The sequence below is a fragment of the Parus major genome, chromosome Z, assembly GCF_001522545.3.
Source record: "Parus major isolate Abel chromosome Z, Parus_major1.1, whole genome shotgun sequence".
In the NCBI taxonomy this organism is placed as follows: Eukaryota; Metazoa; Chordata; class Aves; order Passeriformes; family Paridae; genus Parus; species Parus major.
This window is the reverse complement of record NC_031799.1, coordinates 69200377-69271017: the sequence shown is the minus strand read 5'-3', so window position 1 is coordinate 69271017 and position 70641 is coordinate 69200377. Positions and strand designations below refer to the sequence as shown.

Below are 70641 nucleotides of genomic sequence, written 5' to 3'. Positions count from 1 at the left end.
TCCCTCCCTCCCTTCCTTCCTTCTGCCACTTCCTTCCTTCCGCCACTTCCTTCCTTCCGCCACTTCCTTCCTTCCTTCCGCCACTTCCTTCCTTCCTTCCTTCCGCCACTTCCTTCCTTCCGCCACTTCCTTCCTTCCTTCCGCCACTTCCTTCCACCACTTCCTTCCTTCCTTCTTTCCATGCTTCCTTCCGCATTTCCTTATGCACTTCCTTCCTTACGCCCTTCCTTCCGCACTTCCTGCATTTCATTACACTCACTGCATTTCACGTGCTGCAAACTTACTTGCATAAACATGATCCCAGCACAGAGCAAATACTGTGGATAGGATCAGCACTACAAATAGTTTCAGGAAATTTCCATTTTTCCACGTGACTTAAGATTTCTCTCCACAGTCTAAATAGTGTCTGGCACTGACAGATGTTTGTTTCCCATCCAAAATTCCTGGTTTTAATCCAGCAGAGGTACAATCTTTTCACTGGAACTCCAGCCATGGATTTATTTAGTATTTCCCTGAAGCAGGACCCTGTGCCACATGGAATAACTCTGAAGTTGGATCAAACTTTAAAGACAGTCCTGCTTTTTGTGGTGGTGTTGGACAAGAGCATTTAGAGATTGCTGCCAGCTGAGCTTGTCCTTCATTTTTGTGAGTACAGAACTGCATTTTCCAGGGACTCCAGTTGCACCAAGCCTAGCTGAGCACTTGCAGGTTTAGGCATCAGAACCTTCTTTATTATGCCCTCTCAAAACACTCCCTCATGGTTTGCTCTTTCCTCAGCAGAACTAGAAATAGAAGGTACTTCTTTCCTGTCTCTGGTGACATGACTCCTGTTCTTGCTGAAATGCAGGGATGGTATTTGGTCACTTCATAAAAGATGATGAACAAATACCGAAGTGTGATTACTGGTGTCCTAAACACAAGTTTGGGACACAGTGCAGACTGTGAAAAAAAATGAAAAAAAAAAAAAAAGTTTCTGGATATTAATAATTCTCAAAAAAAAAAAAATTAAGTTTAAATAGAACATTTTTTCCTTATTTTAAACTAGTCTGTAAAGAAAAAAATAATATAATTATCCATATTTTTCAGTTCACAGAAGGGACAAAACAAACAATTGGCACATAGCAATGTCAACTCCTTAGTGAGTACTGTGCACATAAATGTGCTATACATGTAACACAAGTAGCAGGCAAGAAAAGAGATGAAGAGGTCAGGAGCCTTTGATCACCCAAGGATCCACAGGATGCTGGGTACTCTATTTTTAACATAAAAATTATTTTTAAGACCGGTTACTTCAAAGCAGAAAAGAGAAAATTCTGCGAAGAGCTCTGCTTGGTCTCATGGTCTCTGAGCACCTGAATGATGGGTGTTCTCGAGTACCAGTTTCACTTGGAATATGCCATCACACCATTCTTGCCAACTTTAGAACTGGATGTCCATATAATACTCTTTTTTGGCTTCATTTGCATCGCCAGCCCCCTGCCACAGCCACACTCTCAGGTCTGCAGTTGTGCAAGGCGGAGGCTCCAGAAGACAAAGGGAAACCTTGTGGAACTGGCATATAGCCTCAGACGCTGCATGGGCTACCTCAGATTTTTGCAAAACCAAGCCAAAAGAGATGTTGTTCAGCCCTCAGATTTCACCTGATTGAGTTGTCTGTGGATGCACAGCAGCACAAGATACATCCCAAACAGAGCCTTTGAGTATGAGCTGTTTTTATTGCCTACTGCCTACAGGTTTAACTGCAGATCTTGGGTGATACAGGGGGTCGAGATTTGTTTTTGCAAAGCAGGAGAGTGGTGGCTCACAGAGAAGAAAATACCTTGTGTCAAATTGAGTATATTTTTAGTGTTTTACAGATGTTTACATTTTCTGGTAATGTCGAAAGATTCTTCATATTGACTTCATAGAGGTTTTTTTGTCCTGAAGATGCTTTTTAGAAAAGTCTTAGAGTACCAGAAGACAAAACAGTGTCTGGGAGGGGGTAAACTTTGAGTCTTGCTCAAGGCTACTTTAAAGCAAAGAACACAAAATTCTAAACTCTGCAGAGATGTTTGCATGCCCTAATTTTATCTCTCCTTCATAGTTTAGCCACAGCTACTCTGAGGTGAATAATAGATGGCAGTATCTCCACAACAAGCTGTTCACATCAAGAGATTAACACAGGAGCTAGACAATCAGGAAGTGAAGTCCTGACACCAGCTTCAGCCAGCCAATCTACCAAGTGTGTCCTATTCATGTAAAATTTAGGATTAATGCCTGTAAGATTATGTATGCAGTTATTGAATTGTAACTAAATTATTTCAGATTATGTAAATTAGTGTCAAACTTTTGTATTAAAGAAGTTTCAGCATTGTAACTACTTTTGTTATTATTGCTTATACCATATTTGAAGCTGCTTTTTTCTGGTATTTTCCTTTTTCGAGGATTGGGGTTTGTGTATTGAAATAAATTTATCAGTAGACTCTGAAGACCCAGTATTTCTCCTGTGAAGTTGTGCACATTTTAAGAAAATATTGTAGGAAATTGAAATACGGTAAGTCTCTTTTCTCTTCTTTCTTGTTAATGCAAACTCTTTGCCTTAAGTGATAGAAGGACTAGAAATTTGCTCAAAAGAACAAGAAATCACCTTGTTTTAGAGGGTTAAAGATGCAGAAACTTACCCCTGCAACTTCAGCCCCCATTGCAGTGATGGCTAAAAGTACTTGCTTGTAGTTGTACATTTTTCCTATAAAACTGCTACTTCCATTGTGGAAGATAAATGCATTTACCAATCTATTAGTTTCTCAGCTTTAATAATACCGAGAAAATTAATGTTTTACAAAAAATGAAACATATCTAGGTATTAGGCAAGATTATAACTTAAACATCTTGGTATCTATGTATATGCTCCTATCAAATATTTTTTGAAAAGAGAGAGGCAAAGAAGGTATTGTTTACATGAAATATTTATTGAAAGATTTTTGCCCTGTGTGCCAGAAATATAACAAAGATGATATATCTGTAATAATAAACTACTATGATTACCAAATAGCAGAAACTTTCACTTCATGCAGCTTTCTGGTTTTTTTAATGTAAATCATTACTTACTTTATCCTGTGAAAGCACAGATTATTTGGTCAAATAATCTGAGCCAAATCTTTGAGTGTCTCGCTGCATTTGTCATTTCAAAATGCTGCCAAGAGAAAAGGGAAGCATTAGGTTTTCAAACTTGATTTTGGTGCTTTTGACAAAATTTTGGTGTGGCTAACAGTTCATTTCCATCATTAAATCACCCTGTTGTGTGTCACTGTGAACCAGAAAATTTTTCCCTTCCAGAAAACAGGCATTCTGGGATCAGTGTGATTTTTTTCACTAATTTGCAGGTCCAAGGGCACTGCATTCCTGGAAGTGTAAAAGCAGGAAAGGTCATCCCTTTCTGTTGCATGGATGGGACATTTTTGTTTCCTGCTTGAGACAAGGTTGGTCCTGGGTGCTTTGGGTTAGTGCAGTTGTTTTCAGCTCTACTTTTCAGTGGCAAGGGAAGAGAAGCCCTCACATGCAGAGCTGCATTTCCCTGGGTGTGCTTGCCCTGTGTCCTGAGCACATCCATGCCCAAGTGTCAGGGTGTGGGCAGCCTGCAATAGCTGTTGAACTCACTGGGGTCCTGCTGCAGCACCACGGATTGGGGAGCTCCCACCTGATAAACAGTGTGGCTGCTCTGCTTGAAATGCTGTGGAGTTCCCCATACTGGGACCCATTCTGGCAGTTCTGTGCCCTGTATCTAAGCCTACTGGGACCCATTCTGGCAGTTCTGTGCCCTGTATCTAAGCCACATGCCTGGGTCTGACATGAACTTCCACTTGCAACACAGCATGCTGCCACAGCTGCCTCAATGTGTGTCACCATTCAAAGCCTTGTCCCTGTGTCGCCAAGACCCAGAAGAGCTGATGGATTATTTCCTTCACCCCACTTTCATAGCACTGACTTGTTCTTGTCTGCACCTTCTGGGTTACAGACTGTGCCTGTACTGCAGCTGGAGGTCAGTGCTGCTGAAGAGGTCCAGCACTGCAGTTCATCATTGGACCTGACAGCGCTTTAATGGAAGGTTTTGCTCCACTTGCACTGAGAATTTCTGAAGCCTTGTGAATGTCCACAACAGCCTGTGTGCTGCAAAACAGCACTGTGAATCTGCATCTCTCTTGTCTACCTGGAGTGGACATTGCTGTTCAGCAAATGCTGGGAGCCTGCTGAAACAGGGCTCAGTGATGGTGTTACTACCTGCCCTGTAGACCTGACCGGCTCACACAGACACACAAACATTGCCCATGGTGACACGCTGGCTGGGGTGGCTGACAAAGTGTGCAAGAGTGCTGCTGTCATGTGCAGGCAGAGAAACGGGAAAGATGTGCTGGTGAACAGGAGGAGGGTTGTTCTGGCCCATTTGAGTAAGTGTGTTGCTTTCAGAAGGTGCTGGAAATCCAGTGCCATTCCCAGAGGATTCCACTCCATCACCACTTTGATGCTGCAGGTGCTGTAGACAGGTGAACTCCCCACAGGATCTCACTAATCCTTGATCCTGGCTGCTGTAAATCCTCAGGCTGGTATTTAGCAGTGATCAAACAGCATCTCTCTGCTCTTTTCTCTCCACCATCAAGCCACTGCAGAGAACTGACTTAAACTCAAGACATTCCACATGATCAGCAGGAAACCTGGCTTTGGTCTTTCTGGCATGCAGTTCTGCTCAGTGATGGGATACAGCTTAACTGCATCACTTGTTTGAAAAATCAAAATAGGCTTTGAATATCTTATGTCGCATTTTGAAAGCATAAACTTTGAAAATCTAAAATTTCTCCCAGTTTCAGCAATAGTGTGAAATGGGAGGTAAATGAGTATAAACAGAAGGTTAGCTCATTTGCGCAGAGCATGAATCATAGCACTTTTAAAAACTTTTACTGATGGTTTCTTTCCTTTCTCAGGTACACATCATTATTGCCAATTACTGCTCCCATCACTTTCTCCCACTGTTGCTCCTCCATCCTCACCAACACCACCACAGAAAGATGGAGATCTTTGATTTCATTGAATCCATGAATAGTTTGGCTTGAAAGGGGTTTAACACCACCTCATTCCATCCCCCTTGCATGGGCAGGGACAGCTTCCACTGTCCCAGGTGCTTCAAGCCCTGTCCAACCTGGTCTTGGACACTTGAAGGGATGAGGAAGCCACAGCTTCTCTGGGCCAGGACCTGTACCAGGGCCTCACCACCCTTACAGGGAAGAATTTCTTCCCAATATCCAATTTAACCCTCTTCCAGCCTGAAGACATCACCCCATATCCAGTCACTCCAGTTTTTGTTCAAAGTCTCTCTCCAGCTCTCTTGGAGTTCCTCTAGACTCTGGAAGAGGCTCAAAGGTCTCCCTGGAGATATGCCTTCTCCAGTCTGAGCCCCCTCCCAGCTCTTCCCACCTGTCTCCATAGAAGAGGAACTACATCCTTGGGATCAGACTAATTAAACTAAATCTCAGGACAGAAATCAAGTACTTGATAGTGATGAACCATAAAGTTTCCAGATAAATAAATTATGTTTAACATGTCTCAACAATTGCAGAAACTACAGAAAAATAATAAAAGCAAGTAAATTGAGGTAATCGAATAACTAAAACCAGACATAACAGAATGCTGACATCTTCAAATCAAGGCCTAACAGCCAAGACAAGGCCAGATTATGAGGACCAAATTAAGGCAAACTCATCAAACTGGGTAAAGTGTAATTGTGGCAGGGAAAATTGTGATCACCAGCTCATGGCCACCAACCCAAGAAACCCACCAATTCAACAGCTGAGTGGAGAGCTGGAATACAAATTTGATAAGAAGCAACTGGGGGGGCTCAGCCTGGAGAAAATGAGGCTCAGGGGGGTTTTCTGGGAGTTCTCCACAACTCCCTGATAGGAGGGTCCTCCAGGTGGGGGTCAGGCTCTGCTCCCAGGGAACATGGGACAGGATGAGAAGACACATTCTTAAGCTGCACCAGCAAAGGTTTAGGTTGGACATTAGGAGGAATTTCTTCACAGAAATGGTGATTAGACCCTGGAAAGGGCTGTCCAGGGAGGTGCTGGAGTTGCTGTCCCTGGAAGTCTTTAAGTCATGCCATGTCATGGTCTGGTTGACAAGGGGGTGTCTGGTCACAGGCTGGACTTGATGATCTCAGAGCTCTTTCCCAATTAGTCTGAGGAAAGACCTCATTTAACTTTGTGAGGGAAGAGAAAGGACAGACACTGATCTGTGGTGTCCAGTGACAGGAAATTGTGCCCCTGAAATTGTGCAGGGCAGGTTTAGGATGAATATTAGGAGAAGTTTCTTCCCCCAGAGGGTGTTCATGCACTGGAATAGGTTCCCCAGGGAAGTGGTCACAGCCCCAGCCTGGCAGAGCTCAAGGTGCACATTTGAACAATGCTCTCAGGCACAGGGTGTGATTGTTGGAGTGTCCTATGGAGGGGCAGGAATTGGACTCGACGAACCTTGTGGGGTCCTTTCCAACTCAGAACGTTCTGCGATTCTGTAATTGATTCTGTCGTGAACACAGTAACAAACTGAACACGCGAGCAAATCGGCACACGAGGAGCAAGAGAGCCCTTCGACAGCAGCGCCCAGGTCATCACCCCAGCTCCTTTAGCCGCCTCAGCCGCTTCTGCCGCCCTTTTGCCGCCTTAAGCCGTCCTTTGCCCCCTTCAGACTCCCTTTGTTCCCCTCAGACGTCTTTCCTCCGCCCCAGCTGCCCTTTGCCCGCCCCTTCTCGCCTCGCCTTTCCCCGTGCCTTTAATTCTTTTCCCGCCCGAGGCTGCCCTCACAGCTGCCACCATGGAAGGCGCGCTGAAGCGAGCTCTGGGCACCGCAGTGCTGCGGCCGACCGGGCGCTCTGGCGGCGGCTGCGTCAGCCAGGGCCGGAGCTACGACACGGACCCCGGGCTGGTGTTCGTGAAGAGCAGCTGCGCGGGGGAGGTGTGGTGGGGTGGGGATCGGGGGTGCCGGGGCTGGACGGGCGCCGCGGTGGGGAGCAGCATCCCTGGGCCGTGCCAGTCCTGCTGTGGCAGCAGGAGCAGGGCAGTGGCCGTTCTTTGTGCTTGGTAGTGCTGTGGCCACACCTCGAATCCTGCGGGCAGTATTGGGCATCTCATGACAAGGAAAGCATTGAGGGGCTGGAGGATGTCAAGAGAAGGGAGCGGAGCTGGGGAAGGGGCCGGAGCACCAGGAACGGCTGAGGGAGCTGCAAAAGGGACTGAGCCTGGAGAAAAGGAGGCTCAGGGGGACCTTGTGGCTCTGCACAAGTCAACTCCCTGACAGGAGGATGCATGGTTAGGCTCTGCTCCCAGGGAACAAGTGAGAAGAAGCAACCTCATGTGGTGCCAGGAGAGGTTTAGATTGGGTATTGGAGAAAATTTCTTCACACACAGGGCAGTCAGACACTGGCGCAGAGTGCCCAGGGCAGAGCTCTCTTAGTGGTTAGACTCAGGGGTCTTAGAGGGCTTTTTCAACCATAACAATTGTATGGTTCTATGTTTTCTGTGGCTGCAAACAGAGCACTTTCTGAAGAAGCGTGACTATTACTTGGTCTGGAAAGTCATGGTGTCTGTGAATGTCAGCACCTTTCTTCTAGCTTAGCAACTGTTGGTGTATATTGTCCATGGCTTCCTAAATATTTACTGTATTAACTGGAATATTGCATGCATTTTGTGTTTATGCAATTTGCACTCCTTCAACTTTGTTTTACAAAGTGAAATTTCTGGAACTGTAAAATTATCATCAAGCCTGATGATGTAGTTCTGTCTGTATCTTGTGCGTCAATAAATATTTGCTCCAAACTTTTCATTCATTTTATATTTTATATTTTATATTTTATTTTATTTTATTTTACTTGTGACTGATGCTTATAGAGACTAATGTTTTTCTTTAATATCTGGCAGGCCAGAAGAATGTTCCTGGGAGAAACATCAAGTTTGGAAGCCTGAAAAAACAGGCAGTAAGAGCGCCTAAACCCATCAAGGTTGTAGAACTGCCTGGAGACAATACTATGGGACAGTACTGTGCTGATGATGCAACATTTGTAAATGAAGAGTTTAACAGGTAAAAAGTTATTTTTGCTTCATTTGACCAGAAATTTTGGCTATTATGACAATTAAATCACTTGTTTTCTTAGGAGAAACTTGTTTAAATTTTTATAAATCAAGTCAAGGGATATATGAGAAGTTATACAGCAGAGAACTGTATAAAATAACTCATAATGCCTCACCTAGCAAACTGATAATACATCAAGAAGTGAGTCTGGGTTTTGGTTACTTTTGGCTTGGTTTGTTTAGGTAATTAGTGGTTTTTACAATGAGGTTCCTTTTTATAGTAAGGAAAATGACCAGCTTGATCACTTGTTTTGTGTACTTGCCTTTGATATAAGAATCAGTGTTCTAATGCTTCCCATGAGTATGCAGAGGCACTCTCCCAAATAACTTAATCTTGATTTCAGTATTTTTACAACTCTGAACCTTAATTTTGATAGTTTCAAATTTTTGATCCTTCTTAGTGACTAGCACTTAATATGATGAATCCCATCTGATTCCACTGGGGAGGTGATCATGACCAGTTTCTTATCTCACTTTCAGAACTTCTGTAGCCAGTTTAAAGTCTTGTCCCTTATCCTGCTCATTGCTAGGGTTTCTGATTCATGAAAAGCTCTCATTGAGAGAGCTGTCTCTCACCCAAGAGGAAGGACAAAGATCTTGCTGGTTTGGATTTCAAATGATTCCTATCGGGTGCAGATTCTGGGAGATAGCTACTGTTGGAGTCTGAGATACAGTGTGTATGCCCTTGTTTTTAATACTTAGTTTTATAATTCAAAGAAACACTGAATTTCATATAATATGAAATTCATGGGCATGTTTTCATGGTGATACATGAGAACAAATGCTAAAGTTAAATAAGAAAAGTGTAAATGTGTAGATTAGAAAGTTTCTTGAATCACTGGGTGATGGGTTGAGGTTTAGAGTTTAAGGTAGTTTAGAGAGCAGGGGACAAGATGGAGGATTTAGGGTGTTGTCTCTTGTCCTTCTTCTTTCTTCTTCATGTTCTTCTCCTGGGGGTTTTTGGGTAGTAGTAGGTGATTGGGTAGAAAATGCCGCAGTGCAGCACAAAGGTGTTGGGTCATTGGGTCACTAATAAAAATAACTTAGTTGGCACCTGTTAATTGGGTAAATGGACATAGAAAAGACCTTGAAGAAGATCTTTGTTAGTCATTTTACCCCTTTACTATCATAGTGCACATAGCTCCTTGTACCTTGTAATGCTGATAAGAAAAAATAAACAACTGAGAACGAACAAGAGAAAATACTCGCCTCCCGTCTCATCAATCTTCAGTTCAAAGGAAAAAGAACCCAAATCAAAAAGTCCATAAAGAGACAGCTACAATCTGTGTTAACAGGAACAAAATGAAGAACTAAATTTGCTTTAAATGGCAGTGCCTTTAGAATAGAGAAAGTTGAGAAAGGTCAAAAAAAGGAAAAATAATACAATTTTGTTAACACAGGGGGCAACTGGTTGTAAGGGTTGTTTGCAATTACTACAAGACTTTTCTGAACTTTGTAGAGGATCAGCTTTTATTAAAAATAGATAATAAACTAGACCTACCTGACACCCACCTTTGAGGTCTTCTAGAGAAGAGCAGCCAGAGACAGTGATCAGCGGATCAGCCTTGTTTGGTTCTATTTTCCAAAAAGATTTGCCAGAGAGAAAAAAGTAAGGCATAACATGTTCCACATTATGTGCATGCTTTCTTACATGTATCTTACTGAAAATGCCTATGGAAGTGATATCACACAGGAATTAGAATTGATAATTTATCATTGTTAGCAAATTTATGATTTCACTTTCAGTAGTGGTATCAGAAATAACCAAGTAAGTACATTTTGTCTATAATAATATACAGTCTTGATAGGAAGACAAAGTCTTTATAATACTGGAATAGTTTAGGAAGTTATTTTGTTAGAGATGGAGAACTTCTATTTTCTTGATAAACGTTTTCAAGTAACTCCTGGAATATCAAGGCCTGAATTCGTTATTGTGTAAGAATTGCTGATGTTATGTTTCTTAGACATTCAGCACTGCATGGAACTCAGCTGGCTGATCTTCACCTCCATAACCAGCAACTTCAAAAGAAGATGAAGGAAGAAGGGAGCACAGTTGGTACAGTACACAGCTGTTGGCAAATCTGATTAATAATTTACAAAATAATTAAAATAGCTTTTGCCACTTCTGGACAGGTTTTTCTTCTTCCACTAAAGACAGTAGGAGAATAGGTTGGGATGAAGCACACAGGTGGAGGGTGTTGTCTTTTAAGCAAGGCAAACACCCTGGTTCAGGAGCCAGCACAGTGACCACACCCAGGCCACTCGGACCATTTACCCACAGCATCAATGTGATGGATGGCGAAAACGGCATTTATTGCTGGAGAATTTGACATTTTATAACCTAGTGTTCGCAAATTTATATAAAATACAAAAACCTAGTTCACTGTGTTACTCCCATCTGCTTTCATCACAGCTAGGTGCTATTGGCTAATTGCAGGGATCATTACCATACATTGTAGAGGAGGGGGGTGACTATCTTTCTGTTACAACCCAATATCTTCCGAGTGCCAAAACCTTACTTCAACATATTCCCCCCTCTCTATGCATAACTAATTTGCTAGTATATAAGGTGTATTAGTCTTAAAAAGTTCTAACGTTATTTTCTATATATCTATCTCTAAACATTTTGTCAAACTTATCTGTATCATAAAAAGTTTTAAAAGTAGATATTACTATTCGTACTGGTTTTCCACGTGCTTTTCATCTTCAGTGCTTAGGCATTGAATATGACAAAAGAAAAACTATTTCTTGAATTCCTAATAGTCTTCAGTTGTCAAATTTTTTTTGTACCATCTCCACCTGCCCCTGTCCAAGCTCCATCACGAACCATTTATTTTGTTCTTCAGGTATTATTTTGTTCCCAGGTATGGGCTTAAAAGGTGGTATTCACAAAGGTGATCTCACTTTTCATTGGTGTAAAATGCTGTCAGTTCTTAAAACTGGCCAGCTGTTGTCCTGATCTCAAGCAGAGAAGAAACTCCCAGCAGCCTCTCCCAGAGCCCTCACTTCCATGGATGTTCTTCCACTTTTTTTCTGACACCATAAAGGCCTGCACGGCTTGGGCCCCGTTTAACCCTTTCACTACACAGATGAGACCTGCAGACTTAATCCCCTCTCCAGAGAGAAGAAAGTGGGAAATTGACATGTAAGAGACAACATAAAACATCAAGGTCCGTAAAAGAGTCAAGCCTCAGATGGAAGGAGAATGAGGAGATGCTCTAATAAGCTGAAATGTTCTTTTTGTCGGGCCATGGAGATGGACAATAATCTTCTGAAAATAACTCCTTTCATTCATGAAAGAGTATTGGGGAGAATGGACTATTCAAACTGTAAATCTGAGCAAAGGTATCCATTGATGAAGCTGAGCAGATAGTGGAGTAACTGTGATCCCATGAGATGCTTGAACAGAGAGAGAGAGAGCTGATGAAGACCTTTTGCCCCAAGAGAGAGAAAAAGTAAACCTCTGTTCCCAGAGATGATCACAGAGACAGATGAAGACAACCTTTGCATCCTTCCAAAATACCCCTTGCATTCATGGCCCATGAACAGACCTCTGAGTGGTGTGAAAATGGGAAGAAGGCAGGATGGCAGAATTTTTTTCCCAGGCGGCTGCCAGTCCTGAAAATGAAAAGCCACGAGAAAACTGTTTTCTTGTGAAGAACTCTCCATGGAATGACAAGAAAAATCTCCTTCTCTCCCTACAGAGACTGATGAAAAGACAAGTGTTGCCTAGTTGGTACTGCTTTAACATCCCAAATTTTGTCTCTATGTTGTCAGTTGGGAAAGGAAAAAAGGTTCAGTGGGGTGAGGAAAGGTTTGCTGGAGGTTTTATTCTAGTTTCTTATTCTTGTAGTTCTATAAACCAGTTATTCATTTTAAGTTTTAATCCTGTTTTACACTTCTCTTAATCCATATCTCACAGCAAGAAATGAGTTAATACTCTGGTGATTTTAGCTAGCACTAAAGCCAGCACAGCAAGTATTAAAATGAACGTTGTATGTATAATGTTAAAATGGCTTTGCTGTAATAGTCAATATATGTATGTTTGAATGGTCTGCTTAGTTAGGATAACATTCGATGAACAGATGATGGGACCTGGCTGCTATCAACACTTACTGTCTGCGGAAAGAAGGAGCCAATGCCCAAATTAAAAGGTGATAAAAAGAGGATTAAAACCACAAGCCAAGAAACATGCATGCTCTAAAAAGGTGGGCCCAAGGAGTGGCCATGCTAAAAAGTTCCTGGAAATGTAAACAAGTTAATAGAAAAGTTTGAATATGCATAAAGTCTATGAATATGCATCAAATTGATGCAACAGAAATGGGGTATATAAAGGGTGTTTCCAAAGCACCAGGTGTGCTCTTGGCAGAGTGCCGAGCACCCGGCCATTTTAACCCTTTGCTTTATTGTCTTTGTCTCTTATTGTTTTTTTTTTATTGAACATTTCAGAATTTACCAGAACCGTGAACGTTGTTTTTCATTGTCAAACATCTCTCCTTAGCCAAAGGAGCTGAGGAAGATGTACCGAGGGCACGCACAAGGACTCGCAGTGCAGAAAGGGGCGGGCAGCCGTGGGGATGGGGCTCTGAGTGGTGAGATGCCTGGGACACTGAAAAGGAGGCAGGGAAGGAGTTTCAGGCTGTGAGTGCAGCTCGTCCCTACCCACGGAGCGCATCCTGCTCTCCTGGCCTGCGGAGCTGGCTGGTGGCGCTCCCAGCACCGCGCTCCTGGTGGTGAAGGTGCCGCCCGCTCCTCCCGGCGCATGGAGCACCAGCGGCTGCTGTGGCCTTAGCGGGCAGCCCAGAGCCACCACAGCTCCCTTACCCTGCGGCCATCCCGGCGGCGGGAGAGCAGCCAGGAAGGTGCACGGCTCGGCTCCTCCGTGGGGAAAGGCTTCAGCCGCGGAAACTCCTCCTCCTGCCCTCCCCAATCCCCCCAGCCACCGCAAGGGACACGGCGATGCCAGCGGCGGCCCGACCTTACTCTGCCCGGCACCGCGGGCCGTGAGCTTTGATGGCAATGCGGCTGTGTCAGTGCCCCTCGTGCAGACAGCCGCTGCTGCACCCTGGTCGTGGGTAGCGTGAAGAGAACAGGTGAGAATATCCAGTGCCAGTGAAAATAAAAAGTTGGATTTTTCACATTTAACACCCCAAACTGCCAGGTTACATCACTTCCTGTTACTTCTTGTAAAACAGCAGCATTCTCTGCTTATGGTGACTAAGAAGATAAATGCTCAGGTGTTTGTGAAGGACTCTTGGTGTAAGAATGAACAAACAGTGTGTCTGTAGGTGTTGTATTCTAGGAGTTTCTAATGTTTTGGAGATTCCTACCTACTAAGTACTGTCCACATCATGTGAAGCCACTGAATATTAAAAAAAAATGAAAAAACAACAAACCATCAACCAAACAACTCCAGAACTAATCAGAATGGATACACAAATGAGACTAAACTCCTGTTGGTCAGATCTGCCACTACTGATGATTCAAACAGAAATATTAATGGAATCGCGTGCACTTTGTGCAAATGACAGTAACGTATGAGGGATGAACACTCGCAAGCAAAATACTGAAAGATTTCTAAATTACTGCTCAATACTGCTTTTACAGATTTATGTCAGTTGTATTTTACCATTATTTTATGATTAACTTTTTATATCTACTGTAAGATACTTTTACCTTCAGAATATAGTTGAATGGCAGTAGGGATTTTCGTGCTTGAGTATTGTTTTGTAGAACAGCACTTCAAAAATGTGCTTGTGCCAATGAATATTTTAATGATTTCTCTTATTTATGTTTCTAAGCTCCAGCAGATAAGTCATATCCTGTACTAAATGATTATTTCAGCCAATGAAACCAAGTTTTATTAACTTGATCTGACTAAATCCCTAAGTTTTTGAAGTAAAGCTAGAAAAAAGTAATGTAGCATTTGACTGATTTAGCAAAAGCTACTTCCATTTTATATTTATGGAAATAATTGTGCATCTACAACCGAGGAAAAGAAAAAGACTTTTTGTGCCTCTACACAACAAACACACCAAAATTAAGTTATGACAAAACACTGCTGGAAATTCCTGTCATAATCTTAATCAATACTACTGATATAATGTAAATTACAGTCAACAGTTTTGACAAGAAACACAAAACACAACCTCCCAGTCAAAGTCACAGGAATGAAAATGAGGTTTATTAATTCCCAGAAAAACATCTGGTTTGCATAGCAGAGATTGCTTCTTTACATAAAAGGATTATTGCAAATGAGCATGATCCTTTCAGCTGTACACATTTCTCATGTTCAACAGGAGCTTTAATAAATTATCCCCAGAAACTGACTGCATCCAAGCTTGACTTAATGTTGTGCATATTTTCTCGACGTTGTTTAGTGTAAATATTTGCCTCCCCTTTTTGCAGACGTTGCTTCAGAGCAGACTTTTGCTGCTTGGTCAGTTGACGCTTTATCTTCTGTTTCACCAGCTCCTACAAACAAACACACAATTTGTCACCAAAACTTCTTTAAATCATTTAGTAGTAGGACATGACATGACAACAGAATTTTTTCAGGACCAACATGAACATTCATGATTCATGATGTTCACCTTGACTGCAGAAATGAACAGTTGTTTCCTTGTAAGAAAATCATAAAACAGTTCAGCTGAGTGAAAAAGGAGATTCTCTGCTCTGGCCAAGGTCTGCATGGAGTGCTGTGTGTGTGCTACACCCTCAGGACTCACAGCACCTAAAGGGGTATGGGATTATGTGCTTTTGTCTCCTGATAGTCTTCATTATAATAAAGAGCATTTTAAATATTTTTTCATTTTAAAATTAAACTTCAAGTGTGTTCCCTACTGAGATGCTAAAGGACCCACACCTGTCAGTGCAGAACACAGGCCTTACACAAAAATGTAAAAGCTGTTAATATTGCAAAACATTTAATGTCTGGCAGTAATTATTTGGTTTATGCTGGGTTTTTTTTAGCACCCTGGTTATTCTGAAATTTAGATTACAAAAATATGACTGATTCTAATGGAAAACAACAACTATGTAACACAAGTGTGGCTAACAGAGATGGGGAATTAGTGATTTACAATTCCTCTGCAAGTTTTCCTGTTCCATCAAACTGGAGTAGTTCTATGAAATTCCATCTGTTATTTGCACCTGTGGCTCATTCTGAGCTCTGGTCTCCATTGTGATGACAATATCTGTCCACAACAAAAACAAAGCCATTATTTTGTAAACTGTGGCATGGTCCCACCTCAAGCTGCCACAATGATGTAAAGTGCACACCTGCATATTTTTTCTTAAGGAAAAAAAGAGAAACCAAATTATTTTCATCTATTTAATCACAGTGGAATCATGTCTTGCTGGAAATCTCCTACAATAAATTCTGCAAGGAAGATACCATTATGACATATAATCTAATGTAAATTCACCAAATTCTATTCCTGAACTTCAGCACTTGGTGGAAAGACTCACCAGTCTTTCCCTCATCACAACCAACATGTGTTCCAAAATTCCTGATGCCAAGTAGACATATCACCTACTGCCTTGCTCTGGGGTTGAAGAAAAACACATTAAATTCTGCTGAAAATGTCCTGATTTATGTAATTCAGAAGGTCAAATTCAAATTGCCAAAGAGATCGCTGTCGAAGGTGAGTTCACAGAAATCTTTTGGAAAAGACTGTGAAGAAATCTCTAAGGAGAGAGGTAAGAAAGGAAAACTTAAACCTAGACTCAAGTATACATGTTCAAAATAAAAAATATTAATTGTGGCTAGCAACAGAAATGAATGAACTGATGCTGTTAGCGCATTAACACATTATATATTAGTTATTAGGTAAATGAGAGTTTTTAGTGTTGACATGGAGCTTCAGTGAGGGACTAAAAAGAAAAATAAGGAGAGTGCTGGAAATCCGTTCTGTAAACAATTACAGCAGTATCAGTCCTGTTTTTCTGTGGGAATGGAGATGCAAACTGAAGAGGTAACTGTTTTTAAAGATGTCAGAGAACAATTTCTGAAACAGGTGCTAACCGCTACCTGCAATTTAATGTGGTCTGAGTGTAAATTAGATACAGTGTAACAAACAGTGTTTACCGGAGGAATGGTTGAACAGCTCCCAACACTTCTGACTGATGTGATGCTCTTGGTCCTTGTTCTGCGCCCAGCAATGGGAACTACACACTCTTCACTACTGAAACACATAAATCGATGTATTATTCCACTAGCAAGAAAAACACACCTTTGCCTTTATAAGTACTCTGAGTCTTCACTTTCTGGGCTACAACTTGAAAACTCACAACAGAACGTGCAAGTTTTAAACATTAACACTGGTTGTTCAAGACAAACTTTGTGAAAGCAAGAATTTGTTGCACAACAGCCATGAGACTTGTGCTCATATAGAGCACAAGAAGAGAAACCTCAGGGCACTAAAACACTTCAAATTCTGCACAACATTTTGACATTTAACTGAAAAGCAGAAGCAAATGAGGAGGAGTATTATCTCTGTATCCACATACATGGTGGGCTGGCAAACTCAAGAAACAGTTTCACATACAATGGGTTAGTCTGAAGGCAAGCAGGAATATTTCTAAGTATGTCAGGAAAGGAATTAAAAGCCAGAACAACGTAAAAATTATGTAAATTATATTTGCATAAAACACTCCAAGGAGCTTGTTCTTGATAACTTCAGTGGAGAGAGCAGCAGAACATTTGGCTTTGACATAAAGTATCTGAATTATAAACTTACTCATTAAAGTTTTTTAGAAATAGTATTTTAACTACTTCATTATCAGTATTAGCTGAAATGAAGAAAAAGGGAAAAAAATTCACCACAGAAAAATAGGTTGGCCTTTCAAGTCCAAGACCAGCTTTCTCATTAGATACTACAACAGAGCTGGACAACCAATAGGAAGGGTATTTACTGCTATATTTTCAAAATAAATTGAATTTTTAGTTTTCAGTTTAAACAAGTCGAGCAGTTCCTCTTGACCTACTTGACACATTTACATTTCTGGGGGCAAGGGAAGGGCTACGCTCCTAGATAGTAAATGTGAATCTTTACCTGTAATGATGGAATTCCTCATTTAAAGCTGATGAGTTGAACAGCTCAGGGCACTCATCCTCATTCTCCTTGCCCTCACAGCACTCTCCCTGACCTGCCTGACCTTCCAGTTCAGCAGCATTTGCAGTTGATCTTTTGCCCTTAAAAGAATTATTTGCAGAACTCTCTGCATCTTCACTGGACTTCCAAGGCACAGCTGGCCCTTCATCTTTTTCCAAGGCTGAACTCAACTCTGCCATATTCAGTCTTTGTGTATTCTCACTGCTTTCAGCTGCATCAGCCTCTTCCTCACTGCTGCTCACAGTGTTGTCAAAGGCTCTGCTTTCAGAGAAATCACCCACTTCACATGTGAAGTTTTCACTGTTTTCTTCATTTTCACTGAAGAAGCTGAGGTCCTTCTCAGCATCCTCTGCAAGTTCTAACATCTCTGTATTGTCATCCTCGTAAGAATCTGTGTGGTAAAGCAGTTCACCATCTTCCTGCATCTCCTTTGCATAGCCACTGGCAGCTATCTCTTTATCAAGAGAACACTCTCTCCTGTGAAAAAGGAATGCTTTCTTTTAATATGCTAAATTTAATAAGCCAAGTTACAAATATCCTACATTTTGAGCTTAAAATGCTAACCAAGCTAGACTAAAATTACCCACACTGTTAACAAAAAAGATATACTCTGTTGAAACATACAAAATACATGATGGTGCTGAGATTTAGGTGAAATACTAAATTAGAATGTAATCCAAGAGAAGAAAACTCCTCCAGAAGATGATTCATTCTCCATAACCTCCATTTATGGGTTTTTTCTTTACAGGAAATTGTTTTACTTTAGCAGGAATAACATTTGGATTTAAGTTCAAATTATGCTCAAGCAAATAGAATAATAAAGGATCTGACATACAAAGGCCAGATAAAGTGTGGAACTCCTTAGGAAAAGTGCTCAGGATGAAATAAAACCATTTTCATTGCACAGTTTCAGTCTTAAAATGAGTGAAAAATTAGTTTACTTTTTAGAGGTAGCAAAAGACTTTAGGAAGAAAAGTTTAAATGCAGCAATACCTGAGGAGCCACTTACCCTATTTACAAGCATTTTAAAAATAGATTTAAAATGGAAACCCAAATTAATCCTCAAATAAATTAATCAGGTTGATTTGAATCAGTGTTAAAATTTCCTGGACATTCACCAGTTGGATCAAGCTCTTCCTTGGTTGCAAGACAAAGAAGGCAGATGAGGATTTTAAAGCACACCTGAAAACCTCTTACAGTAACTTTGCAGAAAATGCAACAGAAATGAGAAAAATGCAACTTTAAATTGCATATCTGGGCCTATTTTATTTTCATTCTCCCACAGGAATCTCTCACAGGAATCTACTTTTCTCACAAAACCAACACTAGTGCCGTAAGCAGAACTCAAATTCATCTGGTCATTTCTACCTGATGTCTTTGAAGGTTGGGAAGAGCTCACTCTCATAGTTGAAGCGTTTCTTGAAGAACTCCTTAATACAGTTAACATCTCTGTTAAAATACCTGTAAAAAATACAGAATTGTACAAACAAAAAAACCAGTGAAGTCTATTGCCATGAGAAGCATTTACCCTACATGGTTTTATTTGAAAATTATTTCTATTAGTGATCTCAAGCCAAAAGGCTAGGAAGAGAAACTGGATACAGCTCATTTCTGAGTTTCTTAACCAAATAGTATTATTATCTCTTAAAAGCAATTAATCACATATTTATTCTGCAGAGACATTGCTAGTCATTCTTCATTTGGAACATTACTTGTGGTGCATCACAACAATGCTAGAGAAAGATCCAGGAAAAGACTTATGGAAACAAGTCATCAGCATTTGTCAGATTCACATGGAAAACACCTTGGGATCTAAACCTACCATTCAGCATTTGCATGTGATGTTGACATCATCTGAGGGAAATCAATCAAAGTGGCATGGTCGTTGTTATCCAAGATGAGATTAAATTCATTGAAATCCCCATGGATCAGACCATGATTGGCAAGTTTTACAATCAGGTCCATTAATTCACTGTAGACCGCAGCAGGATCTTCCATCTGACGCACCTGGCACCTGAAAAGTTCAGTAAAATATTCTGAACCTTGAAAGACTTAATTTAAAAATACAGATAAAGTATACAAAAAACATCTGACAGAATGCCAGAGTAATTCAAATTAAAAGGGTCCTCAGGTCTCTGGTCCAGCGTCCTTCTAAAAGCTGAGTCAATTCTGAGACCAGACCAGACTGCTCAGGTCTCTGTCTATTAGGGACAGAAAACTTTTGGGAATGGAGAGGGTCAGTGAAATCGTCCCTGTGCCACTGCCTCTTTGTCCTCAAGAGGAGAAAATACCTCATTATACCCAGGCTAAACCTCATCTAAACTCACACTGATTGTCTCCCATTGAGCACTGCTGTCATAATGGATTATGCAAATAATAGACAAGCAAACTTTTCTGTTTCTCCTGTTTTAGGTAATCATTTCGTGTCATAGGAACTAAATCTTTTTACACTGAAATTCAAACGGCCCATGACACTTTCTTTTACAAAATCAGATTTTCTAGATTATGTTAGGAAAAGAAGAAAAAGTAAATGGCAATCCACTGCAGATCACCACAAGGAACTTGAAGTGTTCTGTTTACACAATGGATGTGGAATTATTTAACAAATGAGGGTGGGAACACAGTACCCAATGAAGTCTTTTCCACATTATTCTTCAACTGTTTTACTTTGTAATTAATTCCCTTTTGATTAAACTTAACATCTTGAATTCTATACAAGAGAGTGGACTGGTTTGTTCTGTAACTTGACACTTTGAGTCTCTGGATTAGACCTGGGTTATTGTATGAAAGAGAAAGGCCTTTTGCATTCAAAACCAAACCAACCCTTCACCTACAAATCTCAATAATATTTGATGTTTCTAGAAGTTGAAAACTCAAGAAAAATAATCTTTCTCAAAGGTGCAAAAACAGATTTTACATGGTAGTCTGTGTAAACAGTGCAGAAGTGAGTTACAGACTCACCTGAATTAACAGAGCAAGGATCACAAACTGGAACTCAGAACATGAGGGATATTAATACTCTGTACACAAAGTAGCATAGAGAACATGCAATTTCCATGTAGAAAACAAGAGGAAACCCTAACCCTGTTACTTTTCCTGAAGTTGTCAGAGTCTCTAACAGAGAATTCAAGCTTCAATACTTACAGAGGATATCCATCAACAAGTTCCATAACAACTGCATGCCTGTTGTAGTCTATGGGCTTTGGAACAGGAAATTCTCTGTCATGCAAAGCCTGGAATGAGACAACAAATTGAAAAATTGAAATTAAATAGTTAAGGAAACATTACATATATTGACAAACCAACACCTAAGATAAGCAGTACATATCACTGTGATAGCACTGTGATATATTGCCCAAATCACATGCTAAAGAAGGAAAACAGCCTCACAGCCATGGGAACTTTCACTGCAAACACAATAAAATTCTGAAGTTTAGATACCAAGTGCACTGTCTACAGTTTAATTATCATGCATCTGGAAGAAAACCACAACAGACTGAAGAAATGACAGAACCTTTTCTGGTACATTAACCTGTGGAATCAGTAGCAGATAACTGGAAATTGGGTGTTTGGCATTAGAAAAGAATTCCACGCTAAGATGTCACCAATACACTCCTGCCTGATTAGTCAATCTAAGCTCAGTTGCTGTACACACAAGTTAATTCTTAAATAGTAATAATTAGTGCTATACCACACTTAAGATTAAACAAAAGTAGGTCATAATATTTTGAAGCTCCCCTATTTGCCTTCTCTAGCACAAATTCGCTGGATCCACACAACATTTTTCTGCATGCATTCTTTATTTACACATTCTGTTGTTACCAGTGAATTTCTCTAAGAGTCCTAAGTTAAAGCAACATAAATACCGTTTTTGTTACTTAAGAATTACTGCTTTTCAGCACTCAATTAAACCTCCCCCAACCCTCTGCTCAGGGAAACTGACCCCCCCCTACAATTACATTCCTACAAGTTCTGACCACATAAAGCTTTACCAGTTGGAACACCTGGACCAATACAGAGGTTCTAAATGATGGTGCTTGCTCTTTCCCTCTCTGTGGAGGCCACTGACACAATCCATCATGGTTCTATTTTACAAGAAGAATAAAATTGTATTTCATGTATATATTACTCTTGAATAGCACAAAAGGAAAAAGGAAAACTAGGTGTTTATTATTAATTAGTTTTCAGATATCATCTCTCATGGCTATATGGTATCTGTGTTTTTTAAAGCAGGGAAAAAAACCCCACAGAACCCCAGAGTAGCAGTATATGCCTGGGAATGAGATCTTTTCTCACAGTGCAGAACTAAGTGTGTATTTTGGATTAAACCACCAATTTTGCTCTGAAAGACTTCCCTCAACAGCACAGCAACAAGTGCAAGCTTGATAAAATAAAAAATAGGCTAATTTTAAGAAATGACAGCTGTTTCCCATGACAGCTGCTTCCTAGTTTATGCAATAAATTTGAAGGAAAAACTGCAGAGCTGATGATATATAGATTATATATTCATAAATAATATCATTAATTTGAAATTCTCTCATGACGCCTGAATCTATCCTATGCATACTTTAAGACCATTTGGGGAGAGAAAAAAATTAAGCATAAATCCTATCAGCACTGGTAACACAACCAGATCAAAAGGCAGCCCAAGAGGCATCTTCCAGCCTGTCCCACCATTGCTGGCACTGTGTGAGGGCCACCCACCTTCATATAGGCAAACTCCTTCATTGCTGCTATCCGGGACAAGTACAGCCAGGACATTTTGTGCCTGTGCTTGTGGTAGTCACGTTTGTTTTTCAGGTTTCGGAAGGAGGTCCTCCCCAGCCTGTGTAATTTCAGCGCAAACTGCTGCTCCTCTTCATTGGCAACAATATAAATATCTAGAAAATACATAACAGCACTGATATAAGATATGAATGGTATCTAACAAGCCAGCTGAAAAAGTGCAGTGGAAGCTTGTTACCTCGCTCCTCACCCTTTCTGACCAGCAAGTTTTAGCAAAGTCAGGTGATTATATAGTTTGTATCAGAGGTTTTGAACATAAAGAAATTACTGTTAAAGAGTTCATGGTACTCCTATAAAATAAATGCTGATGGGATCTGAAGTATCTTTCAGTGTTCTGTGGTCTTAACCACATCCTGGAAGAGCTTCTCCTTCCTGATGAACTCAAGGGACCAGACTCTTAATTTAAAAAGTTAACAAATGCCCTAAACTTAATTTCTAGCATTTGCCCCAAATAATCCCCTTCTCCCATTACAGAAGTCACATTCTGTGTCAAACTACATGAACATAAGAGGAACCAAGATAGTGTTCCAATAGTTTTGAGCCTATTTTACTTTACTACCTTATTTCTAAGTGGGATGAAAAAAATAAAATTATCTTTTTGTTAAATGGTTTGAAACTCTTCACAAAGCACAACACAAGCAGCACCTGCCTGCAAAGCAGCTTTTTAAATAATGAACTAAGAAACAGACAGATGGGCAAAATGCAATTACACCATTGTGAAAAAATACTCAATTGTAGCCAGGAGCCTCACAGAGCACTTGAACGTGCTATGTTCAAATACATCTTGATGTCTGACAGATTAACTGATCTGCCTATCCAGAAGAAAACTCCCCTAGGTTCTAGCAAAATATTTGCAATATTACAGATGTATTTGCTTTAAAAAATTATTTAAAAGGTTATTTTAGTTTACCTGATTCTTTGCCAACACCCATCTGGTTTCCCACAGAACTGATGACTTGTCGGGAAGACAGAGTTTTCAGAGCCAGGTAATCATATCCTGCATTAGTTAACCGATAACCCTGGACAGCTGGGTAAAAATAAAATACATTTCACTCCTTTTTATGCATACATCCCATTTAAAATAAATCTCAATTTAGTGTTGCTTCTTGCTCCATGAAGTACATAACACCCCTAATATTTCATCCCTTGGCTCTTATCAGCCCAATGTGACTGAATGGTGAAGATGTTTAAATTGGTTTGGAGCAACCCTCAATCCTCTAAAGAACTGGGACAAAAGGGAGAGGTATTTCCCATAGATATCCCCACTGTGTTTGCAGGGCCAGATACCAAGAAAAAGGCTGAAGAGAATGGGAAAAGGCCTGCACAACTTTTCATATGGCAGTTAATAAACACTGCTTTAGAAGCTGTTCCTGAGGCAGCGAAATGTCCAAGGATTGCGCAGTCTGTTCCAGAACTGTGAGGATATCACTCATTTGGGTTGATTTCTACACGTACTTGAACATTGCTTCAAGTGATGATTCTTTTTACCTTATTCTGAGTGAAAAAGAAAGTTAACTGTTCATCTTTTTTCTGCCTTTCAGTTCTTAAGGTAGAAGCAGACACAGCATTTGGTGCTGTACAAACCCACATTTCCAGGCTGAGTCCAAGAGAAGGCAAAGCAAACACTGGGCACTCCTACATCCTGACCTGTTGGGCAGCTACCACTGTGAGGCATTGGGGACAGGATAAGAAACGGTGTCCAACACAAAATTCAAACTCACTTTTAGTTCGTTCGTAAGCCACAAGTTTGTGCTTTGCCAGCTCTCTCAGAATTTTATTACAGCCACCATGTTTAAGGCTGGCAATGGAAGCAATTAAGCTGGAAGGAACTATTTCATGGTTCTTCATGCCCATTTCCACCTAAAAGAGTAATGAAAAACAGATTTGTCAGCCTTGTGTTCAACAATGAAATATCAGATCCTGCTCCATTGTAAAATCCCTTTGCAAACAGGCAATTTTTAAAGACTACAGATTTTAAGACTTGACTTCTACATTTTAAAAGACCTTTCCATTTGCATCACTGGTCCTTGGCAGCTTATGTACAACCCACCCTGAGAAGTTCTTCAGTGCCAGTCACGACGTAAGCGGCTAGTTAGACTTCCGTCCCAGTCAAGGGGAGCAGAGACAGCAGAGACGCTGGGGATGCTGCCTCACCGTGATGGGTCTGCGACCACCCGGGCACCCCCAGGTGCATCTCTTGGCATCTCCAGAGAACCCCCGAGAACTCACTGCCCCTCCCGATTCCCCCCAGCCCGGCAGCCGAAGGAAATGCCGGCCCGAACCGGGCCCTCCCCAGAAGCGGCCAGCGCGGAGCCCCAGGGGAGGCAGCGGCACCACAGACGGGTCCCTCCCGCCGCCGGCTGCGATAGCGCCCGGCCCGGCCCCGCTGCCCGTGCGCGCTCACCGCTGTCAGCACCCTGAAGTGCTCCCGGGACAGGTACCGCAGCATCACCACGTTCAGCTTCCCCATGGCCGCGCTGGCAGAGGAGCAAGAACAGGAAAAGGAGGAAAAAGATCAGGAAAAGGACGAGGAGAGCAACGAGGAGGATGAAGAGAAGGAGCTCGGCCCGCACATGCGCAGCGTTTCCTTAGTAGGTCCTGGCAGCTGTGTGCGCTGCCGCGCTCCGCCGGGTCCCGCTGCGCTCCGCCCGTCACCGAGCCGGGAACCGGAACCGAAACGCAGAGAAACTCTGCTCCGACCTCGGAGGGACCCTCTTTCCTCTCTCTCTGCCGCGGGGGAGTTATTTACGACGTCCATGCAGCTGCCAGGACCCGTCCCCTGAGGAGGCCTTCCCGCCTGTCACGTGATGCTGTGGGACAGTGAGGAACGGCAAGGAGCGCCGGGGCAGTCCGGCTGGGAAAGAGCTCTCTTCTCCGAAGGATAACCCGGTGTTGCCAACCCATTTAAACGCAAATCCAGACGTTTTGGCAAGCTAAGTAGATAAAAACTCTTTCGTCTTCATTTATACTTCATGGCGGATATTGGAGAAAGTGAAGAACGTTCACGTTCTACCACTTAGACCCCTGTAAAAGCAAGTTCTGAATGCCAAAATGTCAACACTTGTTCCATCATGTTAACACGCTACATCCTCGCCTGGCATATTTCTCTCCCATTTTTTTTTTTCCTTCTTTTTCCCCACTGTCTATTGTATGTAAGAAAATAAGAAGACAAGATAATTTTCATTTCCCTCAGCCAGCCATCTGTCTGTTCATCTATCTTGAACAAAGAAAAAAAAGACCAAACAAAACCAATCCAAAGAACAGAAGACAGCCACATCAGGTGCACACCTTGTGAACAAAGACCCATATTTTTTATCTGTGATCTCTGACTCTTGCATTGTAGAATATATATTACTATACTGTATAGTATAGACAATATAGTGTATTGTAGACGATGTACTACTATACGTTACCTTGTAGATCATATATTTGCTTATTACATTTCCATCCTTTATTGTGGTTTGTAAATCTTAGGGACTCTATAATGGTTACAGATTACAGGCAAAGTTAATTTTACCTCTGACTTTATCTGCCTGCCATTGCCATGGTCAGTACTCTCACATGAGCCCATTTCATGGACACACAGCAGGAAATAGGCTGAACTTCAATGTATCCTTCAATGTACTTTGATTTTGGCACAATTCCTCACCAAGCTGACACAAAACAAGCATTCACCTTTTTCAGGCACTCCTAGTAGCAAATGAAGACCATTGTTTCCTATCCTTTACTGTTTGTTCTTTTTAAGAACCTTTGGCTTTCCTGCCTTCCTCTGATTCTAGACCTGTGAACTGAAAAGATCCTGTCACTGTTCCTGGAACAGATTTTGCTACCTGGTCAGCAGGGGAAGAAAGAAGAGAAACTTCCAGCTTCAGGAGACAGGGAAATGAAGATGTGAGGCTTGGTGTCCTTTTCCATTATGAATTTATTACTTTTGTCTAGATTGTCCTTTATAATCTGACTGCCTGAAGAACCAGTTAGTTCTGTGTTCCTGATATTTCACTATTCCATTTTTTCCAAGAGAAGTAGAAAGAGTCCCAAAGAATACACAGTTGTGTAGATATTAATTATTCTACAGAGATCTGTCTTTTTCTAAGAGTGTGAAATCTCCAGGGAGATCCAATCATTACAGTCAGCCTTACTGACAGCATTCTAGAAATAGAAAATGCTAAGTGAAATACCTACCTTGTTTTCTTTCAGAATTTCATGAACACTTGTTTTGCTTTGTGTGACTGTACGAAAAACCAACAAAACTAAACAAAAAAAACCCAAAACGAAAGGGAAAAAAACCACACAACAAAAAAGGAAAATAATTAAAACCAAACTCCACCACTTCATACCAAAGACAGCACTTTGATTTAAAATTTCTGACTTGGCCTGGAAGAGGGCAACATTATGTGAATGCTGAGTGGTAAAAGCAGACAGCTGATCTCCAGAGAAAGTAATTGAATGGTTACTTTTTCCTTAAAATAGAAACTGTCTGGATGCTTAAGGAGGATGTACCAAATCTGATCCACAGTTCAGGGATGTAAAGTTGTAAAGTCTGGTGGCATGTTCCACAAATTCATGGATTAGTTAGGCTACACTATACTGCAATTAAGCAGTGTTCTGATGTTTCTAAGTGAAAGTAAATATATGTAAAAACAGAAATAAAACTCAACTGAATTGTGTGTTATAAAACCTGCCAAGCTTCATACTCTGGAAAGAAAACATGAATTTTAACTATGTTGAGTGTTTCATTCCATGAAAGCTCTTGTTGACATACAGTGAGATATGAAACAGGTCAATTGAACAAATTTTCATGTTTTGGGGTTATTTTTTTCCTTTTGAAAAAGGGAAGTTGAAAAATGACACCATCCTGAAGGCTGACACAGGTAACCCAGACGAATCCTCACATCAGTCCTGTTGGCAGCTCCTTCGGTATTTTAACAGCCAGATTCGGGCCAACTGGGAGCAGTATTAAGAAATCCAGCCAGGCAGACAGCTACAGTGTCATCCATCAGTCTGGGAAAAAGTATTCCAGAGCTTGGCATCTGTGTTCCAATGCTTGCCAAGTACATCCCAGGAGTGGCCACATAGGCACTGGCTTTCACAGTAGTGAAATGGAAGGAAAGCAGGAGATCTGTGTGAGCCACAGTGTGAGCAGTGGGGAGAACACTGTCATGGTCCTGAGAATCCGAAGGGTAAAAGCTGGAAAACTCATGCATTGGGATAAGGACAGTTTTATAGGGGAAGGAAAGGCCACACACACAAGCAAAGCAAAATAAGGAATACCCTGCTTCCCATGGTTGGGCTGGTGTTCAGCACCTCCAGCATCACACATCAGTGTCTTGGGAGGACAAATGCCATCACTCCAAATGTCCCCAGCTTCCTTCTTCTGCATTTTAAACACTCAGTCTGTTGCCACATGGTCTGGAATATCCCCTGGAGCACCTTGGGTCACCTGTCCTGGCTGTGTCCCTTTCCATGCACCCCCAATCCCCTCACCAGTGTGGCAGTAACATAAGCAGGAAAGGCCTTGGCTCAGTGCAAGCCCTGCTTAGCAACAGCAAAAACATCTCAGTACTATCAGCCCTGAGTTCAGCACAGATCAAAAACACACCCCCACAACAGCCCCTAGGAACAAAAATAACTCTACCCCAGCCAAAACCAGCACAGAGGTGCAGAGTAGGAACTGTGGAGGTGGCCCCTTGTCCTGTCCTGATCCCCCTGGATCCTGTCAGTGCCCAGCAGCAGGGAAAGTGAAGGGGGCAGCTGGCAGTGCCCATGCTGCACCTCTTCCTCGCAAGAACTGGTCTGCAGGGAAAATAGAGCAGAACAGGAACAGCCAAACCCAAGTACAGCTCAGTGAACCTTTATTAGTGAAATTCACAGATCTCACCCCAACCAGAGGGCTCTGCTGCTGCCTGCAGCACAAGCCAGGCACAGGAATGCTCTGTGGGGGGACTCACTGCTGCCAGATGATTTTCAGGTTTGGGGGAAGCTCTGCAGCTGTGAGTTCATCAATTTTGGTCCCATCTTTCACGGGGGTGCAATAGAAACCCAGCACGTCCCCAGCACGGCGCATCTGGTGCAGCTGGGAGTTGGGGACAGCATGTCCCAGCTCTGCTGCCAGCCGGGCCAGCAGGCGATGCTTCAGCCTGTTCTCCTGCAGGGGAGTCTGCTGCCAGTCCTCAGGAAGAGAGGGCCCAAAGACTTCCCTGACATGGGACTCGAGGCGGCTCTGCAGGTCCTTGGGGGGGAGGTAACTCCGGCTGCGTGGTGGGGGACAGATCAAGCTGGGCTCACTCCTCTCTTCCTTCTCAGGAACTGCTCGGTCTGCTTCCACTTCTCTTTCCTCCTTCCTGATGGCACCAGAACAGAAATATTTTCAGCCTCTGGGCTACTCAAGACAGAGTCAGAGCATTTTTGTATTTGTGGTGTTTTAAACCAGGGTCAATCCAGACAATTCACACATCTCATGGACCATCAGATCTGTTATCCAGAAGTGCACAGGCTTTCCCCAGGTGCTGCTCCCCACACAGGCTGCCTCTGCAGAGCAATCACCCACCCACCTTAATTCATTGGTCTGAGTGAAAACAGCATCTTAACAAGATTAGTTACTTGGTTTCTGCTACAGCTCCATTTTCTAGTTTGCTATGAATAAAAAGCATAACAGAAAATAACCACTAGTACAGAACAAAATCAATGCCTATGTGAAAAAAACCCAAAACCACTAGTTTTTAAGTTAAAAATTTTACCTTCTCATATGCCACAATCTAGGCAAAAATCCATGCGTGGTTTCACATAAAATGTTAGAATGGAACAATTTTTCATTCCCGTGAAATCCCTCTCTTCCCACTCCTAACAAAAGCAGTAACAGCTCTAAAGGCTCCAAAACTGAACCACTGCACCCGCCCGCCAGCAGTGCACCTCGGTGGGCGCTGGTTGCCCAGAGAACCTGTGGAGTCTCCTTCCCTAGGGACATCCCAAAGCCGTCTGCACAAATCCTGAGGGACTTGTTCAGTCGGGCTAAGTGACCTCCAGAGGGCCACGGCCCAGTGAAGGCACAGCATGCGGAGAAGGCCAGAAGCCACCCACCATCCTGTGCTCTGCGGGTACCTGCGGCCGCTCCAAAACGCCCTGAGCCCCGCGGGGCAGAGCCCAGACCTCCGCCAGGCCGCCACCCGCACCGCCGCCATGCTGGGGACGAGCCGGGCGCCTTGCCGCGGCCACCGTGGGTGACGCATTTCTGCCGCGCTCCCGCAAAGCCTCATGGGAAATGTAGTCCGTCCCCTCAAGCCAGCCCCCTCGCTGAGGGGAAACTGAATGTGTGAAAATTACCTGAGGAAAAGGCGTTCTTGGATGTTTGCTCTTTGTGTGCTTTCAGGCCTAATCGACAGGAAGGGAGATTTAATCAAGCAGGCAACAACCTGTAAGTGATGTCCAGGTGTTGGAAAGCTCAGAATGTGCTGACTTGTAAGGGACTCATCAGGACCATCAAGTCCCACTCCTGGCCCTGCACAGCACCATTCCCAAAAGTCACCATGTGCTCGAGAGTATCGTCCAAATGCTTCTTGAGCTCTGTCAGGCTGATGACATTTCATTGACTTCCTAAGTATTACACTAATCTATCATGGAAACGTATTTTCCAGTTGGTACATGGAAAGGCAAAATATGATACAGTATCAGGTAAAATGAAAGAGCAAGTTTTGATGTCCTGTGAAAATAACAGTTGTCAGACCAAAGATATCCACATTGAAGTGAACAGCTGCGAACCAAATTTTCTCCCAAAAAATCCCACTGGGATACCCACCAGTCTTCCAGTGGCATGCAAACTTCTCTGTTGTGATGCACAAAAGATAGGCTGGAAAAAAATCCCCATAGACTGATGTCTGTAGAGCAGGTATTTGTTTGTTGCTGTGCTGGAGATGAGGGGATTTCTCCTCCTAACTCACCCACCTTTGTCAAGTGCTGTGGTTTTTTTACAATAGAGTAAGTATCACGTAGTATCACTATGTCACTACAACATCATCACATACACTCCAAAACTAATGTAGTGTGATCTCATGGTTATTGGATAGTTCTACTGCACTGTGCTTGCACCTCCTCAGTTCAGGAGTCTTCGGGGGTCATTTGTGAAGGCTTCCAAAGTCCTCTTTGCATCTGAACTTTCAGCTTTGGAACATGTGCATCCTTGGTCTGTCTGGTCTTAACCAGCCTAAATTCTTTGTTTTGTGGTTAATTTGCTTTGCACTTGCCAATTTCTCATTAGTACTATACTTATTGCTGGGGTCTTCATTTCTTCATGAGGGAACAGGAACGACACAGCACCAATATGATGATCAGATCATTTGTTTATTTTCTAAGTTGGGTTACATTTATACTGTATACAAATCTATACACGTAATTATCTCCCCTACAATTGGCTGCATGTATTGCTCATACACTTTAATAAGCACATAAGTGGATAACTACATTGGCGTATACCGGACCACAATTTATTTAATTTTTTTTTTTTTTCTCATCCTGTTAGTTCTTATTTTATGTTCTTTTACTGACCACAACTTGTTCTTTCTGTGTCTGATAACCTTGTCCTTTTTCTTAACTGTTTGTCTTTATCTTCCAATTCATTCTAAGGGAGCCCAGACACTACAGCTTATCTATCTCTAAAGCTGTCCACCTGTTGAGGTGGTTTTTTTGTTTGTTTTTGTTTTTGTTTTGGTTTTTTTTGTCTATTCAGCATTAAGCAACTAGTTGACTATGTACTAGCCATTACATCATATAAAAAGTTCTTTATATCAGGTAAAATAGGTATAAAAAGTTATGACTCAGGTTATACAGGTTAAATAATAAAAAGCTATTATTCAGGTTATATAGATATCAGCTTATATAGATATATAAAAAGTCATGATTTAGGTTATATTGATATCAGTTTATATAGATAAACTATAGGTTTATAGATAGAGTATATTTATATCTTACAACTCAAGCTATATAAGCACCTTATATATGTAACTTTGATCTGAGTTATATAGGTACCAGTTGCTTAGCAAACATTTTCAGTGAAAAATACTGATGCTGTATAAACATCAGTTGATGGTGTATCAACATTGCAGTTTATATGAATCCACACTAAAATCATTCACCAAGTCTAGGCCTATAGACTTGATTATTTGCTTTATTTTCTTTCTCCCCATCCTGCAGGGTAGTACTCCTGGAGGGAAGTATAGCACAAGGACTGTTGGACAAACATCATACCCTCAGGAACAGCACCCTCTGTCCTCTTGGACGTTGGCATATTTTTACCACAGAGACTCAGTGTTTGCCTGAAGAATGACGTAGTTTCTCCGTTTGTTTGGCTCCTGCAGTGACCCTTTGGCCTTTACATGGACAGGTGAGACACCTGATTTCTCCTCTCTCCACAACACTCTCTTTCTTAGGGCACTTTCTCCTTGAGCCTCTCTTGGAGCTGCATGGCAAGGTCAGTGCCCATAGGAAATCATGGGAACCTGCCAGCCTGACAGTCAGGAGAGAAACCTCTGAAGGAGCTGACAATGCAGTCTAATCAAAGGCCTTGCTCTTGTGCTCCTCTTTTTTCTTTCATGTTGCCCTTCCTGATCCATTTTTCTTTTGCTAAAGGAAGCTGTGGCACGTAACATGGACATAAAGCCTCCCCTGCTTTACCGTGTTTGCTTCACATTCCATTTCTCCCATCTTAGCAGGAAGGCAAACTCCACAGTACATTGCAAAGACAGAGAGTACTTTGGACCTGATTATCATAAGAGATCTGATAATCAGGATGCCTTGGCAAGAACAAACGGAGCTTTGAAGATTGCAAGAAGATTGAATCAATTTCTGCAAGTAGAAGAGATACCGCAAAAATGTATGAGATTGTATGTATGACAATTAACCCAACCATTGTAAAAAAAATACTAGCCTTTCTAGAATGGCACATAAGCATAGGATTACAGGTCATAGGAGAGATTTTGGGGACACAGAGCTAAAAAGGTGAATGGATATGATGCTCATCTTTTCCACTTAATTTAGGAAGGGGAGCCTTTTCAGGAAAAGGTATGGAATAAGTAGTCTCTGTAGATGATGTCACTGTAAGGTGCTAGTATGCAGGCCCATTCCACTGATCATACTGTGCAGGAATTACAGTGATATTAAAATAACACTGGAAAAGAGTACATACTTCCATCACACAGAATCATACTCTTGCGGTACTTGCACCTCTAAAAAATAGGCTAGTAGTGGTTTTGCATGTCCTTAAATAATCAAAGGAATAAACTAGCAGCATGAGGGGAATGTAGGGCATTTATTACATTTAACCAAATAGCTAGCCTAACATGTGTTTTTAACAGCAAGAAGGCAAACACTTGGCTTCTATAAAGGGAGATATTTAACTGTTTATTATTATGTTTATTATCTGCTTATCTGATGCACAAAACATGCTTGTGGTGAGAGACTTCTCCAGGGTCAGGTTGTTCAGGTATAAGCAGTTTATTATTTAGGTAGAGGGAGGAAGGGAACAGTTTATGCTGCCAGCTGCAGCATAAACATGCTCAAAGAGGGAGAGAGAGAGTGGAAAGATGAGGCTGAGAGCATGTGGGCTGAAGGTAATGAGGGGGGTAGAGAAAGAGGGGCCAGAGGGGGTAAGAGCAGGGAATATGAGAAATAAGAGCAGAGCTTAAGAGAACGTAAGAAGTTATGAGAGGGTAAGAGCAGGTAAAAGTAAGAGAGGGCAAAATTAAGAGAGCATGAGTTAAGAGAGTGAAGTTCTTGTTACTCTATCTTTTTCTATAGTGAATATTCTAATTCCCAGTAACCAACCACTACATGACACACATTCTATAGAATTTACATATAGCCTATAAGAACTACTACATTACCATACAATGTTACATTTTAAACTCTAAAATCTACCTTTCAAATTCTTCTCTTGCTGCTTGACCTTTGAACTCTCTGTCAACAGAAGGGTATTGTTCAATCAACAGGGATTCTCCTTCAGCTGGCTAGGCTATTGTTCTTTGATTATATAGTAACTAGCACTCAGTATCCTATAGCTCAAAGCTAGTTTTTCATTTCTGTTTCGATCCTAGGTTTCATATTTTCAGAATCTTTTGCTAGACAATCATATTCATAGAGGTTTCCCTGTTTCATCTTCCCCAACACCCCCAAAAGGCACAATTAGGTGCTGCATGTTAATATTTGCATTAAGTTTGCAAAATACAAACCACAATAGATGTCTGAACTGGACCAGCTTGCTGAAAGGACTATTTGTAGATGTGGTTTCTGTCCAAGAACACTGGACACCAAAACAGAAATTCTAGGAGAAGGTAGTCACAGCTGCCTGGAGGCTTACAAACAGAACAATAAAATGTAACTCTTCATCAGCATTTAAAACTCACTGTTGTTCCTACCCTCCTAGCCACCAACATGGCATTCCTTGTGCGCCATGAAGAGCAAAGTCATGGGAAGGGACATTGATGTTGCTGATCCTTAGCCTGTAGATATGTGGATAAACTGGCTGATGGCTCCCAAAGCTAGCTGAACAGATAATCAGTGAACATGAAGTTACTCCAGAATGGATGTTGGGGTCAGAGATGCAAGGTATATACCTTTATCTGTAATGCCTAACTCTGACACCCAAAAAAGCACTGAATCTCACACAGCACCATGGAGACAACAGTTAGAGTAAGTAGAAAAAATTGAAAATGTAAATGTGTGAATTAGAAAGTTTTTTGAATCACTGCGTGAATGGGTTGAGGTTTAGAGTTTAAGGTAGTTTAGAGAGCAGGGGACAAGATGGAGGATTTAGGGTGTTGTCTCTTGTCCTTCTTCTTTCTTCTTCATGTTCTTTCCTAGGGGTTTTTGGGTAGTAGTAGGTGATTGGGTAGAAAATGCCGCAGTGCAGCACACAGGTGTTGGGTCATTGGGTCACTAATAAAAATAACTTAGTTGGCACCTGTTAATTGGGTAAATGGACATATAAAAGACCTTGAAGAAGATCTTTGTTAGCCATTTTACCCCTTTACTATCATAGTGCACATAGCTCCTTGTACCTTGTAATGCTGATAAGAAAAAATAAACTGAAGCCGAACGAGAGAAAAAACTTGCCTCCCGTCTCATCAATCTTCAGTTCAAAGGGAAAAGAACCCAAATCAAAAAGTCCATAAAGGGACAAATGGAGACATGCAGTGAGGAAACACAGACCACAGAGTACCTAATTCTCTATGCATTTTCGGAAGGTGTGTGTTTTACTGAAGATTATTCAGAGCCACATGTTGGGCCCTGCCATCTGCTAAATTTGGATACAATGTTTGTAAAGCTGGTGTGAAAATACACAAAATAAAACTGACTTAGGGAGAGAAACTTTCATATGCTTTCATAATAGCTACAACTACGGTTGTAACTACAACTGTCTCTCACAGAAAATTACTTTTTATTTTGTGAATGTAAAACTTTTGTGAAATACGTACCCTCTCTATACAAAAGTAACCCAAAGTTAAATTCTGCCACTCAGAGCTTGATTTTACCTCAGGTCTCTGTTAAAATGCCTCAATTTTGACTGGAGAAGGGCCTGAGAAACCTGGTCTAACAAGACCTACTTTGGGTGGGGTTGGATCAAAATTATTACATCTATGCCAATGCATGAACATGGGAGTATCTTTCTCTGTCAAATATGGTAAGGAAAGATGGATCTGCCAATCAGGAAAAAAAACCAGCGGGACACAGAAAGAAGAGACTATTAACAGAGTTTTTATAAAAAGGTTGTTTATTTTGTAGGAAGTTTGCTTGTAAATAACTTTATTAAAAATTTTTAAAAAATCAGCCTGCATCCAGAAAAATTGCTGCTGAAATACCCAATCTGGTGATTCACAGCTCCTCACCACAGGAAAGAGGCTTTTCTCTCTTGAAATGCAGTGCCTTCTCACTAAGATACTGATGCCTACTCAAATGGAGTTAGAAATCCTCTTGACTTTCTAATCTAGTAGAGACCTGTCAGTTTATGCCTTTTGTTCTGCTGGCATCATGCTTATTTTGGACATACTTTAGAAACAAATGTAGTTTTTGTTTAAGTCAATAAGTCCACCTGGACAATAAAGCCTTGTGTCCTGCTGATGGCCCGTCAAGAAAGACTCCTCTTGTGCAAGCAGCAGCTGCTGCATTGAAGAATAGTCCCCCAGTATGGGGAATGAACAGACACCCAAGAAATTCCATGCTGTTTGTTTCAAAAATAGTCATTATATTTGTTTAAAGTGAAAGAAACCAAGCTCTTAAGGCCACATCTCAGGGAGCTAATACCATGCCTTTAATTTCTGTAGTCTGAGATGGGGCAAGTCAGTTCCAGTCCCCTCAAAGAAAAACCAGAAAAAGGCTTTGGAGTGTTTGAAACTGCATTTTTAGCCTGAGCTGCAGAACAAAATCCAACAGGAATTAAGAATTCATAGTCGTCTCCTATTCTCTGTTCTGAGGGTGATGTGAACTTCTCTGACTTCTTGTAAAGCATGCAGCACAGAAAAGAGAAACAAGGCTCAATCTGGTTGTGGAAGATCAGAAGCTATCAGCAGGAGCCCTTTCCTGGCATGCCCCATTGGCAGGGTGGGCACCGTGCAAGTACCTGAGTAACTCAGAGCAGCTCCCTGTAGGCTCAGAGCACCTCTGCTGTGAAGGTGAGTTGTGCATTTCAGAAAATTGTCCCAGAAAGATATAAAGAATTTATTAACCTGCTTCTTGCACAAAGGAGTTTGTTCTCAGCTGGTTTATCTGGAGCTCTCACGCTGGCAAGTTCAAGCCCTGGACCCTCTGCACATTATTTGGTCTCACAGTTAAATTCTGTCACTTCTTGTGCCATGAAAATTGTCTTCTAGTTTAGAAGGCATACCTCAAATTCACGTTCTTATTTTTCAGCTATGAGGCTTAGTGAAATTGTTGACCTCTCCTGGACTTTTGAAATGTCAAATTACTACTGGACAAACAAAAAAAAACTTTGAGAACAATGAATAAATCATTTCCCCACATCAAAACATTACATGGGTACATTTTCTTGCTTGCTTTCCCTTCTTCCTTTTTCCATTGCTTGTCTCATTTCTTGCTGTGAGAGCTTCTTTTCAAGAATGAGAATAAATGGAAAGAGCAGAACACTATCCTGGATTTGTACTGATGTCTAGAGAAGGCTGACCTAGAACAGAGGCTAGACAGGGCTAAGAATAAAGTAGGTAGTTATGAAAAGGCCTTAAAAGATACACTGTAGGCAGCACAAAAGCCTGGCCAGGGCTACACGCAAGATGAACCCAAAATGGTCACAAAAATAGACAACTGGTCATGAAGTGTGGTGACTGGTGAACGCTGTCCCCTGCAGAGAAAGCCCTCAGACTCCAGCTTGCTATGCTCCCTCTGGGGGAGAAACCCTATCCAACAGCCTAGTTGTGGCAAGCAAAAAGGAGTTGCCCCCAGCATGCCTTGCAGCCCATGCAAATTTTATGTACCCCATACAGATTATATGTACCCCATTGGTCCTTCCCCTCAGCCGACTACTCCTGATCCTCCTATATAAACCCCTGCTTTCCCTCTGACTTCCTGGCTCTTCATCCCTGGACCCCTCTGAGGAAGAAGCTGAATAAAGCCTCCTGATGAACTCCATACAAAGGCTCTGTCTCTCCTCTGTTGCCCAAAGAGCTGCAATCACTCATCAGCCCTTTCTGGGGGTCAGAGCTGAGACTACTCCCAGCAGGGCAGGGAGTGCCTGTGCACCCCAGAGTGTCCTTCCAAGGACGCTTCTCTGGGAAGGTCCACCTGGACCACCACCCAGGCCATGACAAGGGGCGCCTGAACAGGGGCAGCTGCCAGCAGTTCCCTGGAGAAGTGTCTCCTGCAGCTGATGCTGCAGGAATTAAGTCGCCCTCGGGTTTTGTCACTTCCCTGAGGAGCACCCCTTCTGTTTTAGCAAGGGCTATCCAAGGGGCAACCGTGAACCTCTGAGCACCATCTGGGGAGCAAGGAAGACTCCCTGAGGACTGGTTGATGGGTGACCACCCACCCAGCAGGTTTTCATTTCCCAACAGGCTTCCCATGCTGAAAAAAGTGTAAGTGGTATTGAATTGGGCCTTTTCTTTTATGTTTTACCTTTTACAGCTGGTTATGGGCAAAGAGTGAGCCTTGTGTTAGCTGATGGGGATTTTTTTTGGTTTCTAAGTTTATCCCTCTGTTCCACCTTAACATTAAGTCAGCAGATCACTTGGGGAATGATTCAGGAAATGTGTTGGGAGAAGTTTCAGGTCCCCAGCTGAAATCCTTTTCCCCTCCTTCCTCTCTCCATGTTCCCAAATCCTCTTCCCATCCTGAGGAAGAGGGGAAGGCAATCATTGCCAAATGGCACAGGGCTGCTGTTGACTCCCTGACACTTCCTGATCCTCCCTCTACCCTTGCCAGGACAGCAAGGGCCCTGCTGCCCTGGACCTCTCCCTCAGCCTCCTTCCCATGCCCTTGTGACTCGATCCTCCCAAGAGTGGCCTGGCTAGCTCAGTGATGAAGGTTCTCTTCACTCAGGTTTCGAGACAGCATATGTTTGTGGGGTTCACTTATTTTCTTCAAGAATTTGAGTCTATCAAGCGAGCAAAGAAATCAGGGGGGGACTCTCTCTCTCTGGTTTGCATTCCACAGCTTATTTCTGTGAAGGGGAATCCAAAGGGCAAAAGACCAAAGATTTGGGGGCCGGGGGTCTCTTTTTAACAGGGTTTCTTGGAGGGAGGGAACATCAGGGAGAGAAACAATTATTTTTCTCAGTTAGTACATCTTACAAACTTTCTAAAAGTCAAGGTTACACATGCTAAGATAAGAAATAGCAGACACCAACTTCTTCAAATGCCCACAAAGGTGTAGGAGTGTTCTCCACAGAGGGGCAGAGGGGGAGAGAAGGGGGAGGCTGCTTTCCTGACAACACAGGGGGGAAAGAAAGGGAAGGGAAGGTAAGCATGCCCTCTCAGCTTCCATAGCTCAGAGGCATTCTGGGACAGGAAAAACAAAGTTACAAACTTCTGTGTTGGAAAGAAGGGTCTCTCTTCTCCCAGCCCCATGCTTTCCTGGGCTAAAGAAACTTCAAGCAGCTGGAAATGCCAGCAGGGTCTCCCCTCCACTCAATCCAGCTTCTCGAAGTGGAGCGAGGAGAAAAACTTCAGCAACCATGGTAACTTGACGCCAGGTAAACAATTAGGAGAAAAAGAATCGGGGAGGGGGGGGGATCACAACTAAAAGAGGGGAAAATATATATTTCAAGCTATCAACTACTAACATAAACTAACTTAACAACATTCTAACAACTTTATCACAACACCCTTGTACCCAGTTCCTTCCCCCTCTGGTTTTGCCCCACAAAATGGCATCAGCAACATGGCCAGTCCTGCCATGTTGTCCCCTCCTTGTCCAACTTTTCCCACCCCCACTCCACAAAATGGCCACTTCCCCTCCTCTGCTCTGTCTTTTCCTGCACTTTCCATTGCACCCAGCTCCTCCCTGCTTCAATGGGTGTAACCACGTTGGGATCCTCCCCTTCCATCAGGAGTACACTTTCTGTTGCTTGTCCCTCCTTCAGTCTCCTCTCTTTCCAGCCTTGGCTCCTCCCAAGTAGTCCAACTCCCTTCCAGTTCCCATGTCACCAGGACCAGAAGTGGAAATGGCGGCAACCATAAGGAGGCCATCTTTGCCTCCCTGCCACCCATCACTCGGCGGCTCTGGTTTGCCCGAAAAGGCCCGAAAGGCCCCTTCCATCCTCCTCAGAGGATGAGAGCACTGACTCTGGGTCTGAAAACTGGTGGACCTTTGTTCAGACTTGTTCACCAGAGGGAAGCCACCCCAGGAGGGGGATTGGGAATTGACTAATAGGATCTCTGCCTTCCCTGTCGTTTTCAAACGGGGGAAGAGGGCTGGAACACATAACACCTAGGAGCTGCTTCCCTACAAGGAACTGAAGGAATTATGCAAGGTGACTAAGGAGCATGGGCAGGGTTCACATTTTATCAAAAACTTGGTGGAAGCTACCTTCTCCACGCACATGCTGGTGCCACATGATATTAAAAATATCATGAACTGCCTCCTTTCCCCAGCAAAGTATATACTGTGGGAAAGGAATTGGAAGAGACACCTAAAAACTTTGGCAGATAGTTATGCCAAAGATGCAAACCAGCCCAACATTTCCTTCGACCAGTTGGCTGGAAAAGGTAGCTTTTAAGATGAAACGACCAGGCAAAGAACTTACCAGAACCAGTGCTGAATGATGTTGCTACTGCCACAAAAACAGAACAAGTCCTCACCCCTGATTACTCTATCCCCACACAAAGCTTTGCTACCATCAAGCAGGGCTTCGATGAGAGTTTTATTAAATTTGTCGCCAGACTTAATAGCACTGGAAAAACAAATTGGGAGCCCAGAGGGATGAAAGGAGGTACTTAATAAAATGGCTATAGCCAACACAAATGCCCAGTGCAAGACTATTTTGAGAGCTCTCCCCCTCAACCTTGAACAAATGGTTGAAGCCTATGCCCATCACATGTCATCTGAAAATAATGTGGCACAGGCAGTGACAAAGAAGATTATCAATGGAATGACTGGGGCATTTGCAGCAGTAGCAAGGGACAATGTGTTTTAATTGTGGAGAGTCTAGACACTTTTTCAAGGACTATCCCTGGCAAATCACCCCTGCAGGCTCCCTAAGATACTCTCTGTGGCCCCAACAATGTCCATTTCACCTGCAGTGCCCAGGAAACTTCCAGCTGAGTGTGGAACCCCACCCTACGACATTAAATCAGAAGCCATTCCGCCCCGCTCTGCCTACCATCGCAGAGTAGAGGGACGACCTGATACCCGCTCTGAAAGCTCCACAACTATCAGCACATCTGGAGCAGACTCCACAAATGGAGCAGTTCAGGTGGGAACCCAGCACCAGCTGGTAAGTCAATTATCAACTGACTTTTCAGATGAGTGCTTTCACCAAATACCTGTGGGAAAATACGGACCAGGGGACGGTCCTTGGGATGTTTTAATCATCAGAGATCCACCGAACCCTCTAGAACATATTTATGTACTTCCACAGGTGCAGACAGTTTTTCCAGGGGATAAAATTTTCACCTCCCTAGCATGCACTGATCCACTGTACAATTTACACCAGCAGACTCCTGTGGCACAGGCTTTTTTACTGTGTCTAGACCACCCAGAACAGGTTCCCCTCAATCCACCAGTAATGTGGGTGCAGACTGTGGGCTCCAACAAAACTATTGTAGAATGCGGCCTGTTCTATAAGGGGGCAAAATCTGCCACCCAGGTGTGCTGGACACCAATGATGTTATCATTATTGCCCACTCCAACTGGCCAGAAAACTGGCAGAAATAGGTACCTCTGATGATTGTTTGGGCACAGAAAATATTAATTATATTATTAAAAATATTAATTGTCATACCTTCTTTGTATCTGAGCTTGGAAGCCTGCCAGAAGAGTAGCATCTTTGTATAAACAGATTAGTCATTACATAAATAAAAGCAAAGGCAATCAGCATCAGTTACATTTTCATTGCCTCAGAACTGCTGCTGCCCATATTGGGGACTCGTTCAAACTAATAAATTGCACAGTCTTTTGTACTTAATGTTTAGGAAAGCAATTATGCAGCAGCAATGCTCATGAAGGTGTGCTCTGCAGCCAAAGTTTGACACAATGAATTGAGAAAAGGCCATGAAGATGAGGAAATATCCATAAAATACTGCAACCATTCAGTTGTCAATGATCCACTGCTTGAATCCTTTGCATATATTACCCAGCCCTGTTGAAAAGGGAGAAATCTTTCAAAGTTTATTTTCTTTGTGGAAGTTTTAGAACTATTGGACAGCTATAGTTGTAGTTCCCTGGCTGAATTTTCCCTTTTCATTGTTAACAGCTGTAATATCATTTACATGAATTTTTAATTGTATTATTTGGAGAAAAAGATAGAAAAGAAAACAAACAGAGCAAGTATTCTGACCCTGCGGCAAATGTTCATTTATTCAGGCAGTGGTTTTAAACTACTGTGGGTTACCAGAAAATCTTGCAACAAAAAAGTAAAAGATGATCAGAAGGAGTCACAGAAAATACTCCCCTATCCATAACATTGTGCAGAGTAAAAATCTTGCAAATGAAACACAGATGTTTATCCTTAAACTGGTGCAAAAATCAGGGCATCCCATTCCAGTTACACTTTGAAACTCCAGATCTTTTTCTACTTCAAGTGTCTGCTTAACTTTCAAAGAGTTCTGGATGTTCCTGCAAATATTTCTAGAAATTAATCCTGGACAAAGACTTACATACCCACAGGCTCCATCAAGCTAAATGTCAGCCTTCTCTCAAGGTAAAGGCTATCAAACACCACCAGTTTATTGCCAGCTGAAAGGAAATACTTCACCCTGCCAATGTGGTGCTTCTTTCACTGTTCAATGAGGGATTCATCTTTTCAGCAGCTTACTCAGCAAATTATGGCAATACTGGATATGGTGGATAACTGGATAATCTCTTAGCACCATCCTGCAGGTGCTTGATTGGATTTACTTGAATTTTCCAAAGCATAATTATGACAATCCTAATGGAACGAGTGAATTGAACAAGTCAGAAATAAATGGGATCCTGTCACTTTGTGATAAAAGAAGTTTTGGGGATGAGGCCACAAGGCTTGGTTTTTAGGACAAATATTCAAGTAAGCTTGCAACTTCTCTACATTATGATGCACAGTAGGATGGCTGTGAGCAACAGCTGGAATATTGAAATCCAAATTAGTACAGCTGGTTGTAAGAAACCAGCTTTAGCTGACTACTCACGGACATCTTTCTTGAAAGCCTCCTCTGGCCACCATGCAAAACAGAAATCAAAGGAGTTTGAGGGGAGGACTGGAGGACTTCAAAAGAAAGATGCACAGACACTATTAAATCTCTTTGAAAAAAGCCTCTGATGAAGAATAGCTTCTCCCCTGGACAAAAATAAGCAATCCTCAATGAAAATAAGAAATAACAAACCAGTTTTTCACATGCTGCAAAAACAAAGTTATGTACATAAATTATTGAATATGAATTTTAATGTTAAAAATGTGAACAAGACCAAACCTAAACTCATCAATAATTTCCATTCATTCCTTAAAGCAGCCCTTTGTAAAATGACCTTTTCCACTGTTAACTTCTCAAGAGTTTTGAGACATAACATGCACGGTGATGTGGCACCTACCCCAGGACTAACCATTCGGTTATGTAGATTGTAACTGGATTTCACACTGATGATGCTCATCGAGAAAACTGCAGCTCTTTCACTTTCCAAAACTATGTAACCTATGGCATGAGCTTCAGAAATAGCAAGTTTGAAGCAAAAGTTGAAGAATATGATTTGCGTTCTTAGCAGATGCTTCAGTGGAAACCAGATGATCCTCTACTTACTCAGTCAGAAGAGCCCTGTATTATACCAGCACAGTCAAAAGACAGCTTTCTTTCTCCAACCTCACATATTATTTTTTTATGAAGTCTTTTTAATTAATTTTTTTATAGATTATTTTCTTTGCCCAGTTTTGCCACCTGCATAGTATGGACATGGCAGGTTAAACTAAGCAGAGTACTTGTGTATCACCATAAACCAGGTTTGTGGCATAGACCAACTTAAAAAAAAAAAACAACAACTCAAAATTACAACTGGGCCAGATTTCCCTTCTTTCAGTTTTACAGTGGAGAATTCCTGATGTGGAACCATAGATGAAGAGGAAGGACCAATGTTAGTTGCCTTTGACAAAAGAAACAGCTGAAAACACTTTTTTCCTCAAGCTGCTCCTTTTGTGGTATCCTGAAGGTCATGAGCCTCTCTCCTGTGCTGTTATGACCTTTTCCAAAGCTGTGCTGAAGCAGCCCCAGTGAAAGAAAGGTATTTTTTTAGCCCTTCACTCCATACTATACCTGAGGCCCACTGGGACCTGCACCACTATGACTTGGAGACAGGATGGTGAAGGGTAACTTGTGACTGCTGAAGGCAATTGTTTTCTGACTTGCACAGGCCATCATTGCCTAAATCTGACCTAGCTGTGTGCTGCCATGGACATCCCCCCAGACATACCACTGCAGGTAGGAGGAAGGGCTGCCCCTCTGCACCATCAGGGCTGGCTATGCATGCTTGACAAAATGGCATGAAAAATCTACTTTGCAAGAGGCTGCAGCAGGTTAGCTGTAAAGGGAGCAGGTTGAGACCCCTCATTCTCTTTCCCCTCTCTCTTTCACTCTCATTGTTTACCCAGCTCCAGACCATCCACAAAAGAGAACCAATATGGGATCTAGGAATTGGTGATATTCTCTGTTGTTTATCTCTCTTCTCTGCCTTTATTTCTGCCCTCCCTCACCCTCCTGAGCAAAGCAGCTGTCCTGTTCTACTCCATTCTAGCTACCAAAGTTTGCTGTGGGAGTGTGCTGTGGCTTGTCAGCCAGCACCTTAGAGAAGTTTGTTGTGGGAGCTGGAAACTTATCAGGTGTACTGTAAAAACTTAGGGCTCATTAGCCAGCACTTTTTCATGTTTTCATGATACACAAGAAGTGTACCGTAAGATTTAAGAGCTTGTTGAGCAAAACTTTTAGATTCCAAAGAGTAGGCTAGTTGCAGGAGCTAAGACAGCTGTACAATAAAGCACAAGAACTCTCTGACACCTCTCTGGTGCCTTTATTAAGCCTGACAAGAATTTGCAACAAACTTCATGCCCCATTCCGATGGGTTGGCACAATGACCCCAATATCAAACTCCACAAAACACCTTAGAAAGGGACATCCCAAAAAACAACCCACTACAGGCAGTGCTGCAATCTCTCTATCAGGAGAAATGCAAGTATTTTTATACATCAAAAGTAGCGAGTACACCCTCCTAGCCCTTTGAGAAACACAGTAGAGTTTATTCTGAAAAGAAAACAGTGTCAGAGAAACAACTCTGTTTCCATTTTTTTGAACTTAGAAAAGAAAACTGACAATATTTGACAATTAAGTTGTCCGTTCTTCATGCTGTTAGTGGAATTTTAGTTAAAATCATTGATTCTCTTTGCCTATTACTTTAAAATATTTTTCCTTTAAAAAATTTAAATAGTTCCCTCTCGCCTTTTATTCCAAAATACTATAAAAGAATAACATTTTTAAAACTATTTTTCCTCCTTCCTGAGAAGGTGGTGTTCTTATCTCTTATTGCAAGGCAATACGGCTTCTAAATCTTGCTCACTTTTAAACTGAAAACCAAAATTGGTCCCTCTGCTGTTAAACCTCCAGTTCCCCATTATAGCTCCCATTCAGCACTATTACATTAATTTCTTTGTGCAAGAAGTCATTTTTGTTCTATTCTCCTAGCACACTTGACATATAATCCCAGTAAATTTTCTCAAACTGGGCAACTCCAGAACTTGTTTTATTAGGAAATGAAGAGTATTTCTTTATAACATGCTTTTCAAGATGTAATAGTGGCTGGAGCAAAAGCTATTACTTTCCCCTTCAATAATATTATCTATAGCAATGAATTGTTGTTGAAAAAAAATATTTGATTGGGACATAAAAATAAAATTTTGACTCAGGATCAAGTTAGCCTATACCTTGTTTGTCTGCCAGAAAATTTACTCTCTGCAGGTTGCCCTGGTTGACGTCAGGTAGCACAGAGAAACCAGAGCAGAGCAGATATGCCAGTGGCTGGACAGAGAGGAGCCCTGGAGACAGGCTGAGGGCATGGCCCTGCATCAAGACCAGCTGCCTCTGCTGCCCACTGTGCCTTTGGCATCTGCTGCCCTGCAGGGAGAAAGCACTAGCCACCGTGAGACTGTGTGAGGGAAATAATTTATTTCCTTTTCCTTCAATGAAGATTTGTGAGAGCCCTGCTAGAGTTGCCAGTGGTTTGACCTCTTGCAGGGCTGGGGAGAGTCCTGGCAGCTAGGAACCCTTCTCTTAACAGGGTGTAAGGGTCCCCACAGCAATCAGGACAGGAGTGGAAGGGCTGAAGCTGCTGCCCTGGGCACAGGGACCTGGGCATAGGGACCTGCTGTGGCTCCTCCTGGGGCAGGTCCCACTCCATGGGGACAGGCACAGGTGGGGGTTTGTTGGGGCTGCCAGGGAAAGCATCCTCCAATGTGCCAGCTTCCTCCTCCACATCATAGACTTTGGGGCCATGGGCAGGAGCCCCTCTCCAGGAGCTGAAGGTCTGGAAGCAGCTGGAGCTGGTGCAGCTGGAGCTGAAGCTGAAGCTGGAGCTGGAACTGGAACTGGCAATGGCCACAGGACCTTTCTCTTCCCTGATGGCACCAGAGCACAGTAGCCTCTGGGCCTCCTCGCCACACTGGCCCACAATGATGCTGATGATGCCATGCACCAGATGAAGCCATCTGGTGCTCGAGGACAGGCTGCAGCCCCTGGACCAACACCTTGGCATTCAGATCCTTGATGTACAGGTCCTGCAGGATGGAGCCCTCTGTGGCCTCAACCAGCCACCACCAGCGTCGGAATATCCCCTCCAGCTGCTGGCACAGCCAGGGCCGCACAGGCTCCAGCAGCTGCAGTTGTCCAGCAAAGTCTGGCCCACACCTCAGGCAGGAGGCCACCCAGGAACTCCAGCCCTGAGGGGCCCTGCTCAGCTGGGGACAGTGTCCCCCGTGGAGCAGATGGACACGACACTATGGACAGGATGGTGGCTGTCCTCGTCCAGGTAGCCAGGAGCTCTCCCTGCCTGGCTGGTGGCCATTGGCAGCTGCCCAGGGGCAGTGCTGGCTGCCTCCAGATACTTGTCTGCAAGGTCAGAAAGCATGACTGCTGCATCATGCAATAACATGGCCTGAGAGTGACCAGCACTTCTTCAGCCTGGAGAGCACAATAAAAACTTTAAGCAGATTAAAGACAAGGGACAGGTCTTTGGTGCTTCAGGAAGGATTTATTCAGAGGGTTCAGGGTTTATAAGAAGGTCCAGGTTTATATATGGGTAAGAGGCGGAGGCTTGGAGGGTCAGGGTCCAATGGGAACAAGGAAAAATGGTGCGGAGACGGGGTTATGACAGGAACAACCAATGGGAAAACGGGTGGAGGAATGCACCAAAATAGGGCCAATGGGAGTCCAAGGGAGGGAGTAGGTTCTGGAGGGAATTCATAAATGGTAAACAGGGGCTGAACCATTTGACATAAACTTGACAAGCCAATGGGGGAACAAACAACCCTACATTAACATGTAAGTGTGAAGATCTGTGGGAGAGAGGCCTTCTCTCACCCCAACCTTGGGAGGTGTTAATTGTTGCCTCCTTTCCAAGACTGCGAAATGGGGACTTTAGTCATAGACCCTTGGGCCTCCACACCTCACAGTCTTTATTAGTGTCCTGCAGAGTGGGCAGAAGGGATTTCTGTGTGCCCACTGCAGAATGCAGCCTTGGCAGAAGCAGTGACAACAGGAAAGAGCAGAAGTAACATCCTCCTGAGAGTCCTGGCACATTGAGGCAGTTGCCATCTGTCTCTGTGACCATATCAGGAGCGATGGCTCCAGGACTGGCAGCTAGATCTGCCAAGAACAGGCCATGGCCAGCACCAGACAGGCCTGGCTTGATCCTCTCGGCTTCACAGTCTCGCTCAGCAGGAATTCAGGGCCGGAGTGGCCCTGCTAATGTCTGGATGGAAGCAGTGAGGGGCACAATGTCACAATCCATCCCCCTGTGATGACACAGTCCACCGCTCTCTGACAGTAGCCTCCACCCCCAGTGACAACACAAAAGGCAGTCCAAGTCCTTGGGGCCCCAAGATAAGCAGTGAGGGACATGAGGTCTCAATCCAGTGCTCAGTGATGTCACCATCTGCACGTCAGGCTCCTCAACACTGTGATAACACAGCAGGCCTTCCATCCCTGCAAGCACACATTGTCAGGAGAAAAAAGGAAATCTGTTTTCTAGTTTAATTTTCTACATCTCCATGTCCCTCTCCCTCAGCCACCTGCATCACATGTCCTGGGCCCTGTCTCTAATCCCTGCTCCTGACACCTTGCCATGGTTTTTTGGGGACAGTCCTGGTCAATATTCACAGGACCTCTCATCTGCCTCCTGCGAGAGGCAATCACATCCAGGCCTCTCAGGCCAGGCTCTGCACAAGACTTTTTCCCTTTTGGTTTAAATGTCAGAGTTTGTGCTCTCTGCAGCCCTCCTGGATCAAGGGTGATAGAGACAAGGACCCTTTGCACCTGTGCTTAGGACTGTGGAACTGTTCTGCCTTGCTTGCCCTGTAAAATAGGTCCTATCTAGGGGTGCTCCAGGAATTCTCTCAGCCTTCTGTTTTGGCAGCAGTTCTTTCATTGGCACAATGACAAGACCAGGCCTCCATCCTGGGAGCACTCCTGAGGTGACAAGGACACACTCCAAAGGACAGCGTGTGAGAGCCTGAACAAAGGAAATCTGCAAATACTGAAATGGTGCCCCAGGGGTGCACCTCTACTTTTCTCCTCCTGCCTTTGCTGAGTTAGTTGTCCTCCCCAGGGGAATCCTCAAGAATGGGAAGAGCACTGTGCCAGCAAGGTGCAGTCTGACACTTCATTGCTGACCAAACAAAAGCCTCTTTGTGTCATTCAAGCTACAGAACAGTGTGAATAAATAAAAATCCTGTTTGAATCAGTGCAACCAGGCCCCAAGCAGAGAGTTAGGGCCTGCCTCTGCATCGTTGTGGGACAGTTCATGGAAATTGATCAAATGAGTAGCAGTGGAAGCTTGGCATTAGGACAAAGTTGAGTTTTTTCAAAGATTGGGATACTGCAATTGAATTCCCAGTTCCAACACTGCTCTTATCCCAAAATGGGAAGTGCTGTTGAGGGACTAGAGGCCATGCAGAGAGGTCCATAGTGGAGCATTCGTAAATCATTCTGTGTTGAGACCAGCTACCCCTGCTGCCCACTCTGTCTTTGGCATTGGCTACCCTGCAGGTGTTCAGCTGCAGCAGATTTCTTGTGGAAAAAGTGCTGCCCACATGGGCCTTTGGCTGTGCTGCTCAGGACATGGGTGCCACCCATGGTGGGGCACAAGGGTAAGGGCAAAGGTACCAGAAGGCTGAGGAAGCAATGCCCAGAGACTGTGTGAGGGAAATAACTATTTTTTTTTATTTTCTTTTTTTAAAGTAAAGGGTTTCAAGGGCTCTTTAGCTTTGCCAGTGGGGGGACCTCTTGTAGGTGGGGGGAGAATCCTGGGCATCAGGGCCCCTTCTCTTTGGGGGACACTGGGGACCAGAGAATTTGGGCCTACTGCTCTGGGCAGAGGGATCTGCCAACATCACACTTCCTGCTCTGGCATCTCTTGGGGCTGGTCCTGTCCTGTGGATATGGCATCAATTGGTGGGTGGCTGTGACCCCTGGGCCTGGCAGCCTCTCCTGTGGTGGCTCCCTCCTCCTCCATGGAGACTGCAAGGCTGCTGCTGGCTGGAGTCCCCACCTGAGAGCTGGAGGAGCTGGAGCCGGAGCTGCTGCTGGCTGCTGGTCTCTCATCCTCATCTGCAGCAGCATGAGAGTGCAGCAGCCTCTGTGCCCCTGAGCTGCAGTGTCTCACAATGATGTCGATGGTGCCCTGGACCATTGTCACTGTGTGTTCCTCCAGGATGCTCTGCAAACTCTGGATCATGATGTTCCGGTCTGGCCCATATACACGAAGCATGTACAGGATGCAGCTCTCTGCCAGCCACCACCGCTCCCTGTACACAGTCTCTGTCCTTTGTCGCAGCCAAGTCCGCACAGGGTGCAGAAGTTCCCATCGTCGACGGAAAAGTTGTGCCCAGACCTCAGGCAGGACATTGCCAACAGCTCTGGCTGGTGTCTCTTGAGGAGAAGAGGGATGGATCAGCACAGGGGGTTGGGGGCTGTTCTCATTCTGGCTGCCAGGAGCTCTCCTTGCCTGTCTCCTGGCCACTGGAAGCTGATCAGGGGCTTTGATGACATTCTCCAGAGACTCGCCTGCATTGTCAGAAACCCTGACAGTCTCTATTGCTATTCTGCAGAGTGGACACACAGGATTTATCTGTGCCCACTGCAGGATGCAGCCTCGGCAGAAACAGTGGCCACAGGGCAGAGCAGAAGCCACATTATCCCAGGTGTCCTGGCAGATGGCACAGTTGCCACCCATCTCTGTGGCCATATTTGGCCTCTGCAGCACATGGGGAGAGCTGAGGACCAGGAGCTGCTTTCTGTTGCCGGTGTCACACCCTGCAGCAGAGGGGAAGAAGGAATTGCCAGGGTGCCAGAGAAGGACATCCCCCAGCCCCCTGAGCCCCATGGCTACCCCGGGGGGATGTCCTCCTGCACAGCTCACCCTCAGTGCTGCAAACACCCGCAGTGCCTGGCTGCCCCAACCAGGCAGGGCTGGGGAAACACTGCTGGTTGCTCTGGGACTGCCACTGGGACCTGCCAGGAAAAGACACCACTCAGCACTAGAGAAAACTGGCTCAACCCTCCCTGCCTTGCAGTCATGCTTGGTAGGAGCTCAGGCCAGAGCCAGACTGGCCCCAGCTCTGGCCATGTCTGAATATAAACTGGGAGGGATGAGATGTCACAATCTGCCTCTCACTGATGTCACCCTCCATCAGCAGGCAATGTCCCCATGAATGTTTGTCAGTAGAAGGTAGAAAATTTTTTTTCTTGTTTTCAACTTCTGCATTTCCATGTTGCTCTCCCTTGGCCACCTGCATCTTGTGTCCACAGCCCTGTGTCTCATCCCTGCTCCTGACATCTTACCAAGGTTTTCTGTGAGGAGCAGAGTGGCGGGACAGTCAGCATGGACTGTCTGTGGCTGGATGATGTCTCCTCCTGTCACTGCCTTTCCCTGGGCAATGCTGGGATTTGGAGAACCTGGGTGCTGGTAGCCAGTCCAGGTTGAGAGTCTCCCACCCCTGTGGATTGTGTCACCGCTTCAGGGAGAAGTAGAAAGGAATGTTTTGCTCCTGTCAGCTGCATCCACTCCTGCTGGGACTTGCCCACAGTGCCAGGTCCCTCTCCACTTCCCAAGTTTCTGTGTTTCTGGAAGCCAGTGCCTTTGTGCTTCTCCCCACAGCCTCAGGAAGGAGCTGGAGTTTCTGTCCCTCCAGAGTGGAGTACAAGGGCCAGAATAACCCTGTGACAACTAAAGACAGCCCAGAATCCATCGCCATGTGGGCCGTGCTGCACAGTCATCCCTTTCTTGCCTCTGGATATTGTCAACACTGAGGATAAGCAGTTCTTTTTTCTTTTGGAACTAACTTCTGTTAGTTTGAGGGTTAGCTGATATGCTGAGTATGCAGTGAGCAACCACAACACAGCTCTGCCCTTTAAGATCTCCTCAGGTGACAGTCCCTTTACTCTGTCCAGTGGGCTTCTCATCAGCCTTTCTGGGAGAGGCCATCATATCCTGGCCAGGGCCTGCATAATATTTTGTCCCTTTTGGTTTGAATGTCAGAGTTTGTGCTCTCTGCAGCCCTCCTGGATCAAGGGTGATAGAGACAAGGACCCTTTGCACCTGTGCTTAGGACTGTGGAACTGTTCTGCCTTGTTTGCCCTGTAAAATAGGTCCTATCTAGGGGTGCTCCAGGAATTCTCTCAGCCTTCTGTTTTGGCAGCAGTTCTTTCATTGGCACAATGACAAGACCAGGCCTCCATCCTGGGAGCACTCCTGAGGTGACAATGACACACTCCAAAGGACAGCGTGTGAGAGCCTGAACAAAGGAAATCTGCAAATACTCAAATGGTGCCCCAGGGGTGCAGCTCTGCTTTCCTCCTCCTGCCTTTGCTGAGTTGTCCTCCCTGTCTGAATCCTGAAGAATCTGTCAGGAAAATTCATCCACAATGCCAGAGGTTTATGTCCAAAAGGAGACAGACTCCTGTAACTTTATTCAAATAAAGACAGAGGCCATTAGCATTTCCCATGGAGTCTCTCAAAATGTTGGGGGACACAGCCTCCTAAGCTCCCAGCAACATCTCCCTCTTCCTTTCCCCCATTTTCAGAAGAACCTGAATCACCTGAATCACCTACTCTATGTCCCCCTCTAATATGCAACTCCATATTGTACTTGAGAGGAATGACAGATTTGTCTTTACAAAGAAGCTGTGGGTCTGCTAATGAAACTATCACTGAGAGATAACAGAAACAATGGGATGGATTCCACTGAAGGATGAGACACTGAGGAAACACCAGGAATTCCAGAAGAGTCAAGAATTAAGAAGGGGATTATGCATTGGTGGGGGGGAAGGGAGCGCACGGGGTAGGGGGGACGGGAGGTATCCCAGGTATCAGGCATTCCAGGAAGTCTGTACCTCTCAAGTACCTCAGCCATAGGTAAAAGGTAAAAGCCCATAGGGAAAGGAAGAAGGGACATGCGGCTGGCAAATGAGGATAAAAAGGAGGCTGCGCCCTCCAAAAATTTGAGAGACCCCAGGGGAATGCCCCATGGCCTCTCCCTTTATTCGAATAAAGAAAAAGGACTCCTCTGTCTCCTTTTTGGACGTAAACCTCTGGTGTTTGTGGATTAATTTTCCTGACATATTTTTGGGGGCTCAGTCCGAGGTATTTCCACCATCCAGGGCGGCGGGCAGCGAGCGGAGCTGAAGGCGCGCCTCACCCAGTTTCGGTGATCAGCTCCCCTTGGTGGCAGCCAGCACCGGGCGATCGATTGGGTTCCCGAGACTGTCCAGGAGACAGACGAGTGGCGGACCAGGGGGGTCCGTGAAGAGTCCACAGGGAAGGACCACTGAAAATCTCACTGGTGAGTAAAATGGCATCTTCGGGGAGCAAGCCTGGGAGGGCACCCAGGGAGGGTTGCACAGGTCAAACAGGGCACCCATGGAGGGCTGCAAGGGTACAGCCGGGAAGGGGTCCCGGCAAAAGGGATGACGATCCCATAATAGCCCCAGAGAGTCCCTTGGGGAGAATGCTGAGATCTTGGGACAGATTATGCATTCACACAGAGGTAACTATGGAGATGATGGTAAAATATTGTTACTATGTATGGCCAGAGTGTAAGTTGCCTAATGGATTTAAATGGCCACCTTATGGAACAGATAGAACTAATTGGTGTTGAATTCTGTGGAGGTATCTAGCGGAGACTTGGAAAGGACTGAATGAAAGGGAATGTGGATTGATATGGTTTAAACAAGCAACAGGAGAAATCTATGTGTTAAGAAAAAAAGGAGAAGAGGAAAAAGGGGGGGAAGAGGAAAACGGTGAAGATTTGGATGTTTTCCAGCACCTTCCCCCATCTTGTCCTCTGGTGTTACCAGCTGACCTAGAGCCAGCTGCAGATGCCCTGTATCCTCACCTTCCAGGGCAAAGGGATCAGGGAAATGCTGTTCCTACAGCTCCACCTGAAAATAACAACGGTGTAGGGGGGGGGAGCAGCATATCATATCACCCCCTAGAACCAGAAGGGGGACTCAATTTAGAGCATCAGAAGCCCCCCAGACCCAAGAGACAGGAGTACACCAAATGCCACTCTGCCAACTTCCTTTGGGAGATCAAGGGGGAGGATTTGGGTTTGTAATTGTACCACTTACTACCCAAGATACAAGAGGATTGAAAAAATAATTACCCCCGTATTTGGATGATCCCAGAGGGGTGGGGGAAAAGATAGAGGAATATTTGGGAAATGCAGATTGTATGTGGGACAATTGGAATTTTCTTTTGGGGATTTTGTTTGGGTCAGAGAAACGGATGATTTTGCGGAAAGCTCAGCAGTTGTGGGAAGATGAACATGCACAAGCAGCAGAGGGGGTGGACCTAATGCCCCTACAGTGGATGATGCCATCCCCCAGGTAGACCCCCAGTGGGACCCAAATAACCAGGCCAGTCTGACTCACCTCCACAATTATCGTGCTTATTTGATTAGGGCAAGCAAACCAGCGGCTCCCAGAACTAACAACATAACAGCTAAGGCTATGTTGTTAGAACAGGACAAACATGAAAGCCCCTCTCATTGGTTAGAGAAGAGTAGGGATGCCTTGCAGAAGCATGGGGGGATGGATCCTGAAGGGGAACCCTTTGACACATTGCTGAAGGTACAACTTGTTACTAAGGCTCGGCCTGACATAAAGAAAGGAGTACAAAAAGATCAAGAGTGGCAGAATAAGCCTCTAGAGGAATTGGTGAGAAAAACACAGCAAATATTTGTCGAAGGGATGAAGAAAAAGTAAAAGCTAAGGCAAAGATGATGGCAGAGTTTTTGCAGCCCCAAAAGAACAAACCACATGACCATGACTGTCAGGCAAGCAGCAGGGAACAATCTCTTCTCCAGACAAGTGACATAGACTGGCCAGTGGCCTTGTGGAATACAAATTCCATGGTTCGACTGTCCTTTTTACCATCAAGCTGCAGAAGTACTATTTAGCTGGTTAACTAAACATTACACTCACCTATGCCCCCTCTCTGTGCTAGCTCTGTTTCTGAAGTGCACAGGGCCCTGTAAATCCATACAAGGCAGTACTGCCCCACATTCCTGTGTTGGCACAGGCCTGGAAGTAAGGTAAGAGGCAGGAAGAGCCTCATGCCTCCCTTGAGGCACTGTCTTGAGGAGCAATGTGTTGGGCAGTCCCAGCCTTACAGGCAGCCGGGTAGTTTTGGCAAAGGTCAGACTGATGGTTCACATGTGGAAGTCACCACACAGAACATAAAATGAATGCATGGGGTAAGATCCTGAACAGGCACGAGAAAACAGGCCGAGGCTCAGATGCAGGGAAAAATCTTGGTTTAACCTAAGAATGACCACAAACTGTGCTGACAGTGATCACACCCATTTATATCAGCCTTAGAGTAAAGTATGTGAAGTACTAAGAAAAAGCCAAATAAATAAAAACAGCAGTGGTATAGAAGAAAAAGAAACAACTTGAAAGAAAGCATGAAGACTATGTTAAATGATGAAGGAAGTCTTACTGGTAATAATTTTTATTGCTTTTTAAAGAAATACAGGTCTTCTAACAGTGCCTAAATTAGTGAACTACTGAAATATGACTTGGCCACAGGCCTCTGAAAGACTGAGCTTCTCAAGGTTTGAGTCACATCTTAAAGGTGAAAAATAACTGAAACTGCAAACATCAGTGGGTGCACCCAATCTCAAAAGTGTCATGCTCCTTCTTTTTTATTTAAATTAAATTAAAATAATTAAATTAAATAATAAAAATGAAAAAAATAATTTAAACTAATTAAAAATAATTACTGTTAAATAAATACCATTAAATAAAAATTAACATTTCCAGCTGCCTAGTTGTTTGTATGAATATATTCAGCTCTCTTGCACTGTGGATGTAGAAGTACACTTAAGGAGCCTTTCAACATATTTGGAATTAGTATTTTTTGTAACTGACCTGGAAGACCAATTAATTAACATTTATATTCTCAAACCTTTCACTGGGTAGAGAAAGCTTTAACTGTAAACTGTCTGTAACTTAACTGTAACTTAAAACTGTCTGCTATGCTATTTTAAACCCACATGAGGTCCATTGTTTCAAACTTTGGTTTGAACTTATTTTTAAGTATCAACTGCACACTACTCTAAAAAAAAACAACTCAGTCAAAAAACAGGCTGGCAAGTAAACACTGAAAACAAAACAATTCCCTCTTATTTTTCCACTTGTAGGTGCACAGCATTACAAAGAATGTCAGGAGGTTGTTGTGTCGCCTTCTTCCTCATCTTTATTGTAGACATGCTGCTGTTTCTCATGGCTGATGTTTCAACAACCTAAACCAGCTGGAAAAAAATCAAAATGACTAGAGAATAATTAGTACCCAGTGTACCTGTCTTCCACAAGCTACACAGGAAAGACAGTACTGTAATGATATACTGTATGTGCACAGCTTTCCCTCTACCACAAAATCAGCAAGCAACGCGTAAATAACTACCTGTCACATCACTTGGCATGCTCAGTCAGTTTTCTTCCTGCCAAAGGAATACGATCCCAAAGCTGCAGCAACTGCTCTCCAACTTGTGGTTCCAGCTCCTAGAAATGATCAGGAATTGAGGGAAGTTACCTGCACTGCTACTACTGAGCACACAGAAACTGTTTATTACTGAATTGTTAGATAAGTTGCTGGTGATTGCTTTCAACCTTTCTAGAACAGCTCATCCCTACTGCTATTGGGACAAACACTAGAACTTCTACCAGAGGAAGGTTTTCTTACTAGGCCTCAGTAGGAGATAAAAACTTTCACAAGCCATCCTGGCCACAGTGAGATGTTGGTTCTCACAAAGATAATTCCCAATGAACACGCTACCACCATACCTAAGAACAGATGCACCAGATAATTTGTACCTCCCACAGATCAGTCACTTACTACAAAACATCATTATTTTCCACATCTTTTAAGCTGAATTCCATGAAGTGTGGTGGAGAATGTGGAAAGAGGTCACAGGAAATACAGTGGCCATCCTTTCCTTGTACTTCTTTCCCCCAGTTTCTTTAAACTGGAAAGGAGTTTTGAAGAAGAGAAGATGATACAAAAACTTTAGCTCTTCAATCATCAAGGAGATATTCTGTGAAGGGATGGGGAGAGGGCAGAAACTGCCACACAGAAATTCTGTGTCAATTCTTTGGCTTTTTGTAGTTGCAGCTATTTGGGTGTGGCAGACTATCTGAGAGAAGACATTTCAACCAAACAAGGCACAAATCTCTATAACTAAATTACAAACTAAAAAACACACCCAACTTCTTTTTGGAAGAATTCACCTTTAAATATTTCTTTTAACACATAAGCATGAAACTGTTTTGATTTTATCAAAACAACTACATTACTTCAGCAGTAATTCTGCATTAGCTGAAAGTACAATACATCAATGAACTGTAAATTCAGATTAGCAGATACATGAACAAGTGGAGATAAATGTCAAGGCTGAACAAGCTAATAAAAAATACACAATTCTACAAAGTAAAGAAAACTTAAGAATAGAGTAACATTACCTGGCCATCTCTACTTATTTGTACTTTCTTACTGTCATTCCATGGGTTGAGCAAATGGTGTGCAAACTGAAAAGGAATGCTTTCTTTTCGGATCCAGTCCACCTTAAATACACCTCCAAAACCAGCAGATCCCCAGTCCTGACTTTTCTCACACCCGATTGCTGAACCCATTCTAGCAAAACCCTGGGACAGAAATTGAAATATGAAAGAACAGACATAATGACACATCTGTCTATGGTTGAATGAGATAAATAACTGAACTTCCTATGAACCTTTCAAAGTAGTGTCAAAGGGATTCACACACTCTCCACATGAAGCTGGAGCTTCCAAAATGTTTTCATCTACAAAGTTAGAAGTATCACTTCTTTTTCCACTGCAAATATGCCTTGTAGGGTTTGACTATAAGGAATGTCTCTCAGTGACAAGATTATCACTAAAGGTTTTTTGAGCTTTGTAACAGATTAAAAAGCTGTTGCATAACTGTTCTGTTCTGAAGCAGAAGGAAATCAAGATAAATATTCTACTACAGTATAGTCCATTAGATATTCATATTCTTTGTTACTTGCTAAGTCCTTGTTACTCTTAATTTTTGCAGAAATCCATTTGTTCCTTCTCATGTTCCCTCTATGTTAACAAACTTTTACACAGAATTCATAGATTGCAACTGTTCTTCAAAGAAAGAAGTCAAAGTTGCTTTTATTTCCTTCTTTAGAGAAGCTGGACAAAATTCCAACATGACAAGTATTCAAGAAGAAAATGAATGACACCCCAAACCCATGACAGCATCTAACTTAAGGACACCCCAATTTACCCACACACCAAACAAACAAAAAGTAAACCCAACCCCACAAAAAACATATCAACTGTTCAGGTGAATGTCATTTAGGACTTAACAGTCCTAAAAGGACTTAACATTAACATTTAGGACTTAACAGTCCTAAAAGATGCAGTTTACCATGTAAATCATTGTGGTTGTAAGACAAGCAGTCCTAGATATCTCAAGCCAGACTTAAATAAGAATTAATAAAAGGAACAGAAGAAAAAAATAAATGTGAAATAGAGACAGTTGTGACAAGAGAAAATTAATAGAGAAGTTAATCTCACATTCCATGAGGGTGCAGCACACTGTCAAAACTGGAAGGGCAGGGCAAGGTCAACCACCTACATTCCTGACTTCAGTGTGTGTCCCCTTCCCCACTTCCTTGTCTGAGAGCACCAGTGCAACAGCCCGTTTTCATTATCAACTGACTTGCTGAAAATAACTTTCCAGTATTACATTTGTATTTGCCAAACCATCATAAGTAATATGTCACTGCAATCCTTCAGAGGTGCTGCCAAAACAGCTGTGTTTTGGTTGGGTCACTAGATTTTAAGTTCAGCTGACTTTTACAAATAACTTATATATGAAGAAGTCAGTTGAACTTCCTTCATCTGGAACAGCTGAATTTAGCTGGCTCACAACTGGCTGCAGCTTTGCACTACCAGGTCAAGTTTTTAAGTTGACTAGAGATTTGACCAACAAACTGTCGACAAATATCTCACTGAATATGAAGTCAAGACACAGCTCTGGAAGAATGATCAGCTTCCTAACTGGAAGTGAATAAAATTCTTTTTTATCAAAATTTTAATAAAGAAATCTATGAATTTCTTAGCTTTAGAAACCTGTGACTTGACTGTAGCTGCTTGCTCACTTACAATACACATTTTGGCATGCAAACATATAGCAATCCCCCACTTAGTTCGGAATTTTTTTCTGGTTGTTGTTGTTTTAGAGAATGAATGTAGGGTACAAACATTTTTCTGACTCATAATGCTTGGAGGCAATACCATCTGAGCTTTTGAGGGACAATCAAATTTCAGAGGAGAACGAAATACTCTTTCTTCAGCAAACACAGAGATTCACATATTTCTCTGCTTCTCACGAAGTCAGAAGTCGTATGCAAAGCTGTCCACACTACACACAGTCATTTGCTGCCTAAACCATCAAACACTGCTAATATTTAGTTTTAGATTAAGGCTCACCTGAAAGCATCCAGACCCTTGAACAGAAAATATTAAGTAAACCACATTACTCTCCCAAAAGGCTCCATTCAGCTTCCTTTCGTTACTTGGTGTAGTGGACCATATTCCCTTCTGCTGAGAAATATCAATGTTTTGCAGGTTGCTACTTTTCATTATAAAGTACCGAACTGGCATATTTTGTCTTGGTGAAGGAGATTTGCAACCCTGGCAAAAAGAAATTAATAGTAGGGAATTTAACAGTAATTCATCCATGAGGGGCAGAAAACAAGTGAAGCAGAACAGGACTAAAAAGTCTAGTGATAAATTATAATTGGTTTAAGACTGACACACCTTGAGATGACACAAAAATTAATCATCCTACACTGCAGCCTCCAGCACACTACTTACATATCTACCTTCAGAAAACATGTTTTCTTCCTTTTACATTGTTGGAATTTAAAAGATGAAAGACTCAACAGGAATTACTAAATCCTTCAATGAGTACATGAGGTTTCCCCTCAGTGATCTCTTTAGTGTTACTGCAGTTTACTATTCAAACATATAGGGACAACTATGACAATAATCTCATTAAAAATGTGCTCTTTAAAAAGAAAAGAAATTTAACCACACTTCTTTAAAATGTGGTTAAAATAGCCATCACAAAAAACCCCAAGCAGTCATAATAAGGCAGATAACACAATACTTCAAGAGAATCAGTATCAATGTATGCTATTACAGAAGCAGAGAAAGGCAGAATCCAAAACCTTCGGAAGTGTACATACAATATACTAATTTAATTGAAAAGAATTAATATACCTTCACTGTTTATTAGAACAAGTTTAAAAAAATACTATTTTTACTGTATTAAACTAGTGTAATCAGGATATTAAGTCTAAACTTAAAGTTCCAGAAGGAATTATTATGCAACTGTTATAAATGAAAAGTTATGTTAGGTTCCTAATTTATCAGTAAAATGCCCAGTATTTGAAGAATGGTTCCAGCAAGAAATTCTATTACTTTTGAAGAGCAGGGTGATACGTTTGAGAACTCTACCTTTCCAGATACTGGAGAAGAAGGACTAGCACAGGGGCTGGGATAGCTACTGCTTTCTGCAGGTTTCACTGAGGACTGAGCTAATCTGTCATCTGAGGATCGTTTGGAGAGCAAAATGTCTTTTTCTTTGTACTTCTTTGGCTGGTGGAGTGCGGGAGATGTAGATTTCACTGAAACCCTAGAAAGGACATACCTTGAGTTTCACAAGCAGTTAATGCACAATTTACATCGACCTGTCAGCCTACTGCATGACCACATGTATTACAGCAGCTATAAAATATGTTGTAACTAAAAAGCCCATACTGATCATGTGTTGTTTTTTAATGCTACTGTTAAACCTCTTCTGCTAGTTCTCAAAGACAATACTCCTGACTGCTCTCTCAAACAGCAGGCTCATGTATTAAATACTTCTCATTGGGATTACAATGCAGCATACAACAGTATAACACCTTTCAATGGTATTTCCACTGTTTTCACCTCTTTAGCAGAAATTTAAGTGATGCTTGTATACATAAACTGCAACCTAGAGTGAGCAGAAGACCGCAACATCTTACTTTTCAGCATTAGAGGAGTCAGACAATTCAGTTTCTGTTGAGCTTTTTCTGCTGTTAGTTGACTTCCATGTAGATGCCAAAGGAAGTTCTTCACAAGTCACAGGTCTTGGTCTCTGGCCAATTCCTGAAGGCTGCTGCAGACCTGCAGACTGTTCTTCAGCACTCAGAACAGCTGTAATTGCTCTTACAGTTGTTTCATCAACCTGAGACCACGGTTTAGAAGGAGCTCGCATACGACGCAGGAACAAACTGTGCCACTTCTGCCTAAGTTGCAACAGCATACCAGCGGCCTGTAATGAATTCCAGTTCTGTTAAAGACTGATGAAAATTAATCAGACAGGTAATCTCTTTCCTATGAGGCAGCAACTGGCATTTTAATATAAACAGGGTTCAGAATGAAAGGCAAGACTACAATCTTGGGGAGGGGGAACAACTCATATTTAAACTAAGATGTTAATTTACTTTCTTTTCCTTGGGTGCAGGGTTATTTTTGAAACATTTCATTTAACTCTGTACTAGACTTAACATTGTATTGTAAATCCACCTACTTTTTTTTCTTTTTTAATCTTTCTAGAAAACCCAATTTTTTCATGCTTAATGCCCTTCCCCTCAAATCAGTCTATACTCATGCACTCTTCATACCTGAGGGAAAAGAGCTCTAAGTGACATTTTCTTACACACACTTCTGTCCAAATGTGATGACTAAATTCAAAAGACTATAGTCTAATTCCCATGTTATCAGGAATGCTTCCATTAAAATACATTTTTTTAAATCACTCTTTTGGACACAGTAGTAGTATTATTAGAGCTGGTAAGCCTAAGTATTTCATGACCCACAAACTACCTCTTACCACAGCCACAGCTCCTCAATGACCTAAAGACTTCTATTTCAAAGAGGTTTTTATTTATCCTTCCAAAATCTGACAGCAACTTTCTTTTGGCAACTCCAGCTTCAAGTGTTCCTTTTTGATCTGATTTTGGTTATCCTCTCAGAGAAAGAAAAACACAATATGCCAGTGTGACTGTTCTCTCAGCTCCTGCTCAGATTTTGGCTATCCCAGATCATGCTATGGCCTGATGGAGCACCATGCAGGCAGGACAGGAGGCCAGAAGGAGCAGAAGGGCCATTATGCTGCCACAGTCACCTGCAGTTTGCTGTCTCCTACAGCCATTATCTTTTGTCTGGCAGTCCCTTCAGAATCTGCTGACTTGTGGAAAGGGACCAAACTGCCAAGCTCAGACATACAAAACATCATACTTCAAGAAAGGTATGATACTTTTCTGGTATACCCATCCCCAGAAAATTTTTGAAGCAGATCCAGCAGCATCTGGACTGCTGAGGCTTTCCTGCTCCCTCATGTGATAGACAGTTCACCCACACCAATATGGAGGAAGAGGGATAAGCACTCTCACTGTTGACTTAGGTGACTATTTTTTATCTTTTTGCTCATAGGGACAAGAATTGAAAGGTATGGGTGATAGGTTATGAAACCTTGTAACTTGGATGTTGAATACATGAACTCACATGACAGACAACTCTGGGCCAAAGCGGATTGAAGCCCTTTAATTCCTGACGAGCTCATGAAGTAAAGTTAAATCACAGAATATGTAGTTTGAGAGACCCAAACAGAACATGACATTCTTAGAGAAAATTCTTGGCTACACAAATGTTACCAAAACCTTTTTACATCTTTTTACAATTCTTCTACATGAAGCAAACCCAGAGCGATTTCTTACTTACTTCAGGGTCCAGTTTGAGATGGAGCCATTCATCCAGCTTCAGTAGTGCCAGATGAGCAGTTGTTTTGTCCTCCATCTCACTGTCACTGCTATCATTAGATACTCCTCCCCCTGAATTAAAGAAAAAAGGTGCATTAGCATTTCTGTATTTTTTTCTACTTATATACAAAAAACAGAACAGTACTGTATTACCAGCAATAAATATTTTTCCTTCTAAAATTGACTTTAAAATGTAAACATTTGTAAAACTACCTCTTCTTTTCTGCAAATACACTGAAAAGTCCTTGCTCCAGATAGCGGCAATCAAGTAGCCAGATCTGCTGAAGGTCCTGCTAACTGTACTGATGTGATCTGACTCAACTCATGTACCTTCATCAGCATTCACAAGCCACTATCCAACTTTTGCCTAAAGCAGTTTGTAAAACCACATGTGGCTCTATTTCCTAGTAAAATAGCAGATTTAAAGACCTAGTATACATATACATATCTATACATATATGTATTCATATATACATATGGCTATTAATTAGGAATCCTTATTTTCCTAAAGTGCAATTCTATCAGCATGAACACTATTCTACAGTTAACAGTTTAGAAGCAAAACAGGAAAGCTTCAGAAATTAGTTGGACATACAGTTTGATTCAAACTGTGGGAACTAGCAGCAGTTATTTTTGCTTCCATTCCAAGAACACTCAATTTAAATAAAAAATTTTTAAAAAAGGAAATTTCTATATATTCTCTATTACTTGTGGTTAATAGTATAGCTGACTGACATTAAAAATTATCAGTAGAACATATCTTGAAAATGTGTGTGTCAGCTAGAAGCAACATGAATTATCTGTCATACTGATTGTTTCTAAATTACTCAATCTGAATAATCTAATTCAAAGTATCAAATAAAGTAGTCTGTAGAAAAAGAACATATATACTATACTTCTCACTACCAGTATTATCATTAGACACTGTGGCTGCATTATTTCCTTACTAACTGTACTGAATGAATGTATAAGGAATCCCAAAACTGAGAGATTTGTTACAAAGTATTTGATACAAACTGTTCCTGAATAGCTATAGGAATTATAACACTGTTGTTTTCAGAATCAGCCAATATATGTATTAAGTATTACTTAAAAATAGGCCTTCCTTGTCACACACCAGTGTATACCAATGGAAACATCCCAAATCTGGGCTCCAGTGTACCTCGAAAGATTGAAGATGCCTGCAAGGCATTACTTGGCAGTCTGGCTGGTCCACAGAAGAGGGACACGGTGACAGGTGTCACAACAGAGCAGCACCTGATGTTTGCTGTCTTGTGAGCTCTTGTCATTTCATCATATATAAGCCAGTCTGTAGGGAGAGCCTGGATGGCTGCAGCCTGTCCATTTGCTGGGGCAATCTGTGCAAGAGAAGATAAGACTAGGCTATTATACCCGGTTACCCATATTTAATGTAAATTTTAACATATTTCCCATTTTATCCAGAGATATTTGTGGATGCCTTAACCTGGCAGTGTTCACAGCGAGGCTGGGTGGGGCTCTCAGCAACCTGGACTAGTGGGAGGTGTCCCTGCCCATGGCAGGAGGTTGGAATGAGAGAAGCTTTAAGGTCCCTTCCAACCCAACCATTCTATGGCTCTATATTTTGAGAAATAAATACACGTATAATAATACACATATAAAAATATACACGCAAATAAAAATTTTGAGAGAATTCAACCAGATTCAGAAATTATCCTACCATGATAAAACAAAATATTTTGCTTTAAAAAAGGTTTAAAAAAAGTTTCAGAGTAGAACTTCTTGCTTTTAAGAGTAGGGATCATTATATCTTTAGAACAATTTTATAACTAGGGGCATTGTTTTTGCCATTTTGCCTTGTTCCATCTAGAGAAAGAGCTAACTGAAACAATGGGGAAAAAAAACAACTCAAACTTCTATCAGCTGGTTAGTGAAGTATTTAGAAAAAGTAGAAAAGTTAGAAAAGTATTTTCTAAAGCTGTAGTGTTAAATGCCCATGCTGCTTTTAAAGCACTGACAACTAGAAAAAGACATTTCTAAAACATGTGATAGATTTTAGTGCTCTTTTTTGTGAACTATAAATTCAAAGTGATTTACCTTTTTATACTGAGTTTGACCAAGAACAGAGGTAGGATGAAATCTCACTTTCTTCTCCTTTGGTTCAGTCAACACCAGGCTTTCTCTGTTTACATGCACAAGATTGGGATACATCCCAGCCACTAAAGCAGCTTTAATTACAGCCCAGTTCTCAGAGTTAGTATTAACATCTCTAATATCAGCTCCTCCTCTGGCTCTCACAAAACCTGACAAGACAAAATGGTGCCATGTCAGCTTGTGTTTGGTTCTCAAAAGGAGCTTGAAAATGAAGGTGAAATAAATTACTTATTTGTTGCATTTTTCACCACTACCAACCTTAACAGCACCAAGAAACAATCATTACACTGAAATCCTTCCTGGTAATAGTTTCATACTAACACAAAATACAATTCTTTCTACAATACAAAGACATTTCCTATGGGAATATTTTACTAAAACACAAAGATCCAAAGAAATTCATCTCAACAGCGAAATGCAGTGGCATGTGGAGATGAGGGTGCTTTCAGTTAGATCAGCCACACTTCCTCATCTACACCATACCCTGCATCAATGTGTACATGAAAATGTGTTTCAAATTAAGGAAAATTACAATGGTGAACATGATTTTTGTTACAATTTCTATATGTCTGACTTTAAAATAAGGGTTTTTTTGAAGCTCTTTACCTGAGGCTCTAAGCTGGCCAAGCAACTGTGTTCTCATTCCTACAATGATTTCCATTGTGGCTTGGGATAGGAAGTTCTTTTCACAGAAGGCTCTCTCCCAGCCATCACTGCGTGCCTTCTGCCATGCCTGAAAATGTTTTTACATTTGCTTATTAGTTTGATAAGCTAAAACTAGAACATGCTTTTTTTTTTAAATTACATTTATGTCAATAAAATAAATGTAAGACCCACTCTGAAAGTAAATGTATCAAACTAGATTCTTATTTCTATTCAAGAATTAGATTATCTTACCTGCTCACTACAATGATCATTATGTCAAGTTAAAATTAATAATTTAATAAAGATCTTTACATTAAGATCATGATTTGAAGATCTCTGTGTAGTAGCATGTAAAAAGGCACATTGTTGGAGCACTCAGAATTTTGTAAGGTTTGAAAATATCAACAAAACATACCACAAAAAGTGTTCCCTCACAAATTTATGAGTCCAATATACAGGAAAGCCACCAGGCAAAAATAAAGTCTTCTCCAAGGATGTTGCTGACTGCAACACAAGGACTTAATCACAGTGCACCACTCTATATCCAAGCAGACTGATGCATTATTTACCTTGATTGTGTGATCTACTGTGATTAGTACTCTCTGAAATGAAGTATTACCTGGAAAGCCCTGAGCAGGGCCATGTGGTCACTGAATGTCCCTGCAGCAAAACGCTTCCTGCACAGCATGGCTGCACGCTTTTGGGAGGCCAGTGTGGGCAGCACAAAAGGGTCTTGGCAGGCAAGAGCACAGGCAATGGTCAGAACAGGATCCAGGCACTTCAGCACTACAGCATACAACACCATTTTACCAAGGTGTGGCTCTACAGGTAATTCAGTGAGGTGATAACCAAGCTCAGTGAGATCTTCCCAAGCGTCCATGGCATCTATGGTCTGTTTATAATCAAACAAACAAAGGAGAGGGGGACAGGGACAGTGAACTAAATCAATTAGCAGTGAAAGCAAAAAGAATGTGAATATTGGACATTAACTAGACTTGCTCCCAAACACTTAAAAAAGCAAGTCAAACTATTTACAGAGACAAGACTTTGAAGCACTCTCTTCCCTTGACATGGAAAAACATATCCTCACACACAAAATGAAAACAGACAATAAACAAAAATTTGAAACATCCTTAAGTAATTAAAAACAGCTTCAGTACAAACTGAAGTAAGAAAAATGGACTGCTACACGAAAAATTTGGAATCAAACACAATTTCCATGTAAACCTATTCCTTTTCTGACCTTAAGCATATGCACAGCATTTCTCACAGTTACAGCAGGCGGAGGATCAGGAGCTTTCATAAGGAAGTCTACAATTGGACAATTAATTGGAGCCAGAAGTTTTGTGTACAAACAAATCTCCTGCAAGTTAAAAGGCAGAACAAAAAAGATTACCAAGATTTGGAAACAATCTTAGAGATTGTTTCCAAATCTTGGAAACACATGTCCCAAACACATGATTTGTTGCAATTAATAGTATGGCTTGATGACATTACATTTTTTAAAGTTATAATTTCTAAGTGAACATGCACCTGAAGCGGCATTCTTAGAAGTTCTGGAGATTGAAATTCCAACATATTCTGAAATCGGAGCCTGCTGAAGAGACGAAAACAGACTCCAGGCTGACAGCGCCCAGCCCTTGAAAATGAAATATGGAAAGTTGTGAAAATTAGGATTTCTTTAAAAAAACAAAACCAAAAGCCAACAAACAGACACAGAAACTTAGAATGGGAAAGTAGAAGCAGTTCTATGAAGAAAATGTTGTTAAGTCACACAAAAAGTGAGTTTTCCTATCACGGATTATTTTTGAGAGTGTGGCGATTTTTCACTGTCATTTTAACCCAACACTGAGAAATCTGGAGAAAGAAAAACAAGGCTTATCTAAGTAAAGTGCTGTGGGTATTTTTTTAATCCAAGACCAGTCCAAATCTCAATCATCCTTTGTTGTAAGGAATCTAAGTTGCAAACTTCATTTCTTCCTCTCACATCCCCTAAACATAAGTGACCCTTGGATTAAAAGACAGAATTAAGATTAAATAAATTGCGAGTAGATGAACAGAGACAGCAAATTCTCACATTCATGCACAAATATCTGTAGCTGAATGCCTTAATGCCAATATAATTGATTTAAGGGGCATTTGTTGCTACACAAACTTCTGAGCCCTCACCCACATTTGTTGGGAAGAGCATGATGATGGCCTGTTAAGTCATGGATAGTTCTGAGAAAGTGAAATAGGTCATCCTTTGCCAACAGAGGATGTGGGAAAACAATCCACTGGACACTGTGACTGATGGTGCTACATGGAAGAAAAAGAAAGGAGAACAAACTAATGGGGGGAAAACAACCTAGACCTTTGGGAAAACACCTTTCCTACAGCTTAGGAAATGATTCCAAGGAAACACACACTAACCCCTACTCAGAACAAGTGTTGGCCATTGTCCAACATGACACTGGACTAGGCTAGAAACAGTTATTATGTTGTCTGCTTTATTCTTAACATACAGGATGGTGGATATAAAATTAAATAAAATTAAAAACCAGTATGAGACATTTATTACCTGCCTTTTCTCTGGATAGCACTGGCTTTTGAAATCCACCCCATTTTTAGCATTGTAACACGACTCAGTGGATCTAAAGACTTCTATAAAAACAAAGAAAGGAACATAAACTGAAGATTGAATGGGATACATGAAATTAAAGTTACCAGTTATTTAGATTACTAACAGGAGTTTTCTAAAAAGTGTGAAACAGCAATATATACAGCAGCTTATGGCACAAAGGTATCTTCTCAGTTTCAAGCAAATTTATGATGTTATCTCCTTTGCAGTATCTTTGTGCTACACAGTTTTCAAAATTAAACGTTTTCTAGTCAGTAGGTAAATGCAAGCCACTAAAAGGTACGTTAGATCTGTGTTCTGAGATATCACAAAGCAAGCAAAAATACATTATTATACTGAATGAAGTTTTCCTTTTTATCTCACTTGGAAATTATCAACTTATTTTCTTAGATTGTGTAAAATTACAAAAAAAACTTTTGCTTCACGAGAACTTCAGAAATTTGGTGTGCATACCGCCTATAAAATCCAATTTCATTCCGAAAGCCATACACTAGGTCTCAAATTGTCTCATTATGTTATCTCACTTTTCTTGGACAAATGATTTGGGAATAAGCCCCCAACACATCAAAAAAAGTGCTTAAAAACTTAATGGATTATTTTTGAACTTGATAAAATAGCAGGACAAAAGGAACTCCTAGTATTCTCTAAGTCTCAGAAAGGAGGTGGTCTAAACTGAGGACTTGTTTTAAACATCAAACAGAAATACTAAATTACAAAAGAAAAAGATACATCAATACATCAACCTACATCAGCTTTTACAGGGTTTTTGTACAGCTAGCTATTTACAGTACTTGTTTTAAAACAAACAGATGTTGAAACTTTTCAGTGAGGTCTGTTGCCTGACATGCATTAGCTCTCAGCCTACTGTAAACAAAAAAGTTCTCCCTAATTTATGCACTGTGAGTTTTAGAATTGCACTAGGAAAATTTAAGGCAGTCATACCTCTTTCACTTTGCCTGAGTCAATGACAAACACAACATCATTGACTGTTATGCTGGTTTCTGCAATATTAGTGGAAAGAATCTGCAATGAAAAAAAGCCAAAACCACCAAAACTATAGTAACTGTAAAAGCAAATACAAAATAGATCATTGTAGCATTTGACAAAGTCTTCTGATACTTGCAATTTTGCGGATGCCAGAAGGTGGAGTTTCAAGCACTTTCTTCTGATCCAAAGTCTGCACACTCGAATGAAGCATGAAAACTTGGTATCTAATGCAAGACAAAAAGCACAATTTAAGGATTCTTAGAAGAAGCTATGAAAATCCACAGAAACTAAAGATTTTACCTGTGAGCATTATCAGCAAATCTCTTGTCATCAAAAAGAATACGGTCCCTCAGGTTCACTATCTCATCATATCCAGGAAGAAATATTAAAATTGCACCTAAAAAAGGAAGTGGGTTTACAGAGAAAAGCAGAAAATTCAAATACATATCAGTGCCATGTAAACTAGCACTAGGAAGGTTTTAACTTTTGGGGATTTCTGAAAAAAGAGCATGATTCATCAGAAGCCAAATCCGTAACAATACACTGGGAGTGTGGGTAGTTACCTACCTGCATCACAACTATGACAGATGCTGTGAAGTAAGTGCATTATCAGATCCAGATCCACTTTTTCATCATCAAAACTGTGATGATAAGCTGTCAGTAGTTCTCTGTCCTCTGCACTAAGGTCACTACCACTTTTTTGGACCAGGGAACTTTCATCCAGATTTCCAAATCCAAATGAAGCACTGTAATAGAAAAATACACAGACCAGAGTCAAGGCTCCCACTTTGGGTTTGCATTCTGCCATCAGCTCAAACTTAGATGAGGACCAACAGGACTATTGGTCTTGAATTCTAATTTTTAAATGTAGCAGAAGAGAATCACCATGCTATTACTGTTCACTGATTTAAATGTTAACCCAACAATGCATGCCAGTTCATTTTTTAGTGTTAACTTTAGTTTTCTTAAACTTCATTGAAACACAGTCATAAGCAAATGAAAGTATAAAGATGCTTCTCATTTATGTGTTCAAGGAAAACTATTTAAGAGATACATATTCTCCAAGAATTTCCCACTAGCGGAAACTACACTAAGAGAAATTATAATAAATATAACCTTTAAAAAACAGTACCTCAACTATGATTAACTGTAAGTTAATAAAAAAAAATATCATTCTTGAATGGCCTAGTGTACGTTACTTCTATAAAATTTCTTTAATATGTCTATTGTGTATAATCAATACACAAATAAAAACACACGACAGATTTGTTTCCAAAGTAAGCATGTGAAAATAAAATGGTACATAGTATATAATCAGCAAGTTGTGCAAATGTAAAAATATGATATTGAATGAAAACTTTTTTTTGTTATTTATTTTTGAAATACTCCTACTTTCAAAAAAAAAATAAAAGTCATTGCTATGTAGTCCAGATTTTACAGCATGAAAAGCTAAAACCGGTTCTGATTAAAAGAATACAAAGCTCAAATTTCCTTTCACCATATTATACAATTCTTTCTGCAAAGCAGTTACAGCTTACCTATAGGACTCCAAGAGATCAACAACCTCTGTCTGTCCAAATCGCCTAGCCCAGTCCACAGCCATCCTGAAAGAGTTGCACAAGTATTTTTATTAGATTTTTCACTTTGAAAGATGAATATGAATAGCACATCGGGTGAGAAGACAATTGACACCAGACCTTTGTATCCATTCCAGTATTCTTATCAGAATTGTTATTGCTGGATCTGCAACTTTCCATTTGAAAGTGCTTGAAAAGGTGTTAAAAGCTATCTTATTTTTAGGTAACTGCAGTTGTTTACCACAAAAGAAAGTCAGAATTTTACACAGGAGTACCTTCCAACGTTAACAAGGAAACTAGGAGGAAAAATGGGAACACACAGGACACAGTCTCAAGTTGTACTAAGGGAAATTTAGGCTGGATGTTAGGAAAAAGTTCTTCAGGGAAAGAGTAATAAAATACTGGAATGGTCTGCCTGGGGAGGTGGTGGAGTCACCATCCCTGGATGTGTTTAAAAAAGACTGGATATGGCAGTCAGTGCCATGGTTTAGCTGTATTAGGGCATTGGTTGGACTCGATGATCTTGAAGGTCTTTTCCAACCTAGTGATTCTCTGAATGTGCACTCCTTTAAAAAGCCCACACCAACATGCAGAGATCAGACCTGCCTGTTCGCAGGACCCTTTAAGTCATCCAAGAAAGACATACCCCAGTATTTTTCATCAAAATGTGGGAAAACATTGGGCTATTTCTTGTCTTTCAGAAGTTGTCGTCACAATGCAGTTCACTGTTCTACTTCTAAACTGCATTCCTTCCCAAGTTTTTCAAGTGTTAGTACCAAATATCAGATTGCTGGAATCCTAATTCTTATCCTTCCATGCTACAATTATTTAACCAACTTTCCTTTTTATACGAACACATGCTTTGTAACCACAAAACTTGAGTTTTTACAGATTCACAAATATTTTTACATGCTACAACATATTTAGAAACCTAACACAAAGATTTTCTGATATAGGTAATGCCATGAAAGAAAGAATTGCCAAACATTTTGGTCCAATTCAGTAGATTACAGTTTTTCTGCTAACCAGTGTCTTAAATAAGACCTATCAAAAAAAAGTTTATAGCCCATAATCAAGACTCTGTAATTAAGAATTCAATTTAGAATTTACAGAAAACAATGGGATTAACAGGAGTTATAAACTGTTTAGGCTGTCAAAATCTGTAGTTCTTACAGCAGTGTGTTAGTTAGCAAATTAATTTAGATATGATAGAATTTTCTTTCTCTCTCCTATATTGACAAATAATTCTTTCTCTGTTTGTTTTTACCAGCCATTGGATGATTTGCAGTGGATACTTGCTCCCATACTGATCAGCTGTTCTACTTGACTCAAAAGGCCTCTCCCA

At 42.0% G+C, this 70641-nt stretch overlaps 3 protein-coding genes across 5 annotated transcripts in view; all 3 read right to left on the bottom strand.

Annotated features, from left to right (window-relative positions):
• Positions 1–14306: 14306 nt before the first annotated feature.
• Positions 14307–24653, bottom strand: RIOK2 (RIO kinase 2). 2 transcript variants are annotated; one of them, XM_015615412.2, is made up of 10 exons: positions 24456–24653; positions 23773–23911; positions 22962–23078; positions 21971–22146; positions 20411–20499; positions 19089–19280; positions 18635–18727; positions 17207–17743; positions 16240–16336; positions 14307–14624 (listed from the first exon to the last, which is right to left on the bottom strand). In XM_015615412.2, exons 1-10 carry the CDS (start codon positions 24519–24521, stop codon positions 14463–14465), a joined length of 1668 nt encoding a protein of 555 aa, XP_015470898.1. In that variant the 5' UTR covers positions 24522–24653; the 3' UTR covers positions 14307–14462. The 2 variants fall into 2 exon arrangements, with proteins under 2 accessions (XP_015470898.1, XP_015470899.1); XM_015615413.2 differs by having other exon boundaries at positions 16240–16333.
• Positions 24654–27886: 3233 nt separating this feature from the next.
• LOC107215931 (39S ribosomal protein L50, mitochondrial-like) lies at positions 27887–29263 on the bottom strand. Of its 2 annotated transcripts, none has more exons than XM_015652327.2 (2): positions 29129–29263; positions 27887–28392 (listed from the first exon to the last, which is right to left on the bottom strand). In XM_015652327.2, the coding sequence occupies exons 1-2, from the start codon at positions 29227–29229 to the stop codon at positions 27996–27998; spliced, it is 498 nt and encodes a 165-aa protein (XP_015507813.1). In that variant the 5' UTR covers positions 29230–29263; the 3' UTR covers positions 27887–27995. The 2 variants fall into 2 exon arrangements, with proteins under 2 accessions (XP_015507813.1, XP_015507814.3); XM_015652328.3 differs by having other exon boundaries at positions 29150–29263.
• Positions 29264–53903: 24640 nt separating this feature from the next.
• Positions 53904–70641, bottom strand: part of LOC107198450 (3'-5' RNA helicase YTHDC2-like) — a 30270-nt gene continuing 13532 nt past the window's right edge. The window contains exons 11-30 of the mRNA XM_015615501.2: positions 70564–70641; positions 69258–69323; positions 68287–68465; positions 68020–68116; positions 67856–67943; positions 67675–67755; positions 66673–66755; positions 65646–65751; positions 65356–65475; positions 64732–65004; positions 64074–64200; positions 63411–63616; positions 62497–62692; positions 61297–61406; positions 59556–59845; positions 59002–59179; positions 57970–58173; positions 55948–56130; positions 54893–54990; positions 53904–54740 (exon numbers count right to left, since the gene is read on the bottom strand). The exon at positions 70564–70641 is cut by the window's right edge and continues 49 nt beyond it. Of these exons, the coding sequence (XP_015470987.1) occupies positions 54901–54990; positions 55948–56130; positions 57970–58173; positions 59002–59179; positions 59556–59845; positions 61297–61406; positions 62497–62692; positions 63411–63616; positions 64074–64200; positions 64732–65004; positions 65356–65475; positions 65646–65751; positions 66673–66755; positions 67675–67755; positions 67856–67943; positions 68020–68116; positions 68287–68465; positions 69258–69323; positions 70564–70641 (2755 nt within the window). The 3' untranslated portion in view covers positions 53904–54740; positions 54893–54900. The remainder of the gene's footprint in view (positions 54741–54892; positions 54991–55947; positions 56131–57969; positions 58174–59001; positions 59180–59555; positions 59846–61296; positions 61407–62496; positions 62693–63410; positions 63617–64073; positions 64201–64731; positions 65005–65355; positions 65476–65645; positions 65752–66672; positions 66756–67674; positions 67756–67855; positions 67944–68019; positions 68117–68286; positions 68466–69257; positions 69324–70563) is intronic.

What these genes read in the sequence shown, in the direction of transcription:
- RIOK2 (XM_015615412.2), bottom strand. Translation starts at nt 24,521, where the DNA reads ATGGGGAAGCTGAACGTGGTGATGCTGCGGTACCTGTCCCGGGAGCAC. An exon ending in ACTTCAGGGTGCTGACAGCG is followed by an intron (nt 23,912 to 24,455) that starts GTGAGCGCGCAC and finishes TTACTCTTTTAG; the next exon opens with GTGGAAATGGGCATGAAGAA. An exon ending in GGGTGTTGGCAAAGAATCAG is followed by an intron (nt 22,147 to 22,961) that starts GTAAACTAAAAT and finishes TGTATTTTCTAG; the next exon opens with ATATTTATATTGTTGCCAAT.
- LOC107215931 (XM_015652327.2), bottom strand. Translation starts at nt 29,229, where the DNA reads ATGGCGGCGGTGCGGGTGGCGGCCTGGCGGAGGTCTGGGCTCTGCCCC. An exon ending in TACCCGCAGAGCACAGGATG is followed by an intron (nt 28,393 to 29,128) that starts GTGGGTGGCTTC and finishes TGGTGCCATCAG; the next exon opens with GAAGGAGGAAAGAGAAGTGG.